This window comes from Hetaerina americana, unplaced genomic scaffold, assembly GCF_022747635.1.
Source record: "Hetaerina americana unplaced genomic scaffold, ioHetAmer1.1.p SCAF_11, whole genome shotgun sequence".
NCBI lineage: Eukaryota > Metazoa > Arthropoda > Insecta > Odonata > Calopterygidae > Hetaerina > Hetaerina americana.
Genome location: NW_027286181.1, coordinates 33,273,213 through 33,336,346, shown reverse-complemented (window position 1 = coordinate 33,336,346; position 63,134 = coordinate 33,273,213). Strand labels below are relative to the sequence as shown.

Genomic DNA, 63,134 nt, shown 5'->3' with positions numbered 1-63,134 from the left:
GTTTCATCCCTTATACACAATTGTAAGTTTTTAACTGTTTAAAAATCAGCTGGAAATACTTTATCAATTTAAATAATGCTTTAAATTACATAATTTTCATTTTTTTATATAGCAATATATCTATTTTATCGTACAGTTATTTATGCTGGCAAGCAGTTTTAGCATTGATAGGATCAAAACTGAAAATACCTTATTTTAGGTTTCATCAGCTCTAAAGAAGAAATATTTGTTAACAAATGTAGTCAGGTACTAGCCTAGTGTGCATTAATTTTTCTAGGTTTCTCAAAAATATTTTCAGCGATATGCAATTTCAAATTTCTCACTTATATATATTTTCATTATGCTGTTCAATTTTAGCAAATGCTAACCAAATAATCAAGAGGGAAGAAATGAGGAATCATTATAAGTTTCTTTTATTATTATTCGATTGCAAGGAAAATAATAAAAGGTTTTCCTCTTTAAATTGTAAAAACTAGACTTATTTTTTACATCATTTTTTCATATCAAACTATTCCTGAATGTATTTGGGCAATTTTGATGACCTTATGAAGCTTTGCATTTTTCTGAATGTTTATTCGCTGACACATTCTAAGATACAATCTTCTAGTTTGTTTTCGAATTATTTTTGCTGTAAAACAAAATGTGCTTACCACAGGAATCAAGGACTCCAGAAATATCTTTTAAAATTTTGATTAGAATATACTTACTGGTCCTCACCAATTACTTTTCCCCAATCATACTGGAGTTGGAGTTTTAAGTTATTACCCTGCAAACCATCATGACACCCACACACATGTTAAACATTTCTGTTATGTCACCTGGAAGATGATGGCTTGAAATCTAAATATAATCTATTGTACTGTCTATATAGCTGGTGTCAAACAATCTTATGGCTGTGTCATGGATTTTCTCAAACATGAACTGCATCATATTTATGTTCAGTTATTTTTTATCATTACTTTATATTTTTGCCTCCATTACACTGTGTTGTACTACCTATGCTGGAGGTGCATGCTCACATTGATGATTAACCTTGGTAGGTGTTTTGGAGCATGTGATGAAGTGAAAAATGAGGATGGATAACACAGAACATTTCAATGAGTCAACAGTTACACAACAAGAATACGCAAAAACAATAAATGAATCCCAAAGATCACAAGACAAAAACATAACATAGAGAGAAAAAGTTATTCAATTTAACCATTAGGTTTGTATGCAAGAGATCATTTAATAGCTCCCACCATCCAGATATGATCTTCAATAATTTAAAGCTAATTAAGTCTCATAAGTTTATTCACTTCACATTTCGTTGTGTTAAGTCTGTTATTGTTAACACATTATCCTCTATTGAAATTATAAATCTCTTTTAGAGTTAGCACCTTCAGGCACTGTTTTTATCATCCAGAAAGTGCACCTATGTAGATGATTTCTTCAGCCTTGTCATGCCTTTGCTACATGCTCTCCATTATGAAATCCACACATGCTTTAGTTGGCATGGGTCTTCTTATTCCAACATTTGCACTAAGAGTGAGGAGAATGTACAGACACTTGCATGATCTATGTTGGGTACACCTACATTTATGTCGCATTTTATGGAGGCAAAAAAGAAAGAGCCATGCCTGTTGTTACATAGTCCCATGATTTATTTGTTTCTGAGGCAGATATGGCTGCGGCCTCATTTGAAGAGTTGGGATAATTGAAATAATGGTCAGACAGAGAGATAGAGATAGATAGGGGATTAAAAATAAGTTTGCTCAAAGGCTTTTTGTGACACTCGATTCAGTTAAAAACTATGGTCGAGAAGTGCACACAATATAACACCAAATATTTTGTCCTCTTTCATAAATATTAAAGCTGTCCTTCACATCTTTTAAAAAACTTTCCCTTAGTCTACTTTCTATACTTTAAGAGAATCATCTGTCAATAGCACCTTTTTTCATTGGAGTTTACTGTTATTTCATCTGCCTCTACAAACTCGCATTATAACAAACTTCCACTTGCCATCAAAAGCATATCATTTTTTTGCATTTATTAAAAAAACGACCTGCTTCCAAAATGATTTTTGGATATGGAATTAATATGGACTCTGTTGGGGTAGGGGTATAATCTTGAAATTAGCAGGAGCGTAAAAATAACTCCGGAGGGCATATCTAGTTTTTATCTTTGCCGTGCAAAGTGGTGGCGGTTGTCATTTTACGCACCTCTCTCTGCATGATGGAAAGACTGTGGGGGAGGAAAATTAATGGGAATCCATGGCTCTGAAAGTAGGCACTTAAAAAGGCAAACGTATGCTGAGGTAACAGAAAAAATAATACTATCGGCCGATAGTAAGGCAGGGTCGTCACACTCTGCCGTGATTTGGGAGCCAATTTCCTGGCTTTGTCGGAAAACGCAAAACGAAAAGAGCAAGGTCATGGCGTGTGATGGGCTGAAAGGGGGGATTTCCCTTTATTAGGGAGAGAGAGTAGGTGGTGGTCACTTCACCGCTTGTCTTCAGGGCTGAGCGAAGAGAGAGAGAGGGAAGAAGGGGAGGACGAGGAGGAAACCGGTGCCGTCGAAGGTGGGGACGAGGAAGGGACGGGCAGCGCCCGCGGGTGAGATTTATAGTGGGGGAGAAAGGCCGCCAACCACCGCCGTAGTCAGATCTGAGTCTGCCTCGAGACAGACTTTTTCCTCAGCTCCTGAAGCTCGTGGAGTTCGTTATTGTTGCCGTTGGGACCGGAGCAGGACCTCAGATTGAACGGGGGCGACGCGTTGCTCAGCTCGCTCCCCCTGTCAACGATGAGGGCGCAGTTGCTGTTTGTGTCGGAGTCGGTGCCATCGTTGTTGTTCTGAAGGGAGTCCTTGAGGTTCGTTCTGACCGTCGAGGACCTCCTGTGGACGGGCGTGCTCTCGAGGCTATCGGAGCCCGCATCCATGGGTAGGGCCGTCGAGTCCCCACCGTTTCCGCCCGAGGACCCTCCGCCGGCGAGCAGGAGGTGGTGCAGGTGGTGGTGGTGGTGGAGGAGGAGGTGTCTCGGCAGGGGGACGTGGTTGTGGTGCTGGTGCTGCAAGAGCGGGACGCTGGCCTGTGGGGACTGCGGAGGCTGCAGCAGGGAGGGCCCCCCGAGAAGAAGGTGGTTGTGGACGAGGTGGTTGTGCGTGATGGTCGGTGGGGGCGGCTGCTGCTGGGGGCCCAGGGGCTGGTGGGCGGACGGGGGTGGTGGCGCCAATCCCTCGACGAAGGTCGTCGTGACCGAGTTGCTCCGGTTGGAGGCGACGGTAGAGGGGTCCTGGAGGCCCAGGATTCCACCCCCCGCCCCCAGTCCCCCTCCTCCTCCCCCGCCGTCTCCTCCGCCGCCTCCCCCGCCTCCCCCGCCTCCTCCTCCCCCTCCGCCGCCTCCTCCTCCGGCACCACCTCCGCCCAGTCCCGCGACGCCGCTCCCGATCAGGTTCGCCCCCACGCCACCATCGCCCTCCGTGCCGTCCTCATCGTCTTCGTCGCCGTTCACGGAGATCCGCTCTCCCGGGCTGATGATACCGCCGCCCTCCTCCTCGTCGCCGCACCCGCGGAGCAGTCTTATCTTCTGCACCATCTCCCGGATCTCGTAGCGGAGGATTCCGACAAAGCAGAGCTATTTTGGATTGGAGTGGAGAGAGAAGGGAACGTTAATATCTTGGGTCGGGCAGGCTTGAAAACGAGAAGGGCTCGCTGACATTCATACTGTCGTCATTTTGGTTACTAGGACAGCAGTGTTTTCCCTTTCATTACGTATATTCCCTAATTCCCGATATCCATTTTTACGTCATCGAGCATTTAGATTGATCTGGGGCTCCTCGAAAGACAAAATAGAGGAAGAGGTATAGTCATTCCGTACCTTATAATTATAAAAGCTCGAATGATAACATTTTCTCTAAGTTTCAGGATTACATATATTGTTTGGAAAGAAAATGAATAAGACACCGTTTCACTATGGATTCCTCATGACCGTTTGGTTTTTTACACTATGCTCTTGATATGGTATGCATCCATTCGATACCGTCATTGATTATTTCAAAAAATATTTGTGGAGAATTGGCAGGCATTGGCTGAGGATAAAGTTCATTAAATTCATTTGTGATTGTACGTTATGAATTTAAAATGCCTGCGTAAATTAATTGTTAATACCACAGAAGTTGATTGACGTATCCTTTGTATCTTACAGCATAAAGCAGTTTAGAGAAAACTGGAACTCTACAAAAGAGATTTAAATGAAAGTGTCAATATCTGGCGAATAATTATATTCCAGAGAACGTTGGAGGATCGTAATTGACTCCATTTCCACACTCTGTTGCTTAATTTTTTCTATTTACGCGTTTTTAGTGCACTACAAATAGCTCTTGGTAAACGCTAAAAAGTTGTTAAGCAGTGAACGCTGTTAAAATGTCTAGCTCTTTTGTGTAACCCGCCAAAGTTACCCAAAACTATAATGAAAGAAATTAGTAGTATGAGTCCTGTATAGGAATAATCCTATTAGAAACAAATGTAATCTTAATATTGTGATGCTTCGATATTAAATGAAATTTTGTTCCTCATCCCTGAAATACCTGTACAAGGGTTAAATAACACGTAGTCAAGAAGATTAAGGTTAGGCAAGGATAACTAATATCTACACCAATGGTGAGATACATAAACACGTTGAAAATAGTTTACTATCATAATTATATTAAAATAAGAAAAAATTGCGTCTCAAAATTGTGTAGATACTTTGGACTATGTTCTCCTCAATGTGTTCTAAAGCTTGATAAAAATATTGATTCCGAATCGGAGAATATTTGATAGTTTGGGTAATGGAGTACACTCAATTAATTTTGGCTTTCAAGAACAGACCCACGCTTTGGTCTGGAGAGGATTGGCACTAATAAGCTGGGCATTGAGGAGAACGGATGAAGCGGTTTTGGATTTAATGAGGAGGCGAGATAACTGGGGTTCGCCGTTAGAGCGGTGGGCCGGGGATAAGTAGGAAGGTGGAGGTATGCTGAAGGATATATACTGTGAGAGAGGATGTTGGGTTTCTGAGGAATGAGGAGTTTGCGAATGAGTATTTGGCCTTGCGTGTGGGAGGCTTGCAATGTAAAGAATTTAGGATGGCATAGTTAGAAGAGAATACCAACTTAATTTGTTTGTATTGATTACTTTTCTAAGGAGCCCCATTTTAAAAGATTTTCTCATTCAAGTGTGCAAGTCAGACACGTAAATATATTTTGATGTGGTTAATATAAGTATATTTTAAGTATATTTTTCTCCAGTTTAATGTTTATCAATGGTATTCTGCGAATTAAATAGGATCTGAATTGTTCCTGCGAGTAATCCTCGGGAGTAAAATCCATTATAGCTCCTTATTTCGTATACTACAGCCTATGCAGCCTATGATACTGTTGCTCATACGGTGATACTGAATGTCTATTCACGTATTATTTGAGATTAATATAAATTTTACGGTATATTCACCCGTAAAATTAATTGGTTTAACTCATACCAACGGTCATTTACCAGTGCCCAAAGAGCAATATGCGATTTAAGAAGTAAATATTATTTCATGTTTTAAATCCCAGTTCTTACTTTCCTCACATTTCGGCTGATATTCTACGTTGTTTATCACATTTTACCAAAAAAAAGAGGAAGTCACTAATTTTTTAAAACTTTTGATTTCATTTTTTTCAAATAAAAAAATCAAGAATATGATGTGAGAATCAGCAGTTCTCAATGAAAAGGATGGAACATTCGGGAAATTGGCGGAAATTACTCAGCTTCTGGAAATAATCGGAAAAAGAGATGTTTAAAAAAAACTGAGTTTGATTTTCGAAACGGGAATTCGCTATGAGAACAGCGTCTCTTTTAGCTGCGAGAGAGACCGCTTCACGTTTGGCTTAGGCCATCACTAGTGCGAACCTTTTCACAAACCTTAACTGTGGTCTGACCTCCTCCGGTGATACCAATGACGCTGGCTGCGTTCAGGGATGTCCCAGGAAGTAGTGCCTTATCGGTCAAATAAGATCGTAAACGCTACGGAGAATAAACGACGTGGCACCCTCAAAGTGCCTCCCGGGCGAACGTACCTTGAGGAAGGCGATGACGCAGAATCCGAGCACGAAAAGTCCGTCCGCGCTCTGTCGTAGCCACGTGAGGAGGCGCGCCTCGCACCCGGTGGCGAAGGCCTCTCCCGTGAGGACGCCGTAGTGCGGGGACTGCGTCGGCGGCTGGGACGGCGAGTGGGCCGTCAGGGACGACGACGGCATGAACACGGAGAGCGGCACCCAGGCTGACCCCGGTGGGGCTTGGCCCTCGAACCCCGCCAGGGCCCCGATGCGGTGGCAGGGACCCACCCCGACGGCGATCCCTTCCGGCGGGGACATTTCCGGGGGAGGCGGTGGTATCTGCCGGAGGTGGGAGAGAATGAGAGAGAAAGAAAGTTCATAACTCTGGACTGACTCTAGATTCGCCTTCGGTGTTGATCAAATTTCGCTAACCGTTCCTATTTAAGCTCTCTTTTTTCGTAGTTTTTGCGTTTTCATTAGACAAGAATTTATTCCTTTGATTTAGCCGGGGCAAAGAGGTAACTTCTCCGCTTTAAACTCGTGAAGTTTTAGTGAGGGATATTCTTGAGATAGCACTTACAGGAATTTTGGAAAATTCTTTCTATGCAAAAATTCCTTCGAGGAAAGTCTCGCCAGCCTGTCAGGTTTTTCAATAAAAAATAATTTATTTAAAACTTTTGAAAGAAGGCACTTTGTGTAGTGTTTTCTATTAGTTGAATTGGTTGAATTGAAGAAAAAATCGTAATTAGAGGAATTAGTTGAATTGAGGAAACAATCGTAATTGACCAGCTCTGTAATTGTATGATTTTCTGTTTATTATGCGTGGATATTGTTTGTTGTTAAGTTTTCGCGACAAAATGATCCTGCTGTTGGACCAAAGCTTACTGTTATTTAGTTTAACCGGTGTTGATTTTTGAATATATTATCATGTTATTCTTTCTTTATACGCAATCGAATGGAAGGAAAGGGTTTTAGTATTTAGATTGATTTTGCTAGATTCAACAAGAGATGATAATTCGGTCAGTAAGAGAATGCAATCTCTAATCTCATGTAATATAAGACCTTTCATACCTGAATTAAGGAAAAAGTCAGGGGTACGTGTGATCTGAATGTAAAGTTAGATGAATTTCTATAAATGTAAACGTTCTTTGCTCTCTATTTAGATATTTAGTCATCATGTGATTTTTAATACCTTTTTTATTATTTGTTTGGCGTTTTCCCATATGTTTAAGGCATCCCATTGAGACATTGATATCGTGAATTAATTTATGATTTCTTAATGTTTTGTAATTTTGATGAAATACCTCCCAGGTCTTGAGACATATATTAATTAGTATATGTTAATCCACAGTTAATACAATTTATCACTCCTAAACGATGTTTTAACCAGTGAGAAATTAAATACAATTGATAAATATCCAAAATTAAAATAACTAGTTTTTACCTCTACATATATAATATAGGCAGTAAGACATTCACAAATGGTTTTTATGTACTTAAATAATTATTTAAGCGCTCATGCATATCCCATGCTTACGGAAGCAACGACATTTATACGAAAAATAACATAGCGTAGCATAACGTTCTTGCACCATAATTAACCTTACAACATTCATGCAAACTATTTCATTCCTCTAAACAAAGTAAAACATGGTTAATATATAAGTTACCAGTTCTTCCATCACTATTTATTGCCTATGCTGTGTAAAGGTATATAAATAAATGATAATTCTTTTCGGAAGCCTTTGCGTTGCAGTCATCGTATAGAAATTAGACCAGTAGATGCTCCAGAGGCATGCATTTGGAGACTTGCATTCATCTTATCATGCGCTTCATTCAGTTTATATTTAGGAATGACCAATTCTCACCACGTGTCCTTTCGATGATTGTTGGGTGCGCTGGTTGCGGCTAGTTAAGGCTGCACCCGCAGCAGGGGTGGCCGGCACCTGGTTTGGATGCGTGTTCACGGGATTCGTCGGCCCACCAGGAACCATCTGGCTTTTAGCACCCGCTAGCGGCCCCAAGGAGTTGTCCGTAGCGTCTTCCTCATCTCCCGCGTCTTTCCATCGCTGTATTGTCTCATTCCCATTTCGACATGGTGGCAGTGTGGGCGATGAATTCTATGAGATTGAAAATCCCCAATTCAGCGTGGCTCCTGATCTCGTTGAAATCGGTTAAAACTAGTGGGATGAGCAACCTCATCTTTAAAATGATATCGATCAAGAGTGATATGGTGTAAGTACTCCTAGCGCTTCTCGTGCGGAATGCCGGAACGTATTATTTTGAATATGTATTTTACATGTATCTCCACGAAAGAATTATTTTCATACGACGATGTTTCGGCTCCTCAAAACATTGCATTCTTTTTCGGTGTTCTTGAGCTGGGGTCGATTTGCAAATTTTCTTCTTTCCGTGGTTCTTGATTATTTTATTGTACTACTTGGTTGGAGCACACATCCTTGTTCGTTGTTCACAATTATAAGTTTCATTGCCTATGCACGATCATCTTCAAGAAGGCATTGCTCTTGTATTCTTCTCTTCCCATTGTTGATAGCTTCACTCTTTCATCAATACTCCACTTGGGTATCTGTTTCGTTTTCCTTAGTAGCTTCATATTATGCATGTGGCATTTATCCATCTGTTTAAGGCATCCAGTTTCGTCAAATTTTTATTTAAATCACGCATTCCTTTGACATGCGTGACTTTTTTCCATCCTTAGTGATATATTTTTCTCTATCCGATGGCATCAAATCTTTTTTATTGATGGTATTATCTATTTTCAGATACATTATGTTTTCTTAATGATGGTATCTATCCGTTTCCCTATTGTAGATTCCCAAGAGAATATGTAGGAATAAAAGATTAGTGGGGATAGAGTATATCAAGGGAATGCTATCAACCGATCTTAGAATTCAACTCCTGTGAGATTGTTATGAGGTAAAATGTAGGAAAAATAATGTTAGAATTGTTTACCAATGATATTATCCGTTGATAGATTCTGTATATATTTATTTCTTTTTGATATAGTGTATTCACAATTCCCAGTTCAAATCAGTCCAGTCAATCTTAATACGGGTCCAAATCAAAAACCTTTAACTGTAGTAAATTAAAATAGCGTGTTTATTAAGGGGTGACTTCATATCTTTTTTACATATTTCATAATTGCTGGGAAAATGCTTACATAGACCTTTTCTAATAACTATAATAATTACCACTATGCTGACGGTATACTGTAAATGATCGGCCATGATATTCTTTAATTAGCATATGAAAAATATTTTTCAGAGCCTCGTTGCTATCACTCTGCTAATGTATTTTTGCGTAAAAATAAACGCGGTAAATATTGCTATGATGCGTTCCTTCTTAAGGCATTTACCACTTTAATCATAGGCTAGACAGGATAATTTTTAAATCCTGTGTCACTAATATTAAGAGATTTTTATGTTTGAGATTGGAAACTACTCCTTGAAATACTCCTTCGAACCCTGGAATTTCTAAGAAAAAAGGATCTCGGAACCAATAAGTTACTGGAGTAATAAAACTGTTGTTATCTTATGTGATGTAATTTCTTGGCTCATGCGATTCTTTTGTGAAGAGGAGACATTCATTTTCAAAGACGCACGTTACATTTTGATAGTGGTTTGACTTGCCATTTGGACAACCCTTGGAAAACTTTAATCGGTTTGGTATGCGGCGGCATACATAAATAACCATCATTTAAACAAAAAATGAGTACAGCGTTATCTTCTTCATTCCCGTGCAACTTAAACCCTACGACTATATTCTTATTCATTTCATGAACTAAGTAAAGGTGGTTGGATAAACACCATAATTGGTTAGGAGGATTTATGAATAAACAAAAGAGAAGAAATGTTAGCTGTGCGGTGGTTTCTATGATGACATCAAGCTTAAAATTAAATTTTATTAGCAGGTTGGGATTCTAAAATTTGTTTGCCAAAGAAAAGAGTTGCCATTGGCTTTGTAGGACGTACCACACGTTTATTCGGTATAATTCAGGGACAGTTGGGCAAGAATATCCTATTATACGAGGGTCATCCGGAAAGTAGTACCCGTTCGTGAAATAAAGACACAAAAGTAAATATTAACAAACATAAAAAATTTTATTTGAAAGAGGATACTTTAAACTACTTCTCAACATAATCTCCAAGCAAATTAAGGCATTTGTCATAACGTGTGACAAGTTTCTGTATTCCTGCTGCATAGTCCTTCGCCGCCAGCTCATTGAGATACGCGAGGGACCCATCTTGCACAAATTTTTGCATAATGCAGATGGTGTTTAACAATTTCATGAACAATTGTTCGAGAAACATTGGGAAAATGCTCACAGATGTCATCAATTGTGACGCGCCGATCGTTCCTCACGAATTCGTCAACTGAGCTCACCAGTTGGTCTGTAATGACAGACGGTCTCCCCGAACGCTCATCGTCGTGTGTGTTCCCCCTCCCCATGTTGAAGTTGCGACACCACCGCCGAACAGACGACTCGTCCATTACATTGTCTCCATACACCTCCTTTAATTGGCGATGAATATCACATGGGCGAACGTTTCTTGCATTGAGGAATTTAATCACTGCCCTCAATTCACAACTGGCGGCGTTCTCAATTTTTTTAAACATTGTAAACAATCACAGAAACAACACAGGCAATGCTAGCGTCACGCAACTTGGCTCAGAGAAGGCAGACAAGCCACTGAAGCTATCTGACCTCGTCCAGCGGCTACTCGCGTCGTCAGCACTTCATGCGGCACGAACGGGTACTACTTTCCGGATGACCCTCGTAGGTGTCATTTAAGCATTGATGCTGATCCTCAAAAAACCTTAGCAGTTTGATGTGTGTTAATTAAGATATTGTTATAAGTTATTTTCATATGGATAAAAAATTAATTACAATATCCTCTTGTTAAGGCCGCGTATTAACCCTTTTTGATCAACTTAGTCACTTCAGCCGTTTTCCGTTTTATACCATCAGTATTGTATCGTAGGCGCTTGACATAAATTCTCACCATCTTCAGCTGAGATAATTTAAGGAATGATTTACTTTCATTAGAATTCCACTCATTTTCTCTACGAAACGTGGATAAATGGCGTATTGATTTGCAAATGCGCGTGATATATTTGCCTCAGGAGATATATTGTGTTTGGAGGCAATTCCCCTTTCAGCTGTTCACAAACGGAAGAAATTTGAGAAATGACAGCTCCTAGAATTTAGGAGAAGATTAAAATACTATACCTAAGAACTTATTAAAACATTAATATTTCCACAGATTGATTCAAAACTAGGTGTAAATTTTATTGAATTCATTCTTTCTTTCATTCAGAGGTCTCATCGTCATTAACTCATAGCATAACTCATTGTATTCGGAAGCAAAATTCGTAACTTCCTCGAAAGGCTCGCCATATTAAATAAAATATGTTTGTAAGTAAATGTGTCCTGCAGAAAATCATAATTTGTTTTGTAAACACGGTTTTAACAATTATAGCAGCTAGTATAACGAGCTTTAAGGGAGGCGACCGAAATCTAATGTAATTTGCACCATTAGGGATAGATGGAATAGTAAGAAGGGTGGAGAAAAACCCCGGCATCGGTATCAGCCTACTCTTAACGAAAGGCGCAAGTTGTGCAGCTTAACGTACTATCCGACGGATGGCGCACTTACTTTAGTGATCTCCGCGAAGAACCTCAAGTATGGTGAGGAATTCCACTGAAAAAATCTGCCACCGCGAGGATTCGAACCCGTGCTCTCTGTGTGTGAAGCCATTACATTAGCCATCGCACCATCTAAATCCTTTAAATTGTAGCAGTTGTTAACTTGAAAGTGGCGTAATCAGTGATATGACTGGTATATAAACTTCAAACGGTACAAAACCAAAAAGATATTCCTGAAAACTTATTACGCTTCGGTCACAGAGACAGAGAGAGCCACATATCGCAGCTGAATCCGGAGAATAGATCTATAAAAAAAATGCTTTATGAGACAAAGACATTATGCCCGTTTCAACAGTGTACCTCATATTGGTCTGTTCATTCCGATATGGTCTTGGTCGATCCGGTAAACGAAGGTATTTAGCACATCGGTCTGGGAAGCGAGTTTACCTAGCTCAGGTTGTGAAGCCAAACAGACATCATTGTCTGGCGCACACAAATAACCAAAGGGCGCGTAGTTTTGAGCTTCGATTCGTGGATGTCAGTGATATTAGCATGGAATATTGGACCAACCGACTACGACAGGCCCACGCAGCTTTGATGGTATTACATTAAAGCTGTGGTTTGATAACCTAGGAATTACAGCTATTGCTGATCCCATTACCGAAATACATGAGGTGTACGGAATGAAGATAAAATCCTAAGAAAACTGAATTAATGGGATGCTCAAGGAAATGAAAGAAAAAAGCGAAAAAATAGAGGAAACCTATTAACAAAAAGGCCTAGCTAAGAATAGTTGGAAGATAAGTATTTTCGTGGACATTGGTATAACGGTATTCACGGAAATTGGTATTAGGTGAGGTATTGTGGGAGAAAAAGAGGCGAATGTAGGAATGAGGGGATTATTGACCGAGATTCCGGCTGACGACGGAAAGAAAAGATTAGTAAAGTGACATAGAGGTTTAGATTTGGAAACTTTATTTCTTGAGGAAAGAGGATTAGGGTAGATTGGGTACTTTTGAAATATCCATCCGAGAAAGAGTGGTGGAAATGAGATATACACACACAAAGAGAAAGAGACGAATTCAAGTTTAGCAGCAAGTTGCTTTTCCGATTATTTTTTTTGCTCAGATTAGCCGCGAAAAGGATATTTGTTCACGAGTAATCCTTCAACTCTCTCTCGTCTCATTGATTTTATTTTATCACTTGGATGCTTAGAAAATTCATTTGCCTCCCTAGAAATAAATTACGTAAAAAAAATTCCGTCTGAGTTTGAATCCTTCCTAGGCATCCGAGTTGGAGTGTTTGTCACACCGGTCCGCAAGTTTATAAGGTAATATTTTGTAATAGGTTGAAGGTAATATTTTCATTATCAACGATGAAATGTCTTGGCAGCCCGTCCTATGAGGATGGTCACCATTGTCCAGGAGAACAAGCTACGGGGTAGGGGGCAGGAATTCACTGGAGATTTCAGATGTCTCCGGGAAAATTGGGGAAAAATGGAAATTTCATGAAATTGAAATCTCCGACAATTTGGAGTCTTTTCATTTGCTCTGCGGGCCCAGGAGCCAGTTCTTGCCCAGAGGCCAGTGCTTGGGATCTAGGAAATTCAATTGATTCAACGATTGATGAATTTTTGCTGCCGGGAACGAGGGAAGGGATGGTGGATCTGTGGACGGGGAAGGAGAACTGCTGGAATGAGAGATGCTTCCGGTTTTACACGCTCTTGCTTGTAGCGAGACTGGCCATTATTCCCGGGTTCCATAGAACACTCAACTAGGAATCTGTGGCTCTGAAAACATTCCTCTTCTCTTTTTATTGTTATCAGTTCCTTTTCCAATAATGATGGTTCTATTTGGAATGAAAACGATGATATTCATGTAAAATTTAAATGGGATTTTTCCACAAAATGAAGTGCTACACCTAACGTTTCCGCTTGTTTTAATAGAGAGGTTCGACAGTGGTTTTATCCCTGTGGCGTTGGGTTCTATACTTTTAAAGACCGTTAGCGGGATAGGTAAGTTTCTCACATAAATAACAAGCTACATATTTCAAAATGCGACATAATAGTTTTTCTCTGCAAAATAGTTGATTAGCGTTAGTTTTTCAGTTCTTCTCTTGCTTAGGATTTCCAATATTTTGATGATTTTAAGATATAACTGAGGTTTTAAGGGTTCTTATTCGAGTTATGAAATAGCTAGGAAACTTGGATGCTATACTTTCGAACGCATCACATTTGGTTCTTATATCTTACATTGAAATAGGGTATGTTAGAAAATGTACTTATATATAGTCAATTTTTAGGAGTTTCCTCGGCACGCCAGTGATCTATAAGTATACAGGCTCACGAAGTTTAGGGTTACGGTAGTTGACACCGAGCGTATTTATATCTAGACGAGAAATGAATGAAAAAAATATTATCTCACCTACTCAAGCTCTCAGATGGAGTCGGCGAATGTTTTTTCTGAATGTCAGTGACCCGTATTCTGTCTCACGGATCGGGAGATTACGGCACAATCAAGCTTACGCAGACGACAAAGGAGAAACTGTTATCGGAGACAGAGCTTGAGATCTTTTTGAAATCGCGGCGGAAGCGACAATCACTCACCGCAGAGAGCAGGCAAAAGAACGGGGTACATACTGGTAAAGGCTTTACACGGTAGACTACTAATAATAAAAACGAGCGTGTATATCTAGTGCTCCAGCCCTATTAAAATATTAGATTTGCCGTTTATGACGAGTAAATGAGGGATATGGACACAACGAGTGGTTACGGTAGCAGGCATATCGATTAGATCAATAGATGAACTCCCATGTCAATGAAGTCGTTTGGTTTCGCTGCTCATTATTGTGTTTGAGTGGTTGTGAAATCAGATAGATTTGAAATAACTTGATAGCTTGGTAAATGTAGTGATGGTTTATCTCAATAATTCATAAGCTTTATTTGACATGCCTCCTGCAACCATAAATACTTTTTTGTTGTGGAGACATAAGTAGGTATCTTAACTTTGAGGAGTATATTTGTATGAAAATGGGTTTATGATTTGTGCATATTTTCTTTCGAATACCAATATGTAGGAGTCAAACATGCATAAAAGCACTCTCTCACCAACGATAAATTCTAATAAGTTCTCTACAGATTGGATTCTAATAATCAAACTCAGAATATGTAGGATTTAGATTATTACTCCCAATGGCTTCAGTCGGTGCTTGGTTTATTCAGTAATAAAATTTAACTCAAAAACTGTGATTTCTCATACTAATTTAATTTCCCATATCACGATTTGAACCTTTTTCGTTTCTCTCAATCGTAAAATGCGTTATATTAAACCATATATTGATTGAAAAAATACTGTAGCGACTTTTGCAGATTTCTAATGTGAGAAATGTTGGTGCAGAGAGTACAATACTCTAAAATGACAGATTTAATAAAAAAATACAACTTTCATGGTGATTTTAATCTTTAGAAAGAATGCATATGCGTTGTTGCGACTGTGATTATTAGAATAACATTTATCATGAAATATTACAGTTTTTAATGCGCTCGATGGTATCAGGCAAGACTGCGTGGAGATTCCTCTTGAATGAAAGAAGAATACTAGGTATTTTTCCTTTTGTTCGGTACTATTAGTTTCAACGCATATGCGTCATTCAGGTAATGGAAAATATGACGCCTATGGGTCGAAAGTAGCACCGAATAAAAATGTGTGGAAAATAATTAGGTTTCTTTTTTTCTTTCATTATAATTTGTATTTATTTCCTTGTTACATTGTGCGTTCTGAGTTTTTTAACTTCCAAAAGTCTCTTCTGTTGTAAACTCAGTGCTTCACCGGGGATTCGCGATACATATTTTGGGAAGCTGCTACTGACTTTTTTTGTTGCCGAACGCCGAGGGCAAAATTTTTTCACTTGCTCCCGAATAAAAATATTTCATATTTCAAGTTGGATTAATCCATACGGAATTATTCTCCTAAAAACGAGGATAAGACGGAATAGGTTCAAATTTCAACGTTGAAAATAAATTTCAGTCCGAAATATTACAACCTTCGAGTTGTATTGCATTACGGAAATATCCCACCAAATGAAACCTCCGGGAGCAATAATTGAAACATACATTTTTATTTTCAATATCAAATTCCATTATTTGGAACGGCTAGTAGAAGTGGCAGAATGATGGAGAAAGTGAGCTATTGCTTTTATTCGTGTTTACCGGTGAGTGCGTGACGTAATGCGTTATTCATGTGCGTACCGAAATATGCACATGTAATGCATTTTTATCACCTCACTTCTCACTGTGAGTTATCTGCCTCTTTTTTCCAAAGGGGAAATTTCGGAGAAGCAACAATACTATACTTGGCGAAAAGAGGCATAAGCCAAATAAGGTTTGAAAATTCACCCATCTAAAGAGATTCGTAATTTCCAAGTCCAAGTGGCGGTCACAACGACTGTTGATCTCATACCTGAGAATATTTACACTTCCGCGTAGTTGCGTAATTTATGCTACTTGGGTTATCCTTACCGAAGAGAATCAACAACACATAGAGATGATTCTTTCCCCACAGTATTAGGAACCGTTTTGGTTTTTGGAACTCTCATGCCTCAGCAGTCCACGCCCCCTCCCTACCTTTCTCTCCCATTTACAAGTCTCCACGCCGCTCTGAGGACAATCCTGTTGGGTATCGTCAATTGAGCGGACTCACCTGCGATTGCGGAGGGATGGGTATCGGCTGCGGCACGATCGGCAGCCGCACCACGCTGCTCCCCGTCCCCTGCCCTCCATCTGTGGCCGTCGTCTGCTTGTTCTGCTGTGGGGGCGGCGGGGGCGGTAGCGGGCCCACCGCCCCCGCCCCCGCCGCCTGTTGGTAGTTTCTATCCCTGGCTTTCGGCACCACCCAGCGACAACAGCTCTCGGGCAGCGTCAGGTATTGCGCAGGGTCAGGGCGGCGCCCTCGATCGACGTCTCCTGTTCGACGAAATGGAACGAGATTTTATTAGTTTGGCTTGGGTTTAGGCCCCGGCCACTTCTGTGAGGCGTCTTTAAATTACGCACTGCCATTTTAGACGTATTTGCATTCCTTTTTGTGAGGAACCTTAAGATATTAACGATCACCCCCTCACAAATACCGCTTCCCTCCCAAAACCAACTAGGAACCCTTATCCCCGAAAGACATTTTATCTAAAACAAGAAAAAAATTGTATTCAGGATCGAGGAATACGTTCTTCTCAACGTGTCACTTCAATTAGGTGCATGTTGACACAGAGAAATGATTTCAACCATGAACTATGAAACAAGTTTTTTTTTTTCATTTTATTAGTATACTTTCTGTGAAATTAAACGAAAATTTCAACATTCTTTGACGGTTTAATGGGAAACTTTAATAATTCGGAAATAATGTTAAACGTATCATTAGGCCATCATTTCTTCGGAAACTGCGTCTAAAATAATGCAGTAATAAACAGAACATAAGATTTATTCTGAAACTCCTGTTAAAGAAACGTAATGAAATGGGAACCCCCACCCCCCCACACACACACACTTCTTCCGAAAACATTGCGTAAATAAAGGTAATACCTTAATTCCTTCTCACTACTAACTAGTTATATTTTTCAGCACGCTCGGCGAAGGATAAATTGAAATTGACTAATCTGTACTTAAGTAACCAGGAAATATTCTAGGTGCGTTCAGTTTTACGGTCACCTAGTATTCCCTCTGGAATAAGAGTAAATAGAAAGATATAATTGATTTTGAAATACGCGGAAACGTTTTTTTTTAAAAAAGGCACAGTTGGCTAGACCGTTTAGTACCCAGAGTCTAGCCACCGATATAGCGAGAAGCGTTTATCAATGCATATAATGACATATTTTACTGAAAAAGAGCAATGTAATCATCAATTTTCTCATTTTTGTGGTTTGGAACTCATCGAAAATTATTGTCAAATGAGTTAGACATCAAATGGTGGCGTTATGCAGGTGTAAAATTCAATATAAAATGTATATTCGTGGTTGCGACAATTCAAATAAGTTGGAATATCTTGTGACAACGTACATAAGGCACGGATCAGTCGGTTTCTCCAGCGGGGTAAAGGCACGCCTATAGAAACGTCCTCGTAGGCCATGAAATCGTGGTTACATGGGAATATTGTGATAATTTCTGATAAAAATTATCAAGCATTCCATCTTTAAGGGCATATCTTGTGGACGGGCAATAAGACTGCCATATCAAGCATGAATAAATTGCCATTTTTATCGATCTTTTAATTGTTTCTTTGAATAAGTACATTACAGAGTTAGAATAGTCGTTACTGAGTATATCTACGGTAAATATTTCAGTGAAAGCCACGGTGAAGTAAAGCTTAGTTAAAATATCTCTAATGTAATTAAAGGATGAGATGCTTTTCATATGGTGCTAATTACCTTCCAAATAATTAGAGGCAACAGAAAGGATAAAAATGAGTATTTATTTTGAATGATATTTTGCAGAATCGTGTTATCAAATCATTGAGGATTGTGTATTATTCATATTCAATGCTAAATTAGCAATTCCTTCTGCAGTGAAATATAAATGTTCCTTACAGGATCTATCCCTCTTTTCAGTACGTTACTATTTTGCCCAGTGTGGTCACAACACCATTGCCTCGTCTTTTATGCTACCACGTATACTTAACGAGAAATAAAATATGCTCCCTTTTTTTCATAAAACTGTTTTAGGCATGGAATCAATGAGCTGAGTCACGTAATATTTGACTGTGGTTTTATTACTTCAAATTAAGGTGATCGAATCCAGATGCCAAGCGTAGATCGTTGAGACTCATGCAGTCACGGTTGAAGTGTTGATCCCTCATTGAACATCGCATTTTCTCTAAGGATTTTATTCCATTTGACCAAATCGATAGCGGTCGACGTTGGAATACAGGCACGAGTGGCAGATATGCCAGTAGGAAGTGTGAAAGGATGTTTCATGATCTGTATTAATAAAATAGTAAATATTAAAAGATTACTTAAAGGGGCATTCCATTTGATTGACAACTGTCGTTTACCTTTTGTGGGTCCATCGAGGGCAGATGTTATCCCGTTGAAGTTAACGGCAGGTTGTTGGATGAACGGGTTGTGGAGAGCATGGGGGTTAGCTGACTGCGAAGTCCCATCCGTCGTGGACTGTAAGAGAGGAGATTTTATAGGACACGCTGTAGAATGAAATGAGGCTACTACTAAGCTTTAAAGGTGCAGAAAAAAGGGAGTATATAACACGTTGGAAACTCATTAGAAATATAGGAACTAATGTAAATTTAAATGGTGTTGGCTGTTGAATCGATATGGAAAAACAGTTTAATAGTGGGCTCTACATAGTTACATGTTTAATTGAGTTTAAAGTCTGTTCTACATTTCAAATTGTATTAATAAAATTATGGCAAAACAATAATATGTCAGGAATATGGGTTATTATTAGCTGTCACTTCATAGTGATACGCTAAGAACAAGGTGGTGACGAAGAAAATTTGTTTTTCAAAACGTTTCAGAAGTCTAAAATTGATCATGGTAGCTTAGAAAATTTTTCTGGAAATGCTTTGGAATGCTGAATAAATTTTCACTCTTAAATTATTTTATAGATATGTATGGAAAGCAGTCACGATTACCACTAAGATCCTTGGATTTTACCTGCATATTTTACTTTGGAAACTCGAAAATGTCAAATATCATCTTTCTTTTCATCGAAATGAATAAAGCCTGAGTGGAGCTGTGATGTTAAACATTTATTTTGAAAATGGAATAAAATACTTTTCAGGGGAAAAAATAAATTAAAAAAAATAAAAATTTTGATTTGAAATTTTAGAGAAGTACATGGAAAATGTACTGCAATTGTTTTAAACATCATATTGAACCCGAGTTGGCTTTGTATTTAGTAATAAGAGGAATTCAAAAATTAAACTAAAAATTCTATTGTTCTCAGTTTTACATAATCGATTTGTTAATGCGATGCAACTAAGGAAACGTCGTAAATCGCGAAGAAGCCCGAAAAAATGCTATAATTCATTATTCATGCGAAGTTATCCTGTGCGAAGGTTGGTGCTATTGTTTCAGAGAACTATATATTATGGACGGTTCTCTAAAACAATAGCATTAACCTTCGCACGGGATATAACTTCGTATGAATAATGGATTATACATATACGAGGGTCATCCGGAAAGTAGTACCCGTTCGTGCCGCATGAAGTGCTGACGACGCGAGTAGCCGCTGGACGAGGTCAGATAGCTTCAGTGGCTTGTCTGCCTTCTCTGAGCCAAGTTGCGTGACGCTAGCATTGCCTGTGTTGTTTCTATGATTGTTTACAATGTTTAAAAAAATTGAGAACGCCGCCAGTTGTGAAGTGAGGGCAGTGATTAAATTCCTCAATGCAAGAAACGTTCGCCCATGTGATATTCATCGCCAATTAAAGGAGGTGTATGGAGACAATGTAATGGACGAGTCGTCTGTTCGGCGGTGGTGTCGCAACTTCAACATGGGGAGGGGGAACACACACGACGATGAGCGTTCGGAGAGACCGTCTGTCATTACAGACCAACTGGTGAGCTCAGTTGACGAATTCGTGAGGAACGATCGGCGCGTCACAATTGATGACATCTGTGAGCATTTTCCCAATGTTTCTCGAACAATTGTTCATGAAATTGTTAAACACCATCTGCATTATGCAAAAATTTGTGCAAGATGGGTCCCTCGCGTATCTCAATGAGCTGGCGGCGAAGGACTATGCAGCAGGAATACAGAAACTTGTCACACGTTATGACAAATGCCTTAATTTGCTTGGAGATTATGTTGAGAAGTAGTTTAAAGTATCCTCTTTCAAATAAAATTTTTTATGTTTGTTAATATTTACTTTTGTGTCTTTATTTCACGAACGGGTACTACTTTCCGGATGACCCTCGTGTGTGTGTGTGTGTGTATATATATATATATATATATATATATATATATATATATATATATATATATATATATATATATATATATATATATATATTCGTAGATTTCGAAAAAGCGTTTGATAGAGTGAATTGGGAAAAACTAATGAGTATATTGCAGAAAATAGGAATAGATTGGAGGGAAAGGAGGCTAATCCGCATCCTGTACATGTCTCAGACTGCTCAGGTGCGGGTGGGAAACGGGGAGTCAGGATGGGCAGTGTTAGGAAGGGGTGTAAGGCAGGGTTGCCCATTATCACCGTTGCTGTTCAACCTGTATGCAGAGAAAATGATCAAAGAGGCATGGGAAGAACTCGAGGTAGGAATGAGAGTGGGCGGGGAATTCGTAAAATCAGTTAGGTTAGTTTGGTTTAGATCACCAAGCTTTAGTTTGTCAGTCAGCCAAGGGGCTGCAAGCATTGCTGAGTGAATTGGAAATTCAGTGCGACAGATATGGGATGAGAATCAATATTAATAAAACAAAGGTTATGCGATTTTCTAGAAAGAAAAAGGCTAAGCTTAACATTAAAATAGGAGGGCAAAAACTAGAGCAGGTAGGACAGTTTACGTGTCTCGGTAGTGTTTTGGACCAACACGGTCAAAGTAGTAGGGACGTAAGGAGAAGAATTGTGCTAGGCAAAGAGGCTTTCACAAGGAGGAGGGAGTAGATGACAGGGACTTTGAGTAAGGATGTTAAGAAAAGACTCGTAAAAACTTTGATATGGAGCGTAGCTATGTACGGTGCGGAAACGTGGTCATTGAAGCAGGAGGATAGGTGTAGACTGGAGGCTTTTGAAATGTGGGTGTGGAGAAGAATGGAGAAGGTGAAATGGACAGAGAAGAAAACAAATGAGGAAGTACTTGATATGGTGGGCGAAGAGAGGGGTTTGTTGGGAGCAATCCTGTGGAGGCAGGAAAAGTGGATGAAGGGGGTGTTGACCGGCAGTGGGATGTTGAAGACTGTGATAGAGCGTAGAATGTTGGGCAAAAGAGGAAAGGGAAGGAACAGGATATGGATGTTGGACGGGATGAAGGGAGGAAGAAAGTACTCAGAGCTGAAGAGGGACCTGATGTAAAGTAGGATATTGTGGCTTTCAAAGGGTCACAAATTATTTAATTAGTAATTATGTCCATCCAAAAATTCACCTTAACTGGTAGATTACCTAATAAAATAAAAAAATATATATAAATATATATAAATATATAAATACAAATATATATATTTATATATATATATATATATATATATATATATATATATATATATATGTATATATATATGTATGTATGTATATATATATGTGTGTGTGTGTGTGTTTGTAAATATTTTAAATTATCTGCAAAAAATTTGATCACTAGTTTTATATTTGAGGTTAAACTTGAACAAAACCACTGGTATTGTGAAGGTGGAAATTTTATCCATGATCTCTATTATGCATGAATATTTAACAATTTTTCGTTTTGAACTTCGGGCATTCCTTATTAAAATGAACTAATTTTAGCTATTTTATAAACAATGGGAAATATCTTCTAATTAAGTCAGCTTAATATAATATCTTTAGTCGAGTGATCAGTTTGAAAAAAACTAATTAGCTTTGTTTCAATCTTTGTAGTTTTTACTTTGGCATTTTTAGCATATTTATGATATAATTATTCATATTTCAACATTCATTTCTTTTTTTGTACAAACTTTAAAATTTTAAATATCGTTTTAGCTAACATAGAAATTCATTTGAGAATTGAATTTTACTAGGAAATACAGCAATTACATAATTATAGTCCCAAATGATGCTTTATTGAAGAAATATTTAAATTAGTTCGGAAAATAAATTTTGTAAAATCATAAAATACAAATTCTTCTTTCGGCAAGAATTTGTTACGATTTCTTATAGAAAATTAAGTACTCTATTTATCAATTATCATATTAACATGCTAAAAAAAAGAAATAACTTTTTATTTATCTCCAGCCTTTTAGTGACGTAAGACAATGGCGGACCACATACCTCCTGGTCATCAAATGCTAGCCTTGCTAACATCGCGAACATTTCCAATTTTTCCAGGTTATTGACTGACTCTACATATTTTGAAAGTGATAGCCCATACAGTTCTCTATCACATTCAGTAGTAAATCCAAAGATCACCCTAATGTAATATTTTTAAAATTCAAACTTGGTATCACGTATACCCATAGTTATACAGTAGTAGTGACTACTTCTGAATAACTCTTGTCTCTAGAGTATAATATTATCTACTGAAGGGTGCTCGGTGTTGTATAGATCAGAGCGATTACGTTGAAATCTAAAATAACCAGCTTTTGTATAGATAAAAGGTTAGAATACTATTTTTGCTCATAAATATAAATAACTCTTCTCTAGGAGGTTTTCTAGATCAACCGCCCTCTTCATAATCTACTCAATATCATTTCAGATGAAGTAAATCAAAAGCATTGCAACGTATGGTAATTTGAACAATGATCATAAATACAGAATGAGTGATACAACAAACACGAGACATCTTTTATTGCCTGAAAGAGGTCGATTAAACTGGAAGCTCGGGTATTCTCCAAGGGAATATGAGTCCTTACCTGTCCTTGTGACGCGGACTGCATGTAAGGATGCGAGGGGAGCCTTAGGAGGAGGAAATCGTGGGGGCCCTCGACCCCGCAGCAGTGCCGCTCCCTCTGCAGGGTGTCCCATGCTTCTGTGAACGCGGGCGATGCACCGTACTCGGTGGCGAGGCGAGCCCTCAGTGCTGGCCGCAGGTCGGCGGCCAGCCGGTGTACGCGGACGAGCCAGGCGAGGCCGAGAGCCGCGTCGGCCAGGAGAAGGGCCAGGAGGAGGAACCAGTAGGCGTGCAGGAGGCGTTCGCTCAGCCTTAGGGCTCCGGCGCACCCAAGAGCCTAGAGATTTGGTGGTGCAAAGTGCAATGGGATTAGATAGGATAAGTAATCAGGAAGGGTGGCCCAATATTATTTTTGTAACAAACACTAAATAAATTGAATCCAGATGTGGAATGTGGAATCCGGTGTGCACGTCCTCAAAATTTCTCCCGATGATAATTCGTTTCTTTTTCATTTTTTTTAATCATTCCTGTAGGCAAATTACCTAACTCTTTTTAAAATTCGTTTCTTATCTTTCAAATGAACGAACCGGTGCTTTCGCTTACAGATGACGATTCAGTGCAGACGTACACGGATGCCACTCATTCGAGGACATTTCGGGAATTACACAAGTTATTCAAAAATTCTGGAAAAAATGAGGTAAACGTAATTTTTTAAAGAATAAAATTCTCTAATTAATTTCTTTTTCTAAACACTCAGGAGAAAAATCGCGAAAAGTACCTGTACCGCGTGTTTGACGGGAAAGAATCTGGAATTTTAGAAAACGAATGGCCAGTCTTTTATATTCATTTAAAAAATACGAAATCATGCACATTTTTATGCATGTGAATCACCTTCAAATAATACTATCATAAAAATTATTCATGAGGAATACAGGGCGTTATTAATTTGTTGATTTAATTAGTTTTCTACTATAGAATATTATATGCATTCAAATGTTAAGATTACCTAGTTTTTTTTAACGAGCTACTTACACTAGAAAGTTGAAATTTCTGTTACTACACAGGATTCTTTCAATGTATGCGATCGCATTTTTCTCAACGTCGACGCTGTGATACCACGATTGCCGAGGACGCTTCTGTAGTGGTAACTTTTGCCCACTGTAAAACCAGGCTGCTCTGTGGCGAGGCTTGTTTCTATTGGTTCGTTGTCACGTGACGACATTCGGCCTTGTTTAAAATGACACGTGCACACGAACGCCCATTTTACACATCCTTAACACTCTCACCGCAGGTCTCACTCAGGTGACGATAAATTTTGATGGTTGTTGAACCAGGCAAGTTGAGAAAATGGATGGTCACGCTATTCTTGTACACTAAACGACGGCATGTTAAGTATAGATAACGATTCTCACTCAAGTGGCAGTTGCGCAAACCCTGAGCACTGGACGGTATAGCCATTTGTGTCTTGTATTTAAAGAGAGTACCTGCGTATCTCAAGCTCAATCTCATCCTTTTAGCTAATCCTAGTCCAGAAAAAAATACTGGTTTTCTTAGAACTGAAACATCTTTCTTAAGTTGATTCAGTTCTTTTTTGAATTTCAGTTTGGCTGTAATTTCAACATTTTGCAGCTCGGTTTCTCTCCCATGTTTCCAAAAGCGTCTTCAGTAGAGGAGTGACTTTTGCTCCATGTTTGCAATTCCTGTGATTTATTTTATGATTTATAAAATGTTTGCGTAAAAAAATAACGTCACTGTTGAAGATGTTTGCAATAAGGTGGAGGAAACGCTGCGCTAAAAATATTGCGAGCATACGACATCGTACAGCAATGCTCGAGGGAATTATCGTTCTCATCAAACCGACGCAAATGTCCATGCTATCGATCAGTTATCTTATTTCAGTTTTCTTATGTATTTCAAGTCAAGGCTATTTTTTCTACGGGCTTATTGCCTGAATTCAAATTTTCCCCCTTAAAGAGTCCTTGATATAGCTAATGATAGTTAGAGATGCTTTGTAAAATGCATCTTTTGATTGATTTTATTCTACGGTTTCTTGTGTCACTTTTACTTGAACACCTGTAATGGTATTAAATTATCTATTAAATATTTTTTAAGTAATATACTGACGTCAATGTTACAATGCTAAAATTCAAGTAAAGATGGCATAGACTCCTTATTGCTTTTTAGCGCTCGAGATTTACAATAGTCACAACGTTTTCTGTTAAGAGTCACTTGGAGGACTACTGTCGTGTAATTCGTTTCTCCAATTATAAATGTTATCGCATTATCGTTTGGATTGTGCATTCAAATCATTTTTTCAAGGGAAAATACTTAAATGTTTGGTCAAATATGTTCAAAATATGATACATTTGAAATAAAAAATTCTGAGTGGATAAAGTTTTCATATTTTTTAACTTCGATTTTTGAAATCAAGCATTTGAAAATACTTGAGCGCGGATTGGGAATTACTGGAGTGCCTTCCAGCTACACTCAATAACATACATAATATTATGTGCATTAAATTCTATTGATAACCACTTCAATTCCAGTTGTTTATATGTTTGCATGTGAATGCTTTTATGAGACCCATTAATATATTTCAAAAGTCAGCGTAGGGAATGTTTTGAATGAGTTTCAATTCTTTTCAAAACTAATATTCAATGTAACCTTTCTAGATTATACGCATTATGACTTCATTTATGCCTCACTCGCTATCTTTAATAATTACCACATAATTAAGTTCCATGGAAAACCATTGATAAGTCGCCAGAATTAAATTAATTCAAAATAGAAATTTTTTCGTGTCACCAAAAATAGTTGGTCGAAAGAGGGAGAAATAAATAAAAATTGATTTTTTCTGTGAGTTATAAAATAATATATGGTATAGACGTAATTTATGCCTGATGACATTACAATTTTTACTCGTATACCTCAAAATTTTGATCATCAGTTATACCAAGTGCAAATATATGCGCAACCTATGTATGTTCACCAAATTTTCGTTTCATCAAACAGTATACTATTATGAAAATAAGACTAATTGGTAAATTTCTTTGAGTCTAAACTCAATCCTTTGCTCTGCTACCATATTTTAAAGAAATTATGGTCTGGCGGCAGCTAAACTTAATCAAAAGAAAAATAAAACTCATTCGTAGATTTATATTTCAAATGGGAAATCTTCACCTTTTCTTTTGGGAAAGCTAAATATTTGATAGAGCGCAAATTCGAGACGTACGGTTCCTAGAAAAAAAAGAAAGAATCATTTTACCGCAGTTTGAACCGTATCTCCACCCTGATTTGATCCCTTTTCCGCGGTTACATTGGCAATTCTCTATTTCCTCCGTTTCGCCTAACATCCGGAGGTTTATCAGATTTCCGCTCTTGGGAAAGGTTAGGTGGTGTAGATAGTGGGAGAGAGATAGAATGAGAGAGAGGGTGCGTGGGTGGAATGAACTGGTGGGAGTTTATAAAATCGATTTGAATACTAATATCCCATTCAGTGCACGCTCCGCAGGTCCACGTGAAATCCTATTAAATCCTCTGGGGGAATTTACCGTCTTACGTGCCTCTCGGACTCCTTTCTTTCGTTCTCACTCACAATTTTCACCCTTAAGAGGTAGTTTTAATCTTTGAGTAACCATTGACCTTATCCCGTTACTTCCCCAACTCTCAGTAAGATGAAATTCTCCGTTTAATATCTCTGGGGTCTTTCATTTTTGCCTCTTCAAACCGAGTAATCGATTGCAGAATCCGAGGAAGATTCAACGAAATTGCAAGATGGGGTAGTCGTGCCAGGTTTTATTGGGTACTTATATCAATGATGAAATAACTGAAGTTTTCCGCATGGTAGCGTATCTATTATATCTGACCACATGTAGATGCACTGCATCTTCAGACCCAAAGATCATCTAGTGCATGGAAACCTTTTCAAAAATAAATTCGTTTGCGAGTGAAAAATCCCGCCTCAATCGACGCAGTTAGTTTACTGGGCTATGGTGCTGTTACATGTATGCTGAAAATACAGAATTGCTGAACGTTTAGTCCAATCTCAGTTTTAATAATCATTTAACGGGGACACCGTGTTAATAATACAAGATGTCTCCCAGCATGGAAAACCTGGAAAACTAGCTGAATTTTGCTTATCTGGGAAAGGTTATGGAATGAAGTGGGTATTCTGGAAAAAGATAGCTATTTGACACAGTTTATGTAGGTCAGTTACTCCTCTCTAACTTTGAGAGGTGCTCGGGAAACGCTACTATTTCACACCTTAGCATCTCTGTTCTTCCTCCCTGTCCTTTCCCTACTTGGCCTCTCGTTGATAGAAACTGTATTGAGATTACACAAATTGAGGCAGTGGTAACCATAGTCACAGTAATAAGCCGAAGGTCGGTTTGGTAGGTGATGGTAGAGTTCACCTAGTTCTAAACCCAACGGCCTGTGAAAATTCACACATCAGGGTAGGGGGGGCAGTAGCTTTCCCTGGGCCGGCATGGTTTCCCAGGAATATCTGGTGACCGAAAAATCATACCGTTTGGGCTTAGCTTAGGGTGCCCAGAGGGGCTTGCCCGGGAATCGAACCCGCATCGGTAGTCCAACTCTACCCCTGGACTACCGAGACCCACACAGTGGTAACGTTATCGTAGAAATAATAGCGTGAGTATTTTTTTCCCTGAATATTTCTATTTTACGTTGATTTTTACTGTGTCACGTGTACATTTGTTATTTTGAGGAAATGTGTCTACTCTCTTCTCTTCGCCTATTTAACCGTCGTTAGCCATTCATTTCTCGGCATCCTTTCCAATACTGCAAATTACTTTATTCTTGGTTTGATCACAAGAAGTAATATCAGTCGTTAAAAGCCGTAGTTCACTTGCCGAGGACAACCAGATTAACCAGTGTTTTAGTTTTATATAGCACCGAGCGAGCCACCACTAAGGGGTATGGTAGGAGGTGATTACAAACCAGACTACCCTTGACCCATCCTTGCGCCGTCGGACAAACGTAATTTCATTCCGATTCCTTATTGTTCGTGGGAAAAATGACATCTTAAATCTATCTACACTTAATCTCTCGAATTTTATTGACATGATCTCTCCTACCGTAAAAAGATGGGGCTAATAACACATTTTCGTTTGTGACGCAACTACTGTTTTTAGGTATATCTTAATCACAATTGGATAAGGAATGTCTGGTTTCCATCGTACCTTGTTTTTCGTCTTGGATAGACTGGTATGACATTTGTCATTATTTTGCTAACTATTCACCTGAACCATAAAAAAGTTAAGAATCGAAATCTAATTGAATATTGTTCTTTGATTCAAATTACACAAGGTACTTTCATGACTTCAACATTTATTTGGATAATTCAAGTAAGGCTTGAGCATTCAAGTATTTCTATATTTTGTTCTTTTTATGACCATATCTGACTCACGGGAAAATTATTCCAGTCCCGGTTGTTCATATTTTCACGTGCATACCCAGTTTCTGGGTCATTCATTACCTGCAGCAATCCGCCTTGTGCCGCGAGCGCCAGGGCCGCGGCCAGCAACCGCGGGTCGGTTAGCGAGAGGTTAGCGAGTCCCGGGAGGAGGGAGCGACGGGCGTCGGTCAGCACTCTCCCCGCGGCCACGGCAAGTCCAACCGCTCCCGCCAGCAGCACCACGTTGCACGTGTATATCCAGAGGCGGTAATACCGCATTATTGCCTCCTGGTCGCCCCCCTTGGCCCCGGGCGTCTCAGCGCCCTCTCCCCCCTTCCCCCCACCCTCCTTCTTCGGGGAGCCGCTCCCTCCGAAGCGAAAAGGTCGTCCTACGCCGCCGAGGAGTTCTAGCCAGGGAAGGTCGACCCAGTCCCAGACGGCGCCACCCCCGCCCCCGCCTCCCCCGCCCTTGCGATTTCCCTTCTCCCCGTGTCCCGAGGAGTGCCGCCCCTGGAGTGGAAGGAGTTGAAAGATTTTGTTTAGCATTTAAGTCTCCATGACGTCCATTTAGGGAATGCATGCATGCTATTGATGTAGGGGTTGGGTCATTTTATTATGGGATATGCTTTGTGATAAATTGGTTTGCTCATGTTTGTGTATTCCCGAATCCCGGGGGATCGAGATGGTGCGGGGGCTAGCGCACTGGCTTCCCACCCAGAGGGCCCGGGTTCAAATCCCGGCGGTGTTGAATATTTTTCAGAGGTATCTCGATCCCTCCTTGAGGTGCTTTGTGGAGGGCACTTTGAGTGAGTACGCCGTCCGTCGGATGGGACGTTAAACTGCGGACCCCTTGGCGCCTTTCGTAAAGAGTAGGCTAATGCCGACGCCGGGTTTCTCTCCACCCTTCATCCTTTCCTATCCATCCCCTATGGCGCAAATGACCTCAGCTGTCGGTCGCCTCCCCTCAAAACTACTACTACTACTACCCGAATCCCGTACCGCGTGAAATAGCAGATCTAGTGAGGTCGACTTTCATATCCTTCGCTGAATGCCCTAAAGAAATCTCCGATGATGGGATCGAAACATTGCTATCGATAAGTAGCACGCGTCACACAATCCGGGAATACCTATCAATGGAAAGGGGTATTTTTTCGTGCTCAGAGAACTTTAGAGCCTATTATTATAAGTAGGAACATTATTTATCAGTTATCGAATTTTATAAAAGTATCCTTAAATGAAATCAACATATTGCTCAGAGATGTCAGCTCAATATAACTAGCCAAATTATGGCATGAGAAGAGAAACCTTAAGTGAAGATTCTAATTAACCCTTTGGAATAGAAATCACGTCCCTAGGAAAGAAGTAAATGTGGACTGCTACGAATGATATTGTACATAAAAGTATGTATAAGGGAAATGTATTTTATAAAATGCTAACGTACGAGGTGGAAGCTATGAGACAGGGCACCACGTCGTGTTGGCGTTGTTTCATTTGTCATTGGCGCTACTCAAATTATCAAAGTCTTGCCTTGTCCCTTGACGGTCGCTACATCGTTTTATTTGAAATAAGTTTTTAGTTTTAAGCCATAAAATAGAGTAGGGAGGTAGAAGACAAAGGTGAATGCCTTACGCCGGATGAATTTAAGGTTCTGATATGGTAGTCCAAGATGTACACGTGCAGGTGGTGACGGAAAATAATAATTTAAAGAAATGTAACAAAATTGTTTCATAAAAATGTTTGGAAATTATTTTGATAAGTAAGGAAATTTCAGAAAGTTACAGAGTTTTAGAAATAGGCACGCATGAATTAAAAATATAAGCATAAAAGATGAACTATTTCATTGGTGGTTAATAGGAAAAAGTATTTTCGTCGTTGCATACTTAGGAAAATACATGTAAAACGGTATGGATTGCGAGAGACTCTACATTCTAAAATGTAATACGTATGCTCGATTTTACTCGAACTCGAATACTGCTGGATTTTACTAATGGGCTGGGATTGGGTACATACTCGTAGGTACGTGTATTTAAAAAGAAGTCGCGGGTTTTTATGTTGCAGGACCTCTATCGAAACTGTCACATACTAAATAAAAAAATTAGCTTTTTGTCACTACAACAATTTCAGAGTGTAAAAATCATTCGCCTTGACCGGGATTCGAACCCGCATCCCTCGATGCCCGGCCGAGTGCTTTAGCCAGCTATCGAGGCGTCCTTTGAAAGTTACTGTTTCGGCATCTCCCGCAGATTCTTGGAATTTGTTTTTACTCCTTTCTCTTCAATTTGGATAACCGCTATAAGAATAAAGAAATTTCTCAAAAAATATAAAGATGTAATTCCTTTTAATAAAACAAATATTGGTATGTATGTAAAATCAGGTATAAAAATTCTGTGGCGTGACCCTGAGTAGTTAGCAATGAAGGAAAATGTTGTTCTTATAAATTGTATTTATATATCAGTAACTTGGCATTCCAGTAGAGTACCTAAATTTATTGATGAGAAGAATGTTAGTGTTAGTTAAATGGGGAATTTTTGGACCGCTGAAAAAGATGGGTCATAAAATTTGTAAATAAACAGACATTTTTAGGAATATTGGTGCCCAATATTTGTTTTGTATGTTCATGTTTCTAAATAAATGCATTTTATAAACGTAAACGTTTTATGTGTAGGGATCAACATTTCACCATGAACTTCAAAGTTATGTGAGTCCATATTCCGGGAATGCAGGAAGGGAAACTGAGGGAAAACATCTAAAAACATCATTTAAGTACTAATTAACGTCTACTTAAATAATATAATCAGTACTTCCTATGAACAACACATCTATTTTATTTACACACAAATAAATGCGGCATTCCTGGAACGAAATAAACATCAATAGCTTATATAAATGACGAATAAAATAACCCAAAATGTAAGCACGTTTTGTGTTGAACGCATCAAAACTCATGCTTTATCGCTCAGGTGATATAACTTCAACCAGCTCATTAAAGAAGCGTTAACTGTAAAACAATGCTTTAAATTGGCTTATATCCAAAGCGGGGGCTGAGGCAAGGATACATTCCCTGTGGAACCATTGAAAAATTTAAATTAGAGGTAAATAAAGTATTAAGATAAAATGGATATATCAATAATATGTATGTATATACAAAAGGTGTAATCATCATTGCAGTGAGTCGTGAAAAAAGCTGACATGTTAATTGTTAACCAGTCGGATATATAGTTCATTTGTATACTCTATTCTTGTGATTAGAATTAGCCAGTGCCGAGGGAAGTGGTGAAGGGACCAGTTTGTCCGTGCGTTCCCTACGTTGGGTTGTCTCTCGAGTCAAGTTGGTTTTGATGTGATCTTATTGGTAAAATTTGTCACCAATTCCTGAAATGTCTCCTTTCCTAGTGCCTCTAGGAGTGACAAAATTTGAATTGACCTTTTGAATATTTTTTGGAATTTTACAATTTAATAGGTTAAGTTTCCCACGGCCCGCCGTGGTGCCTCGGTAATATTTCTTAACTTTTCAAGCTATCTTTTCGAGTGGAAGTGCTGACTTATTGTCAAATTCCTCACGTTATAACGTTTGGATAAATGTGCAATCTGGTGTTTACGATTGAAATTTGATAACAATAGTGCCATTTCCTTCAATAACCATCGATCGAAAGGTAGTGCAATTAAACAACTGCGTCGTGGGAAAAAATTCAGGTTATAAGTATTGAATTCTGAAGTTTTCCGGTAACATTTTAGGGGAAACCATTTGCCTGATCAATTATATTTCTAACTTGTATATTAACTGGCATCTGGTGTTTACTTTTAGTTGCTTCAATTAACTATTTTTTTAAATTTTAACCCTTCAGTGTATGGATTTTATTTGCAAATGAAGAAGTGCTTCGTGGACAAATTGCATTGTGGAAGTAATTGAAAAATAAAGCAATGCTGTGGATATTGTGCGATGGATAGTTATAATGTGAAGCTGATTCAAGGAAAATAGAGAAAGAGCAATAGAAATCAGGAAATTGAGTATTAGTATAAGGATAGGCGACACAGAAAATTATAATGGATAGATTACAAGTGGAAGTATATCCATTGATGTTAGACGAATCTCAGGAATGTTGTAAATTATCTAGTCTTTGGATTTTCGTAAATGGAATACCTTGGTGAATAAGGAAGTGAGGTTGAATTAATTATATGAGTGGCCTCTTTAGATTGATAGGTAGATGTGCTTATGGTACTAGCTGAATTTGCCTCAGAAAATAAAGGCAAAGCTGAAGCCTCCTTACGGGTGCAACCAGAGGACCATGCTGCAAATACTAAAACTTAGGAAAATAAGTGTTGAAAAATTCCTGCTTTTGGGATTGCAATAGACAGAAGCTTTAAGCTAGAGCTATAAAAAATCTCAAACTTACGTGGATGTCGAGAGTTAGGACCTGTGAAAACAGAAATTTAGATGGGAACAGCATAAGGGCCGTTGGACAATCACATACATAACATTGCATTACATGTTTTAAAGATTGTCTTGCTATCACAACTGCAGCCAAGTATCCAAATCAACGATGACAAAGTTTTTTTCAGTCCCGCCATATCGAAGAGAATTAATATGCCACTTGAAGCACTTTTGGGAGAGTGTTGTGGTTATCACTAGAAGCACAGAAAATTCAACTTCAGAGATATAGCAGTAGGATTGAGTGGTCAAAATATTAATATCAATGACCTTGATTGTGCTTTGTGTTACTATATTTTTGATCACTTTGCCACAGCATAGTTAGCTTCCTTAAGTAGCCATTCACTTCCAAACGTAGCTGATAGGGTGCTTTCCTTGATGTGCGTCGCGCATACCGGTGCGGGTACGAGATATTGTCGGGAGAGTAATTTAATAATGGGAATCCACAGTTATATATAGTGAATTCGGGATCCCAGGTAGTTATGATGGCTTCTGACGAAAATGGGTGGCGACTTGTGTTTCTGTTCATTGCCTAATGAAAAGTTTATCAATGTTTTTGCAGTCAACGTCACTTTGAATATTATTTCTTGTATATTTTCTTATAAGGTTAATGCGTACCGTATCAGCTACATTTTGAGATAATGTTGCAAGTATGATAGAAATTGAATCCAAGTTATTGAAAGTAACTCAAAAAGCAAATATTCAGGAGTGATAGTCAAGGTTTACCGAATCAGTTGAAAAAAGAAAGAGGCGAGATGAAGAGTTAATAGATTTGGTTTGAATCAAACTCATTTTTTCATCAGAAACACACCCTTATGATATTGCCGACAAAACAATACTATATGTGCATGCGATCTGCTCAAGGACTAAAAAAAACCTTTTCCAGCAAAAAATACATTTACCTTATAGATCAGTCAGAAAATTGTTTATTTATATCTAAAAAAGTTAAATAAAACTAATTAAATAAAATATAAATTGTTATACAGGGAGCAGGTAGAACATGTTGCACGAAGACTTACATTAAAATATTACTATTGAATTACTCTTTTAAACCAACTATGCATGCTGATTATACTAAAGATATGTACATGTGTGTCTTTATGTGTATATATATATATATATATATATATATATATATATATATATATATATATATATATATATATAGAGCGCTGGAGAGGGTAGAGCGCTGGACTGCTGACCGGAGGGCCCGGTTTCGATTGCTTAGCCTCTCTGGGTATCTGCAGCTCCACCCAAGCTATGTGATTTTTCGGGTACCAGATCAATTGATTGCTCGGTGGCATGTATACCTGAACAATGACTAAGTTCGTCGGTTCTGCTTTTATCTCTATTAGTAATATTCTCTGTTGTTTGTTCTATGTTTACCAGGCTTTGAAAACTAATTTCCAAATAACATAAATTATTTTATTAAAATCGTACATACACTAATGCTCGTGAATTTCGCCATCAATACAAGCCTTTGGCTGATGTCTCATTTAATGAAATGTAATAAGATGTCAAACCTTCAATTTCGCGCGAGATACTATATTCTTTTTATTACCCTTAGCATTGATAGATCAACGCTTCGTGGAAGATGTCGCGATTCACTGACAAATGTTCGAATTTGATAAAATACTATTAATTTTCGGACATTCACCAACGGTTTCATGGGGGGGCGGTTGAGGTCTTAAAAGTGCTAAACTTCGCAGCGGATCGTCAAGATAACCCATCCAGAATTGATGAGGTCCAGTTCCATTCCTTTGACGTATGCGGTATCCCATAAATAATGTGATATCAGAAAGATTGAGACTTGATTTTTCGGTGCCGCTTTTTTAGAAATCCCACTGATGACAACCCACCGACTACCAGTTGACAACCTAGTACTGCAGGCAATGAAAAAAGAACTGGGTAGAGATACGACACAGTGGAACTTATCATTTATGTGCCATGAGAAAAAACTCTTTATTGAGAATCTACGGCCCGGATCAAAGCCTCAGAGTGGGAATTTTTCAAGAAATATTTACCTGGTTAGGTTTTAGCATTTTAAAATTTTCATTAAAATCTTGGTGATAGAGATATTAAAATGCTCAGCACAGCTACTTATTGTTAAATATTTTTAACTTTTTGGGTTCTAACTTGTTGGTACCGCGATGGGAGGATTTTCTTGGCTTGACAAGTTTCTTGGGTAAGGTTTTCCGGGTTACTTATACTTATGATGACGCTTAAAATTTCAAGATTTAGAAATAAAAGGTTAATGGTTATTATGATCAAAACTTTAAGTAAAATAGTTAAATAGTTTTAATGAAAAAATATTCCTTAGCAATGTCCCTGCGGACTCGAGTAATGCAGACGTTTGAATACGAACACCTTATTGGAAGTTCAAATGAAGCATTTTAGTACACATATACAGTGTTGTGATATTTTCTGCACCACCTTGCAAGCCGAGAACCTGAATTAAGCAACCAGGCCGCTCCTCCTATCTTTTATAGTGCCTAATTTTTGGGGGAGGGGGTGTCTTACGTGCGTGTGGGTATACACTCACTCTGCCCCAGTGCCGAGGAGATGGGGCGACATGCAAGTGGGTGGTACCTTTGAGTCAATGCCTCTCCTCCGTCGGTGTCCCTGGTGCCTGGTCGCGTTGCTGCTCCCGCTGGTCCCGCTCTGTCTCCTTGGAGGCCCGCCCGCCTCCGCCCCTCCGCCACCGTCTTCCCTCGATCCGCCGGCGCTGGTCGCCCGCAGGGGCATACTAAAACACGGGTCGCCAGGGGAACTGCGTCCGCCCTGGTCGGCTCGTCTCTCTCGGTCGCTCTCGCCCCCTTCAGCCGGCGGCGGCCCTGCCAAGGGGGTCGAAGGCTCCGTCTTACGGGTTGATCCGCTCGATGGGGACGCGTTCGAATCCGCCGCCTGGCGCCCGCTGAAGGTGGAAGGATCCGGATGGATCGACGCCGCGTCGCCCTCCACTCGCTCGTCACGCGGACGATGATCCCTTCTCCCAGATTTACCGTCGTGGGTGATCAGAACCACCGCTCTTACCCCAGATTTTTCCTTACGGATTGGTTCAATCTTCCGAAATCTACTCCTCGTAATAAATCTCCTTCCTTGATTTTCCTCTTTATCTCCCTTGGGAGCTTTTGGCGTTCCTTTCGCGAATCGAGGAACAAAGAGTAGGCTCGTGACGAATCTGATTTTGTTGTCTTGAGGGACTCAGTTCGGTATTTTTTCGACGACCAGTAGGATTTTGACTTGAGGTCACCGCAAAGACTTTCCGATTTCCTAAGAAAGATTACCGGAGTTAGGAGTTATTCTGATTTTAATTAATGAATGGGAAAATGTGGATGAATTTTCAGAGTTACACTAGGGCAGCTCCGATGTACTTTGTGGTATGCAGCTTCGATGATAGGGAAAAATTTTGCGAATATTCTTCTGGGACGACGAAATATGGGATGTGGTTTTAGTTCAATTGGAAATTACCTCTAGAGATACACTTTCGAAAGCCTAGCTAGCTTCCTCTAGGTTCCAAATGAAAATATACGGTTTTGATTTCTTCGAGTGTGTTAATGGAAGAGAATGACTTTGTTATCGTATGTGTCTGTATTTTGATAAGTTTTTACGGCTTAATCTTCCTACAGCTTTCTTGTATTTTTAGAATTGATTGAAGGAAATGTGAAGAGAAAAGCAAGACGTTTTCCCAGGTGATTTTCAGAGGAAAAAGTTGTGGTATGAGGTTGATGGAGTTTTTGATGAATGATTATTAGTTCGGGCAAAGTTTGGTGACGCCAATGTTAATTAGTCTTTTGCTATTGATGAGCCTTCGATCGCGGAGAACTTTTGATCGTAAGCGATATAGGATATGGGTATAGCGATTATATAGGATATGGAATTACTTTAGTCAACCAACTGTAATGACGTATTTATTTCTGAGCTATAAGGAAGGATGTAAATCAGGAGTATGGTTGTTTCTAAGAAGTTTTCTCGAGAGGGCTAGAAGAATGTTTTCCTTGAAAATTAGCAACCAAATAAAATGCCCGGAGCGTGTGAATATTTTTGAAAAATATTATATTAAGTTCCAGAAACATTCAACGAACGCATTTGTTAAACTTGAGATAAGGTTAATATTCAAGGAAAGTTAACTTCAGCTTTTATGTTTTGCTGGAATATGATTAACCGAGTCTCCTGGGAAAATTTCAAGTGAAAGTGCTCAAGGACCAACGTGATAATTAATTATTACAAAATGTCAGTCGATATGTACCAGCTTTGTTTTGCTGGAAAAGAGCGACACAAAATTCCACAGCTTCAGTTAAAATTTTGGGGGGTCAATTTCAGGAACCGGGAAGAAGGGCTCTATTGTAAAGAATAAAGGATTAGTTTTGAAAGTCAGTCAAATAAGATGTTATTCGCTTTTTCCCAAAGAATCCAAAGATGCAATGTTTGAGATTGGGTAATATTAACTTTGCTCCTCTTAATGCCTTGATTTATGCCTCTTTGTTGAATGAAAATCACTCACCCGTTAACATACAATTATTAAGTACTTGTTCAGCCGAATGGTATTTTTTTCAAATCAAGAAAGTATTTGTGAAAACGCGTGAAATTTATCCGTCGAAGTATCTGCTAAGTTAAAAGGAATGAACTTTTTCTTTACTTATTGTTTTCCTTGCCAGTCTTCGATTTATGAGATTTTAGCAGATAATTAATTATTATTCAAAAAGTTATTTGTCTTTCAACTAGCTTTTGTTGAACTTTTTATTAGGTAAACTGTAACCACAATACAGTGACACTTCGTTCACATATGAGTTAAATACGCTAATTATAGAAAAACCTACCTTAACGGAACAAAAGAAAAAAATGTTTGCTTATTCTGGCAGTGACGCAGTGTTATTAACCTAAGCCTTAAAAGTATGACTTCTTACTTATTAGTTTTATAATTGATGATTTTACTAGCTCAGAGAGAGAACAGAGGAGATAACAAAAGTTGTGGAGGATATATAACAAAGGAAGACAACAAATATGGAAAGTTGATGGCTTACAATATTATTTGAAAAAAATCAACGGATTTGTTAACTCTGAAGGAAATATATTTGGGAATGGATTTGGACCAGCCAATGTTTCTTATTGCCAAAGAATGTGATTAGTATAGCTTGTACGTGAGATTGGGAACGAATCCCGATGTCATGAGATGAACGTGAATGGGTAGTAGAGCAAATGCTTCGAACTATGACGTATGATAAAAAATGTAGAACAAATTGTCTGTTGCCGGTGTGTTGTAAATAAGCTGTGTTTCAGCAGGATATAGATTGCCAACGTTTGTGACGTACGATAGTTAAGATAGTCAAATATCTATGATTGATTTTGAGAATGTGATTGAATTTCAATGGTGTTATGTTTTTGGTGATGAAGAATAATCAGTCACTTCTATAATTATGTTTCCATAATACTCGTAACGTGTTATACGAAATGCTTTTATTATTTCGAATAGTTATTTACGTGTATTGGAAATTTTTCATGCATGATATATTTTTTCATAACCAATATTTTCTCGAAAAGCTTGATCAGAATAATTTTCCTGAAGAAAAAATACACCGACACTGAACACTTTAAAAAAAACTCAATTTTCTCATATACACTCATCCATTCATAATTTTATTCCATTTTCTCAGAGAGTCTTGGAGACGCTCAGACGTCATCAATTTTTGACGCGTGCTGTTAACGATTTAATGTGCTTCTAAATTGAATTAATATAGTGCTTAGATATTTATTATGTGTACCTCCAGTGTGTGAAATTTCTGTTAGATTTACGGGTAATTTCTTATTGCGTGAGAATAAATTCACATCAGCTTTTTTCCCGCGTACATTTTATCAGGTTTTGACGATGCCTCCTTGTCGTCATCCCTTTCTCCAGATGCATCCATACCGACGTTACCACCATGCAACGCAGGCGCAAAGGTTTAAATAAATGTTCCACGTGTTCTCTTTTTTTGGAATTTCTTTCGTTCCCTGCGTGGAATCAACACGTGCACCCCTACTGTTTTGAATCAGACTATGAAGTAATTTTTCCACGATTTTATATTCTTCTTCGGAGACATATATGTGTCGAGAAAGACTGGATATTCAGGATCATTCACCTTGATGCACGTTGATGTTGGTTGGATTTATTCAGACACAGCTGCCGTTAATAGCACTGAAACCACTCAGGTGAACGCTTTGCTAAATGGTCGTACCCCCAAAATATTTTGTACTGTAAGCGTCCGTAAGCAAATGACCGTGATTTGTATTATTGAGCAGCTAGTCCTCGGTAGGGGCGTTGGGGTTTGCCAGACTAAACCACGGGCAGTGGACTTGTTGAGGTGTGTGTGCTGTTATGCCACTCAATTGTATTTACTGCGTACTCATCAACTTATAGGAGGTCTCCTATGTGTATCAGAAACGTATATAGGAAGTTTCACCATCTAAATCATATGCAGTTATAATAAGATGAGCGGAGAATTTTCGAGGTGTGCGAGTATTTAATTTTTGCTCCCGAAGGATCGCGAGAATGAAAATACGCTAATGTATCTCTCCCTTGAATAGTTTTTTTCCTCGGAAGAAAAGAGGGGAAAGAGAACTTTCTTAGCGATTTGAATACTCAAGGTGTTTCATCGGTAGCTGTTTCCGTCAGTTGGGGTTCCCGAAACCAGGAGACACTGCTGCTCTAGTTGTCACACTCCTTTCATATATTTTTGCCTCGAGACGTCCACCGTCGGATTTTCTGGGATAACTCTTCCGGCAGCGACTCAAAGGGCTTCTCGTCTTTCCTCTTCTACTGTCATTCGGTTCCGGTATCAGAGGATCGCCTTCTGGAAAATTCAAAGAGAAATTGAGAAATTAAAGGTCGTCCTAGGAGTTATACATGATATTTGTACACGTGAAAATTCTGTTAACATTAAATGCCCTTGTGAAATGTTTATTTCCAGATATTCGTTTGTATGGACTACTAGTCCAATACAGGTTTTTTTATTTCTCATTGCTTACTCTTAAATTATGATTGGATTATCCGTTATTTAGATAGTTTTGAGGAAGGGTAGACATAAGTTAGGAATGTTCAACGGAATGAATTGTGGAAAGAAGTATGCGGTATTGTGGAGTGGTTTATGCCGGATATCGGTTGTTTTGTTAGGAGAAGCAAGTAACTTTTAATTTCGCAATGGCAGGTAGTTAGCCCTGGAGCTACTACCAGGGATAACTACCCTGCCTTTACCTTGGCCTGCTAACCGGAAGGCCTCTGGGCAACCCCAGCCTCACCCAAGAATTGTGATTTTTGGGTACCAAAATTTCCATTTTTTTCCACATTTTTCATAGATGGCACAGGGACTGATCACCCTGCCCTGATGTGTGAATTTCACATGCCGTAGGGCTTAGTATTGAGTGAGCTCTACCTTAAACCTTCAAACTGACCATCGGGTTGATAAATGAGTTTAACATATATTTGCTTAATGGTTCATAAACTAGAGTAGGTGGAGCACGTCTTGGAAGTGTTTTCGACCAAATTGATCAAGGTAGTGGGGACGTAAAAAGAAGAATTGTGTCAGGCAAAGATGCTTTCACAAGGAGAAGGAAGTTCATTTCAGGGACTATGGGTAAGGATGTTAAGAACAGGATCGTCAAAACTTTAAATGGAGCGTAGTTTTGTGCGGCGCGGAAACATGGTCATTGATTCAGGATGATAGACGTAGATTGTACACTTCTAAAATATGAGTATGAGTATGAAGAAAAATGGAAAAAGGGAAATGGAAAGAAGGGAAAACAAAAGAGAGAGTACTTGGCATTGTGGGGGAGGGGAGGGGATTCTTGGGAGAAATACAAATGAGGCAGGAAGGATAAATACAGAGTAATTTGTTTGGCGATGGAATGTTGAAGGCTTCGATAGAGCGGAGAACTTTAGGCAAGCAAAGTTGGGGTAGAAATAGGATAGGCGTATTGGATGGAATGAAAAGAGGAAGGAAGCATGGGGAATTGAAGAAGGGCGTTTTTTAACGTCGGCTGTCAGGCTGTTTATTTAGGAGAGGTAAGGAAATGTATCGTTGTACCATTGTATAGATTGTTTCCATCCAAAACGTACCTTAAAATTTATAATACCAATAATGATAACAATATGCTCCATGATTGGAATGATTTTTTTCATTAATACCAAATGGACTAATGCCATAATTGTACAAATATGTATTTAGCCACCCATAGCTGCCCAAAAAGGTACAATTACCCGATTAACATTTATTTAGATACTTGAAAAGGTTAAAACCTCCAGTGTAAGACTAAGGGTACAAGAAAGGAATCACCGTACCGGAAGCAGGGTTTTTTATTATGTAACCCATCAAATTAAAAAAAAATGTTTTAAAAATTTATTATCTACCCATGGATGCCTATGCTATAGGGAAAAATACTGAAATGTTTTGTCATGCAAGTAGCAGTTCCGTTGGATAATACTGTATATGTATGTTGAGAAAACGAGATGGGAGCACAAAACCTTAAAAAAACGAATTTTCACAAATGCGAATCCTTGAGAATTTCGGAAAAACCTGGAACCAGAAATTATCTAATTGCTGGTCATTCTGTTGCATTAATTTTGGCAGATAGGCAATCATTACTGCTAGATGACAAAAGGGTATGCTATTGCATACATTGAGCTAATTTTCTTCGAGGCACTCCGTATTTCCTTGGAATTTCTGTTTACTTGTTTCTTGGCCAGCGTGGCTACAGTTTTTTTGGGGGGGAACACTCAGTCAAATTGACGTATTTACGCAAGCTCAAGTTGAGACCGCGGAACGGAATTCAGGGATGATCTCAGGGGCTAATGCTGGGCCGTGGGTACAACACTCGACCCACTTATTTTTCCGCTCCCAAACGGGTGACTGGGCTTGTTCCGTTGCCAAGTTGTTTAAATAGGGTAACTAAATGAGATCAAAGCTCATTAGTCGCGGATTTTTTCATTAAATAGGTACTTTGCTTTACCTTCTGTTTAACTTTCTTTGAAAACGTTAGATAAACAATCGTCATAGTGAGTTTTAAAGTTTCAAATTTTCTAATATCGCTCTCCAGGTGTGAAACCACGCAAGCTACATTGAAATCTTGTCAGGATCAAGGCATTTAAATGGCTTAAATGAGGTCGCCTGAACTTCCTCCCGCTCAACATGTAGTTTTCAGGGATTGTTATATAAATCTCGTGGTTAAGATTCAATTCTAGCCGCAGGTTAAAATTAGTGAGACCCAAGCTGAACAAGTTGTTCCGCGCTAGCGAGTTTGCACTGTGAAGAAATTGCTTTGGCTGCGAGGGGAACTCTAAAGTAGGACTTAAAGACAGTTAACTTGCAGAAGTTTAGTCATGCCTTCCATATAGTGAGCGTCTTGAAATATAAGCCATCTCCATGAACTTTGATCTCATTAGGTTCCCGGATATTTCGGTCGTAGTGGCGTATTTTTCATTAATTATGCTAATTATTCCGTTTCCTGGAGTACCCATGCTTGCGTCATAATGAGTTTCCGTATAACGTGCGTAAGTTATGTCACAAAAGGCATCTACTCGGTTTCATTTTTCACCTCGAGTTTTTTCACGTGGAAATTTCGTGCCTCGTAATCAGTTAAACTTTTTTCGCTTTCACATGCGTGAGCTGTTAGCGTTAGATACGAGAAAGTTATGATTCGGTGACGGAATTAGTATTAAAATTTGTTTTCCCCAGTTATATTGGCTTTAATTTAAGCATTGTGTCATTTACACCCTCGTCTTTGCTCTGAAAGCTACCCAAAGAGTCGTGGAATGGAGTGAAAGCACTAATGGAGAAATATAGACGAGGAATAGAAAAAGGTAATAACAACCTTGGATTGAGAGTGACAATTTAAGCTATGCATGACAAGTTTTTTAAGGAACGAAAAATCTCTAAATTAAAAAGTTTAGGCAGATTTTTCTTCTGAAATAATGGCCAAAAAATGTTAGCCAATATTTATACTAGTAATTCGTTGTTTACAACACTATCAGGACACGAACACGCACACCGTGATAATTAGGAGATCATAACTTCCAAAAAATGTTTTAAATAGGTGAAATACCTTAAAGGAATGAATACTTAATGGGACTTTAGAAATGGACCCATTCGCAAAAATTAAAGTTATAAAATTTAATCTTGTATTAACCTCACTTTTCTGTAATGATCCCAACCAAAGTTCGGAGGGTTCTTATTGATGCGTTGCATTTATTCTTAAAAATGCTTCAACTTGTGGAGCTGCACTACTCTGGACCTTAGACCATTCCCGTGATTTCCTGTCAAATAAAACTCTGTTGACTATATTTAAAAAAAAATTGAGACCACGAAAGGAAGTGAGAGGGAGGGAATGTTTTTGAAAATAAAATGTCGGCGGCCAATCAACAATGAGCTTTTGGCAAAAGCTCTTTATCGATTCCCAGCGCCGAAAGAGAGGTGTAAAATGACGCGGGCGGAGCGGAAACTAAAAGGTTTCGAGTCACCCAATAGGTTCTCTCAGCTTGAGGATTTTTACGCGGGTGAGTGCGTTTTTTTTCTCGTCTGGCGGGAAGTGTGCCAATTGCCGTTTCCATTCCAACCCCCCACCCCCTCCTCCCCCAATCCCCTTTGCCGATCACGCGACGGCGACTATATGTATTTTTTTTCATTCCCGTAACCCCTTTACTCCTTCGGATCTACTGTCCTTGACCCAATGGGGCAACACGTCCGTTGACACACGTACGAGGGGACCCATGTAGTCTGTCGGTCTCTCCTCCTCCCTCACGGTTTTCTTCTCTCCCTCGATGTCAATAAAGTCCGCACGGTGCATGCAGCAGCGCATCTCTCCTTTCCTTGCTCACTCGGATTCCGCATTTTTTTCCTTTTGCTTTGTGATGTTTCTAGCACTATCATTTATATGTGCCGGGTGGCACTTTTGTCTCCCAAGTGTATTTCTCTCTTGCACCCATTTCTATTGCTCTTTTTATTACTACCTCTATGAAATTCTGCTTTTTGGCGAAAAGGAAATCTTTTAACCTCCTCTCTCCGTTATCAATTATTTATCATTGTAATATATTTGTGGATTTATTTTTGTTTCGCTTCATAAGTCTCCACAGTAATTACCTTTTAGGCTTCATTAATTATGTATAAAGACCGAAGGTTAGGACGTGTACCTGCACTAAAACTGGAATTTTAGAGTTTTAGAAATCGAATGTTTTTATTTAACTTTTAGGCATTTGGACCATACTAACATCATATTGCGTCTTTTTGCGTAATATATTTGTCTCTTTAAAGTATTTTCACTTAATTAATTTTGTCTGAAGAATTATTTCGTCGAATTTTTGCGCACAATCTTCATCATATCGATATCCTTTACCAAGAGATGAATTAATGTTAATATATTAATTAAAAATCAATATAGTTTAGGAAAATTATGCCTCATCTAGGAATACGGTAAACAATATATGCAATTATTTTCGCTGAAGAGTGTATACATTGGAGAACAAAAGTTTGACCTTATGTCAAACTCGAAGCCAAACCGTGGGGTTGTTTGATTGTTCCACTTGTTTGGTTTTCGGATAAACAATTAACGACATCATACTTTATATCGCTCTTAAAAGTGGCGTTTTGAAAAAGTATGACCTAATTTTAAAATGTTGTTTAGATAAGTGAAGGCAGTGCATTTTGAGAATACCTTTTTTGTTTCGATACGTTAAAACAGATTAGAAAATTAGGATAGTAACGCTCATATTGAATAAAGGATCACAACACTTATGTTGCTTATCCGGCGGTATATTGTTCAAACTCAACTTGTAATTGCTAATGATACCTGCATTCTTAGCTAAATCTTTGCTATGATGTCGGTTTTGTTGGTGAAACAGTGAAAACTTGACCAACTTTTTTGCTCACTGAATAAGCACCCAAATCTACTTGCAGTATATGTCGAAGACCTATTGTTTAACTAAGCCACGGATATCGGGACAACATTTGTTAGGTACTTAAACAGCCACAAATATCATAATAAATGTTAACTCAACTGGAATATCCTCAACACATACGACTTAAGCGGCATGAGAACATGCTGACAACACGTCGGCACACTCTTGTCATATTAAGAGTTACAATTCTGCATTTTTAAACAGAATATACTTTTAACAAGATTTTAATCAGTCGGAAAGAAATTCTTCCTGGCTTTTCCTGTAGTTTTCTCAGAACCTACGGGAAAATTGACTTTCGTACGATCGCTCAAGGATAGACGTGAAAATAAATATTTCACCTGCTTTTGATCTTGTTTTGACAGTATTGAATTTATGTTTATAGCCGTAGAAATCATGATAGAAGTTTGAGCGTTGCGATAAGTTATACTCGTCTGAGGGCTCAGGCAAGGTTAGCGGAGTCATCCCTTTTCGTATCGATGCCATATTTTACTAAAAATTTATCGGCTTGAGAGACATTCTTGTTATAAAATGGGAGCATAAAAAGGTTATACTTCTTGGCCGAGTGCGCACGGTGCTAGTAGAGTTTTCCTTCTTTTCACTTTTTTACGACTTTCAGGGGGACAAAGTGACGTATGGTGTATCCATTACATGGAGAGCTTAAAATAAACAAAATATTGCCCTTGGAGGTCTTTGCTCAACTTTTAAAGGAACGTGCATTCTTTAAAATCATTCCTTTTTGAACTTTCTCGACCCTTAGCATAAAGCATTCTTGTGATTATTTTTAATTTTCAATATCTTGACGGTCACCATCACGTGAATATGGTACCAACCTATGAATGACTACAAATACACTCTCATTTATTTCATTTGATAAATTATTGAAGGTTGTTGGTTTGCTGTATACCTTTCTCAAAGGATTGTTGGGTGATAATTCTTCACATTGTAAAATGACCTCAACGATCAATATTCCTCTCGTTGGCCTTTTGGAATATTTTCTGTGTCTCAGCCTTTTGTTTATCGTTGTTTACATGGCGATATTAAATGATACCACTATTAATGACTAAATAAGGTGTAGTGCTATGAATGTTACTGAAGGGGTCTCACTGAGTAATACCAGTCGTGAATTACATTTAAATCGTAGTTGAAAAAATGTCAGAACTGTTTCAGGGCACAAATTCCTGCTCTAAAGAGGCCATTTAAATGTATGCGTTATTAAATTGGCGCAGAATTAAATTTTTGCAATGATTATATAGCGTTATTTCTTTACTAGCATTTCTCAGGTTAAATGATTTTTCTATTTTTTCCTGTATTCTGTTTTAATTAAAATTAAAAAAAGTACATGAACACCGTCTATTATTAATAATTTTCGGTAAATATTTTTCTCTGTTACACTAATATTTGACCTTTTGTGAGCGATATATTTTTTCATCCTCTATTTTTAGTCACGGACGGTCAATTTATTTCTACATTTATCAGGCCCCGTTCATGTTGCAAATTAATATCGATAAATTTGTGAAGATATTTCATAATAGAATTCCTTACTGCTCCTTTTTATGTGCGCGTTTTCTGAAAATGAACTTCTGAGCCCATCTCTGTTGTATAGAATTTAAACTATTTTAATCTTGCTAAATTCTACTTTTCAAACTCTTTTTGCGCCTTATTCACCGGAGCCATGGATAGCATGATGGATCCTCATCCTTCATCCCATCCAAGTCTGAAATGGCAAATTGTGTCGCAAGAATTTTTATTACTCTTCGTCCCTGTCGCACCATTTACGATGTTCTCCAATTACGAAGCAAGGAATGTAGGAAAGTAAAGATTTTGAATTCATATTCCTACATGCAATAAAATATGAATGGTAGAATACCATCGTGTTGCGAGTAGTGTGTAGCGAGTAGTATCGTTCCACTTCTGCATTCAAATGGTGAGCCGGGGAAAAATTTCCTCATTTTCTCCATAAAAATAAGACACGTGGTTTAAAAAAATGGACGTTATTGGAAGAAGGGAAGGATTCTCGGGTGCACAGTATATTAGTCTATTGTTTATCTTTTTCTATTTCCTGCATGGATTTGCTTTTTAAAAACACCAGATGTGAATATTGGTTTTTCTCCTTCGTGGATAAATTTCTCGGGATTCCACGGAAAATAAAGGTCATAAGATGTTGAATTTATTAGAATTGTCTTTATAGTTCTCATATATTTAAGGTCTCTGTTGATTTATTCCGCGTTTCTTCTCTCAAAACTCAACTGGCGACGGCTGTAGAAAATATTTTGGGAGAAGTTAGTAGAACGTTGGAATATCTCAGGATTGGCAAAGTGACAACTGTTTCACGCTTTATGTCCTGCAAAACTTCTGCCCTCACCATGAAAGAGGAGTAAGATTCAATAGACTTCCCTATAGTAATGCGGTATCATCGCTCATATTAACTTAAGTGTAAGAAAAAGCTGATCTGTCTTTTGAATGGATGGATCTATGTATTAATTTCTTCTATAAATTTATCGTTTGGAATTAATATGTTAATTCTTTTTGAAATATAAATTTATTTCGCTTACCAGAATAAAAAAAAATAAAAAATAACAAAAAATCATACAATACTTTAGCATGTAAGAAAACTGTCAATCGGTATATTTCACTGAAGACCAGGCAGAAATCATCTAGTGTAAAAATCATATGTCACGGAACTCTTTGAAGCGACTTATATTTAAGAATCTTCGAATAAAAGTCACTTTTATTCCAGATTTAGGGTTTTTGGGTCCGAGTCTTATAAAATGGATTACTTCTCATGGTATCCATTTCCGGTTTGCCCTAATTGTTGGGAGTAGAGAAGGTCAGGAGCGTGTTTATAATGGAGAAAGGTGGTGGAGTGAAGCCTGGCGACAGGGAATGATACAAAAATAAACGAAAAACGATAGACGACTCTGTCATTAACCCACTTCTGAAAATAAACCGAGGTTGCTTTGCCTCTCTCTCTCTCTCTCTCTCTCTCTCTCTCAAGGTAGGAATGATGGGTTGTTGTGCGTCTATTTTCCCTCGGGGACAGTCAAGTAGGAGGCGACATTGTTCCTTGAGTTGCCTTCCAGTTCGTACGAACCTAGAACGTGGGGACTGAAGGCCTAAAAGATGACGATACTTAAATGACCTCAGACATCCCTGGGAATCAAAGGAGTTGACGAATATTTTTCAATTCTACGATAGGATAAATATGTCAGGAATTAAAATCAGTAATGTTTAAGTGGAATGGAAACCTTTTCGTCTAGGTGACCTCTTAATGTGGCGTACCAAGAAAACCCTAAATAAACAACGGAAGTATTTGGGAGTATAATTCCTGAAAAATCCGTAGATTATCTAAAAACACAACTAGAAAAATTATGTCGTTGGTTCTTCTTTCATAAACGCGTTCTAAGTTCTGAGGTCACCCAAGTTTTTCCTCGTGTTTTGAGAGGTATTAGAAAGATGTGGTTGAGCTGAAAATATGCGCTCCCATGTAAATATAAGCCATAGCTGGCCGTACCGTCCAGTGCACAGGGTTTGTGTTGCTGTAGCTGGAGTGAAAAACGTTTTCAATAGTAAATGTGCCGTCGTGTAGTGTACAAGAACGACGTGATTATCCGATGTTTCCACTTATATAGTTTAAAACCCATAAATATTAATCGTCAATTGAGTGAGGCATGTGTTAATGGTGTTATGGTTGTAAAAATTGTGCGTCCGTAGTTGCGATAGTTCAAGGAGGAAGAAATTCCTGTGACAACGATCCGAAGAAGTCTCGGCCACGGGATATCAGCAATTTTCCAGGGAGGTCCATTCCTACCCTTAAAGAAACATATTTGGGGGCTAGAGAATCATGGCTTGACACGTTACATCTGCAGGGATATTATGTTGAAAAGTAACTTAAGTTAAAAAATAGGAGACATTAGAACTTGAGCGTGCCTCGTTAGCGTACCAACTATTAGACCCTATAGGCTTTCGGGTGTTGAATAAGGTGTTGCTGACACACTAGGAAGTTGTTCGGTTTTTATTTTTATTGCGCACACCGGCATAGTTGGTAATTTTTAGTCCGTGTGGAAATAAGTTTTAAAGACACATAAAAAGTTGTTACGATCCTAAAACTTGCACTCGCCGTAAAATGGGTAGGAAAACTTTGGGTTTTTATTGACTGTATCCAGTTAAATTCTTAACTTGTGGGTGATAACATTCTCACCTGTTATCATCTATTACTAAGTAATATTGTAGTTTTTACCTTGTTGCCATACTCCATAAAGCCCCTAATGCCATTTTTAGGTATGAGTTGTAAACTAGCTATAAGATTAAAATAAGGTATATATAATTGCGAAATTTTTTGTGCTAGTTTAGCCAAGGCAATTAGTTTAATAATTAATATGTCAATCGATATTGGTTAAAGTAGAAAAAAGAAATTACTCATTACCTACCGTAATTGATTCAGCATCCTAATCGTATAATTAATTGATATATGACCAATCAGAACAAAATGAATGCGATATATTTGTTCTTATGTCTACTGTTTGAGTGTCAACACTATCGATTCGTAAAAATAGCTATTCAGATCTCCTTAAGAAATGTGATGGAAATCAACGTGAAACCCGCGGAAAAATAATATTATTTGTGTGTGTGTACCGATATTCTGTGTAATTAAAAATAAAATTTTACTGGACTGAAGCAAATATTATTTTCTATGCCACTCTTGCTAAGGTATCCAAAGAATAGAATAAGTGACAATAATAAAATATTGAGATGCTGCTGCATTCAGAACGTAGATTCCCTCAGTATTGCCTTAAAATTGCATCCAAGATTTGAGTAGATGAATATATTCCTGGCTCACACTGTTTGTTTGTATTTCAGAATTTTCACTAATGCTCATTTAAGTCCTAATTATCTATAGCCAGAAAACGTAGCAATTGCCTGTTTTTTTGGAAATTTCAGGAAATATTTTGAGTTTTCCAGATTTTACACTCAGTTATTTTAATAACTTTAAGCTAATCATCGAATGATAAAAAAATGGCGAAGATAAATTGTTTTGTTAGATATTACAAATAATGGCTACCAGAATTCTCATTATGCTTCATCAAATAATCCATTTCATTTTTACCCAATGAGGTGGAAAGTTTATAATATCCCATACATATGTGCATGCAAAATAATTTAATGTAATAATAATTCGGAGTTTTCCATTTAAGTAAAGATATGAGGAAATACATGAAAAACTATATTCACTCGTTAGGGAAGTGTAGAAAAGTCAGGAATGAATAAATCAGAAATAATTTGCTACACCGAAACACCTTTTTCCTTTTACACAGTTGAATTTCCTTCTCAACACATTTCCTATCCAACTGGCGGCTAAAGAAACCTAAAGTGCTCTTTGAATGTCATACCCACGTAGGCCAGGATTATCACCAAAAATCCCATTATCTTGTGTAATTCGTTTGTTTCGTTTTTACAAGTCTTTTTGCGAAGAATATTTGAGAGAGATTCAAAATTTATTGGATTCCACGGGTCGGTACTTGGGTTTTTAATTAGGATCGGGGATTAAACGATGTGGAGTGTAGGATAAAGGGCTGAGACTGAGGAAGAGCGAAGTTTCTATATGAGATTCGAATTCCTCGCTGGAAGGATACGGAACGGTTTTTTTTTGCACATAGAAAATAAGATTTGGCGGAAGAGAGAGTAATCTAGGTTATAGGTGGAAAGGTGGTGTAGGTAGGTGGCGAGTATTTGTTTTTATAAGTAGGAAGGGGATTTATGTTGAAGAATCCACTAGTTGTCCAGGAGATATAAATTTCAATTGTTTGCCATGAATAACTGTTTTGGGACCGTGATCGTGGATGGGACGTGAGGTTAATTTTTAGAGCCTTCCAGCACGAGGAAAATGAAATTTGGTCACTTCGGAATAAAGTTAATCATTGCTGTGAAAACAACCGCCGCTTTTGAGCTAATGAAAGATTTGTTTTCAGCGTTGGAGGGTCTTTGATGCTGTGAGGAATAACGTCCAAAATGTGTTGGAATAGGTTTTTGAAGAGTGAATGATAGACTATTGTCTGGTTAAAACTGTATGCGGCATTGAGGAGATTTAATTAGGGAAGGATTTCATGAGCAACCGACTTTTTTATGATGTTGAGTAAAAAGAAAACTCCTGTAGCCGTAATAAGTTAGCACAACTCGTACTGCAATGAAAACAAAATTTTGTGTTGATGGTTTGTAGGAAAATAAATTCCATGACAGTGACCAACCACCACCTCTCAACCAGAACACCCTTCTGCAGTAGTTTACGGGAATGTTTATTCCTTGTCAGTGACCAACTACAGACCCAAACACTCAAACTCAATTGACAGGGTTAAAGGGACTCCGTTAAGGATAGCTGGGTATATGAACAGATATACACTATCCGTGACTGTTTACAGGAATAAATACCGCGCCAGGGACAAACACAGAGCTGACACACTCGCAAACACTCAAGAAAAACAATCACTCACACATTCAAATAGGGCGTCACTACTGGTAGAATATTTTTCAAGTTGAGCAAAGTTAGCAAAGAAACAGAGAAAGACGAGAGTGTAAATCGGATATGCGTATTTCGGCTACAATGTCGTCCTCCTCAGCGAACTGAAGGAAAAAAGACCTGCAACAAAAGGTTGTAAATGGTAAGATTCTTTGTTCATTACGGGACGAGTTGTTCTAACTTATTACGGCTACCCGAGTTTTCTTTTTATTTTATTAATTTACGAGGCCGTAGAGCTCAAATTCTTTTATTTTATGATGTTGAGGTTATTTTGATAAGATGGAAGCTTTCACGTCGAGATTGACGCCGTAGTGTATGAACTAGTAATATATGCATTGGAATTTGTTGCATGTAGAATATCAGAGATCCTTCACTTTGTTTTCGCATTTGTTTATCCATGGAAAAGAATAAATCGTATCATTTATTGGTTTGTATGATTTTTTCGTGTTTGCTCAAGTGGCGATATCATTCAAGTAAGCTCACGCTTGGCGTTTAGGGAAAAATGATCAAGATACGGAAGACGTTGATGGTGGCAACTAGATGGCACAATTTATTGTCTGATAAGTCATTACCGTACTTTTTATGCCGGATTAGTGGAGGGCTGTCTCCTAAAAAACTCCGAATGAGTTTGTGGACATGGCGGAATTACGGTATTTTTAGGAATTGCAGGATGAGCTGTTGCGGCAAAATGATTGCATGATAAGGATGTGGAAATTAGCATGTCGGGGAAAGGAGTTAGAAGAGAAAGCGTCATGAAAAACTTTATGGAAATCCCTTCTCAGACTCGAGAAATACGGTACGGCCTTAGGCCTCGGCAATTAGCGTCTTGCAACACATTATCCTTGAATGTTGTGAGTTGATAAATGACGGAGATTGGAATGGTGGAGCCAAATTGGTGAGATATATGGAATGGGAGAAGTTTAGGCATTATTATTTTGTTAATAGTTTTGAGAGGTATCTGGTAATGAGGAGAGAGGTGAGAAGCTTTTGGAATTTGTTTGAAGAACATCTTTTTTAGAATATTGGATCATAATGATTATGGGCCACCAGATTTGTGAGAAGAAATTATCGTTATGGTAACCATTAGAAATATTAAATATATATCATATTAAGAGGAAGGAATTTCCGAGATAAGGAATTTTAACAGCTTCAAACGATGTTCTCCGGAGCTGATACAGTATTATTTGTTATTTTCTGCTTTCTGCCATTTTCTATTGCTTGCACAAAAGCGGAGGGTGTTGAGGGGTAAGAGAATAAGTTTATGAAGTTTCGAAGTATGTTTTCACCCTTTCTGACATAATTTGACTTTCCTTATTGGCGTAGATGCTACAGTCTGTGTTCTTAAAGTCGGGTGTTTCTTTGTTTCAAATTGAACGTGTTTCTTCTAAGCGTATTTTTGTGTGTAAGACTGCATTACCATTCGTTGCCCTTATGTATTATTGTATCTTTTAATCTCGTCCCACCAGAAGTTGCTCATTTTTCAAATGAGTTTTCCTGGATACATTGCTGTGTGTCTGTGTGACTGTTTGTGTGTGTGAGATAGGGTAAAGAATTCGGCAGTGTTGGGAGGATAAAATATATAGTTAATTTTATCCGTCATTTTGATTTATTAAAGGCAACTATGCTATAAATGGTATGATGCAACGGAAGCAGAGTTGTCCGTGTTTGAAAAATATTTTACATCATATAGTCATTACATTCGTGTTATTTAATAAAAAAAACAATAAATTACCTAATGCCGTGGTAACACATTTATCTATATCAAAAATCCGCATGAAAGCTTACTTATAAGATGTTTGTGATTGTTGTCGTTAAAGGGATGAATACGTAAAAATTACTTTAAAAATATGACGATTTGATGTAATAGCATTGTAAACAATGTTCACGCATGTGATCAACGTAACAATTACTACAGAAGTTAATAAAAGAGGAGAAAGTTGCATATTTAATCGATTTGAGAACATATGCAGTTTGAAATCGTGGTAATAAAGAAGTAGATATTTCCGTATGCTTTATTTTTTCTGTCATTCGAATGAGACTTTTAAGTCAACATTTGCTGAAATATTTTAGCGTGGGAAAATTTTCACAAATCTGCCTTGAAAGTATTATTACAGATAATGAATAAAAAATGACGGCTTTTGTAAATTAGATTGTGAAATAAAGTCGGCCAAGAAAGACTGAACATGGTTAATTTCCGTCTTAAGTTTGCAAAGATATAATTCAAGCAAGTAATCTTTCACCGTGACTTTTGAAAAACACGATACGTGTCTGAACTTTTGAATTTCATCTCCAAGTGATAATTAATTTTTCGAGTAGCACGAAACGTGTGCCAACGTTTGGACTTGGTATTCAAATATCACTTTAAAATGGCGTTCAAGTGCTGAAACACGTGCTTTACTATTCGGTCATCACTGAAACTTTAATTTTGCTGTTTAAAATCTCTTTCCTTAACTAAATTACAAATTTCATTTTTATTTTTTAGAGGACCCGAGCAATTGAATACCCATACGTTTCTCCGACACCTAGGGACCTGGTTCAGTTTATTATCGTTCAGAGATGTACTTATTTCTTAGGAATCATTTGGCATAGCTCTTCACTTGTACTCTCTCATCTGCTAATCCTTGTTTTTTTGGCTCTTCATATGCTTCGTTGCTCTCTTCTTCCATTACTGCTTTCATTTTGTCATTAGGTGCCCTTTTCCCAGTCTTTCCCCTTCACTTTTTCCCCTGTTGACCACAACACTAACTGTCCTGACGAAAAAGATCTCGAAAGACTCCCATCTTTTCTTCGTTTTCCATTGACTACCTTTACGCTTTATACACGTAGAACTTCATCGTTTGGCATTACATCCTTTCATTTGATCTTCTCTACTCTTCTTCTGTATATCTTGCCTCGTGGTACTGGACGCCGTCCATTTGCCTCAAACCTCAGCGTCTTCTTATATTTTTTTGCAGTTTTTACTTTCTTGTATCTCTTCCAATCATTCTTCCAATTTCTCCCTTTTCCACATATTTTTCTATTCGCGATTCTCTTCTTGCGCAGTGTCTGACCCAGCCAACACATTTATCTTCCCACCCATCTTTATTTGGCTTCACTTCTCTCATAGCATTCTCGATATTTCCTCGCAGTGTCAGTCTATTCCTTCTTCTCCCTTCTCAGAAACCAATTGTCATCACTGCATCCACACAAACCATGTTAAAAACAAACCTCTTTCTTAGTGTGAATAGAAAATTTTCCAGTTGTCAGTCAACATTCCATCCTTCCAACGTGCGATCTATTCTATCTATCTGTAGCTATAAATATTTCTAACTTCTCTCGTTCTGACTTTATTCCAAATCCTAAGGTTTACCAAATACTCGAAAGACTTCACCTGCTCCGGCTTTTTCCCTTAAGCGAGATTTAAAAGGTTTAATCGAAAAGCGCTAGTACTCTGTTGTTAATTTCTTTCGATGAAGGTCTCTTTCTGTTTCGCTACCCCACCCTGAATTCCCTTTTCAGGACACTACTCAACTGTTACTCTCCTACAGTTGCAATTTAAATCAGTAGACCTCCAGCAGCATATTCCGAACCCCCTATTCTAACGCTTAATTATCTTAATCAGTAAAATAAAAACACCTTTTCCTATTTATTTGTGACACCTTCTATACCATTCGGCTATCCCTGTTTCCTGTATGTTTTGCCTTTGTGAGAGCCCTGTTCATGTATGTATGTTTTCATAAAAAATAGGGAAGATAGACCAAAAGATAACACAGCATGTAAAATGGGCTCTCCCATAGTTTTTACAATCAACAGTAATGTATTTTTTGGACAAAATTTTGAGAAAAGCCTAAAGACCCCTTCCGGTTCAATTTTTTACTGGCGTTATATGTTTTATCCCGTTTTTACCTCTCTTTTCCTACAGCAAATAACGTCTACGATGACTCAGACGCCGTTAGATTATAGCCTATTGCTTCATCTCCTCAAAATCTAGGGGTCGCTCATTTTTCACTTCCGCATTTCTTTTTATGGTCCTTGAGCGGCTAATGCTTTCGGTTCAAAATGAAATTTACCTCTGACTCAGTATTCTGTGTCGAAATCAAATGCACACATTACATAGTCATCTTATCTCCGTTTACTCATCAAGTGAAAGCACACACTAATGCTTCTGGAAGATCATAATATTTTCGTGGTGAAATTAGGCCGTAATTCCAGAGTGCTTCAAGGAGACGCGCGGATATAGAGGAAGTGGTGGTCGGTTTTTTGCCCGAGTGTGTAGGAAGGTACCCGTGGTTACTAAACAGGGATGCTCGGCCGCTTGCCAAGGTCTAAGTTTTCCGATTTTCCTTGACATTTTGATGGTACATTGCCATTGGTTCACAGGGCTGTGAAATATTACGGCGGGATACATGCTGGGGTTTCTCAACCTATATTTGAGCATAGAACCCTTGCTTGCCTGCTCGCGGTAACACGCTATCACCACAGTTGCATTAATTATCGTGAAAATTGGTCTCTGGTTCATCAAATGATTAATAATTGCAATGACTCGCAAAAATAGTGAAACGGAATGAAATGGTTACATAATTCAGTTGAGGACATGGTTAATGGCTCCATTGTTTTAAGCTTATCTGCATTTTTAAAATTATAAGTGGATTTTAGACCGCATTGGCTATCATGACGAAATAATGTAAAAATAGTGTGAGTAAAAATTATATATTTAAGACGGATAAAGTAGTTTCCATGCATTACTTGTTTTTGTTTAGTTCTCTAGGGAATTAGCCATAAAGGGGACAAAGGAATATATCGTTATAAATTTGTATAAATAATGATAGATAACATATGAATATAAATATCGTCCAACGTGGTCTTGCGTGGTACTTTAAATTATTTAATCCACATTTTAACCTCCGTGAACTGTTCACGAGTGAGGTAGATGCATCTGGAATTAGTCTGAAATGTCAGGAAGTCCATGGTCCGTACAACCCTGCGATAGATATTGTACATTGCATAAGATTCGTGCGAAGGAAATACGAAATGAGATTTCTGCTTTGCAATAGCTATCTTTTTTACAAAGACTGGAGTTTATTTTGTTTGTAAATTGGTCAAATCATTTTGTTCCAATGATTCCATTTTTTCTTGCTATGAATCATGTAACGCATATAAGAGTGTTATTTCACAATGAGGTATTGCAGAGTACTCTACATCGAAAAATTGTACTTTCTCCCGTCATCCTTTTTTTTTCCTCAAACATTATTCCTTGATTTAAGTAGAAAGGCGAATTAAATTTCACAATGTTGTACATTAAATTTGTGTGTTTTTTCTTACTCTTTATTTCATTGTTTATCTTTAATTAGGAAATTTCGAGGAAGTACTATTTTTGTGAGGGACTAAAATTTAGGATTTACGCATATTAAATAAAACCATCTTTATGGTAGTGTAATCTGCGTCTGGGAAGAACCCAACGCAGTCCCGATGAAAGTGTCAATTTTTTTGTCTGGCCACCTTGAGAAGCACTTAAATCTTTCATTATCGTTTAACCCAAGTATATATCGCCTATTGCCGCTTTGTAACTATGAAGAAAAAGGAATATGAGTTTCAAAGTGCGTCAGCGGGGTCCTAAATAAAATGCTCTCCTCGGCACGTGAAGACTCCATCTTTCACGTACCTCTCGGTTCCCATCCTGTAGTAAAGCAAAAGATAATGAAGTAGGCGCACTCTAGTGTGTAATCATTCCCTAATTGGAGTCGGGGAGCTTTGAGAAAGACAAGAGTCACGGCGGCACCCGCCGCCAGCCTTTTAGAACATATTTCCCTAATATATCATGCGTGCGAAAATGAGAAAGAGGGCAAGTTAGACGAGTTAATGGATGGGGAAGACACTGAGCGGGAGAGAGGGATTGATGGAAGGGGGGGAGGGGAGGACCCGAAAATGAACATTGGTGCCGCAGGTGACACGACAACGTGACTTGGGTGACATTCAAATCTCGTCGGATTGATCTTTTGTCAGGTGGTAGTTGATGGTGGCCAAAAAGGAAGGGAGAGCGAACAGGTAGACAAATCGTTGCGATCAGCGAATAGATCACGCGCCCTTGTCCTCAATAGTAGAAGCGCTTCTAACGCCACTTCATTTTGTGTATCCATTCCAAGTGCGAAGGGGCGTAAAGATTTGTTTTCGCACGCGATCATACGCAATAAATTACAAGTTGTAAAAATTGCTCACAACATCCGTTTTAAGTGTGCGAGTGGCATACAAATGTAGGGTCTCGGTCCACTTGTTTTCTGCGAATTGACTTGCTTTAGGCCAATGCCGTCGAAAGTTAATTAGTTATGTTTCGTTTATCCTCTGTTGAAAACAAGTGTCCAACGAGCCACAAACATTTGTTCCCGTGTTTTCAACCAGGAATAATGATCAAATCTGGTGATAGTCGGGGTAGGGAAAAAGAAAAGATTGCCGGGGGAAATTTTGAATCCCGAAATTGTGAGTGCCATAGCTGATAATGAGATGATCTATGGCTTGATAGATACGGAAATTTTGAGTTAACGGAGGCAAAAACTAGGTATTTTGGGTGGTATGCTTGGAGATGGAAATTATGTTGAGCTGAGAAACAGTTAATTATAATATAGACTATTTGGATGCCTTAGTAATGTTGCGGAGCTTAGAAGTGTAGTTGATCTTAATCTCTGGGTTCATCAGAAACCTACTTGTGATCAGTAGGCTACTGCTGATGACCACATCGTTAATGCTGGAATCTGTAGCTTTCGCATGTTCTCAAAACTTTCGCGTACTCCGAATACCCTCTCATTAGCGTGTAGATTCGTCTTACTCTATCTTTGTTTAATATTTTTTGATACTGCCTGTAGCATACATGCTACGGGGCTAACTCGCATTTCATACCGAATTCCTGTGTGAAGAAAACGTGTACCACATTTTTTCGTCGATTGAGTAGGTGTTTTCATTGCGTATACGGAAGTATCCATGGTTTCAATTTTGTGTCTTATGCATAACTTCGGGGATATCATATTCATGATAGTGTACCTGTTGGGGTAGGTTTTGACTTACACAGAATAATCACTACTGCATTTCCAAACCTCGCATAACATGAGAAAACGTGACACCTTACACTGTAATAAATCCTTCAATTCTGATCTATTCCTTTCATTCATTCCGTCGAGTGGCACCTCTGTTCCTCCCTATTCCTCGTTTGCCTAACACTCTCATTTCGGTCACCATCTTCAATGATCCATCAACAATCTGAATGCCCAGCACCCATTCATTTTTCCATCCTCCTTTGAATTTTTCCCAACGACCTTCTCTCCTATCACTACTACATCGCTTGCTTTCGTTTATACCTATTTTACATTTTTCATTCTTCTTTTACCCGCATCTCAAAACCTTTCAATCAATTTAGACTATCTTCTCTCTCAACGACAAACTTTCCCTGGCGTTCAAAACTATGTTCCATATAAAACTTTTCACTAATCTCATCTTAACTCCCTTAGTCAAGGTGTCTGTTGTAAAATCCTCCCTCTTAGTAAATGCTTATTGCCTAATCGCAACTCTTCTTAAGTCTCATCTACTTTGATCTTAAACATCAAAAACACTTCCCAACTGGATGAAATGCTTTACCTGCTCTGGCTTATTCTTACCGATTTTAATGAGTAACCTTCTTTAATACGTCATCTATGATTTAAGTACATTTTTGCTTGAATTCTTTCGGAGAACAAGAGAGATTAAGGGCATTCAAGGTTTTTTCTCTGACAGTGACGCTACCTAAATGGTATTCCTCACATTATGCTTCATCGAAAAAAATGGGTAAAAATGCACTTTGTTTTGCCCCTAAAGTCAGGTTTCATGTTGATTTCATCCATGGGCTGTTACTGCCAGAAAAATTAGGTGTATTTATACCATTTAGATAAAATGAGTGCAAAGGAAAACAAAGGAAGTTCTAAGCATGGTGAAGGAGAAGGTTTTTGATTGATTTTCAAAGGCGACAGAAAAAAATGGACGCGGGCATATTGAGTATTATTGAGTTGAACAATTAGCTTTTGACAACTGTGATAGGAGGGAGAGCGGGAAAAGAATGAGGTAGAGAAGGAAAAGATTGGGCATATTGGACGAGATGAAGGGTAGCAGTAAGTATTTGATTTGGAAGAATTGCTTATTATAGGTTGTATATCGTAGGTTTTAGGATATCTGCTTAGTCCTTTGTCAGATGGTGCTTATCAGTTTTTTAGAGCTTAGGCATCCAGCAATTTAAAACTTATCTCGGCTGGTAGATTACTATTAATGATGAAATTAATATGGACACAAGGTATTTTTCCTTTGCTATCTAATAAACGCCTTAAAAAATATGAATTAGGAGAATTTCACAGAGTGCAGGAGAATTGCATGCAATGTCCAAAAGGAAACGGATTGCATAGGGAGGAAATAATGCCTCTTCATGACATTGAAACCTGAGGTGCCCAAGGGGTTAGTGGGTGATCAGCTCATAGAGGTTGTGGTGGTGTCGAAGCGAGGGGTTGGCGTACATAGCGTGTCGAGTGTTCGTTAACGTGGTCGAGGTCGCCTGCCGGCGTGGGTGTAACGTTATGCTCGTGTATGGCAAATGGGGAGGGAAGGGAAACCTGTGGTGGCGGGGGCGGAATTGGTAAGACGAGACCATCACGGGACAGAAAAGGTGAGCCGCATGGGGAAAGTGATGTATGCTGGGGTCGATCGACGGAAAGCCGTGCGGAGCGGAGCTACGCCGCTGCCGATGAATCTTCCGCGAAACTTGCGAAATGACACATCCCCCCGCATGATAAGGAACATGAAAAAGGAAAGTAATCTCGTAACCCTTTGTTATAATGGCCGATGGATTTATTTTAAGCAAGAAGAGCCACGACGTCGCATTTACCTGAAGAATGAGAGGCGCGTACATCTGGGAAATTGCGCTGCATAGCCTGACATGGACGCTTATATTAGTTACGGCATCTCATCCTTCTACCGGCTAGAAATATATGTCCATCCATTTTGCCAGTAACAGAACCTTTTTAGCTCTACCTTTTACATTGCAAAGATATCGGCACGAAAAATATTATGACAGCAAAATAATAAATGCAAGAAATATGGCGAACAAAAATACGTGTAATCGGAAAGTATCATTACTTCATGCCGGTAAATTCTAAAGGATTTATTAATATTAGATACATCATTTATCAAGAATAAGATAAGGATTAAACTCTCAGCGTTTATCGAGGAAACGTTCAGGCGCCGCAGTTCTGAAAAATATAATCCATAACGTCAGTAAATTTAACAAAATTAATTAATGGGTTTTGATTCGAGAGGGAGTACTCTGATTTTATTTGAATCGTTAGATATTTCACCCACGGTAATTATCATTAATGAATAGTAGAGATTATACTTGTATATTAACTTGGTAGCATATTTCTATATGTGCGTTTTCTTAGCCACAGAGCTATTTAAACATAGTAAATATGTACAGAAAAAATCTTGTTTTTTAGTGTTTTCATCGATCTTATGATTAGGTTTCAAGTCTCATGCGTTAAATTCTGCATTTATCCGTTTTTTTTCGTCGAGCATTTTGCTGTCACAACATTTTTCATGCCCTAGGTGTGGAAGTTTGGCCATAAAATCGGCAAAGGGTAGTGCGTACCTCTAGACTAACTTTTAATTTAAGATCAATCGAATTACAAATATCATTGAAGTTGTCGTGAGAACTTTTCAATCAAACTAGAATCAAATTTTATTGTCTTGTCCAATTTATTATTGAAGACCATATACTGAACAGGGAGGCCCCTCGGTTAATATCTGATGGAATCGGCTTTTGAAGACTAGATTCATCTAAAAATCATTCATCCAAGTGGTATAGCGTCACAATTTTAACTTTTATCATATTAAGAACCCGAAGGTTGGTTTGGTAGGTGACGGTAGAGTTCACCCAATGCTATGCCCAAAGGCGTGTGAAATTCACACATCGGAGTAGTGGGGCCAGATCCTTTCCCTAAGTTGGTCATAGGCTCTCAGGAATATCTGGTCCCTGAAATATCACCCAGATTGTCTGGAACTGAGAGAATCCTGAGTAAAGCTCGGGAATCGAACCCGGTTCCTCCGGTTAGTAATCCAATACTCTACTCCTGAACTACCACGTCCCCTAAAACCATACTATATTTCATAAAATAAAAATGTGATTGAATACTGAATTTTACCGAATATCAGATGAAATTCGTTAAACTCTGCAAACGCAAGTTGTACTTAATTATGAAAATAGATGTCAACGAGTTGAGAATAATCGTTGATCTTACTTACCGTTTTGAAAAAGTGAAAACGTTGAAATGCAAATCTACATTCTCCGGCGACACCTCGTAAAGTTCGATATATAGGCACCCCACAATTCGCTCGGGCAGTTTGGATATAATAAAATATGATTTAATTTTTAATGTTTTAGGTCTATAATAGTGCCGGTTTTACTATCAAATTGTCTGTAAGTGACTTTGAAAGTTCTTTTGTTGGGTAAAGAACGCCATTCTGCTTAACAAACTTCCGGCTCCGTCATAACTCACATGTGTGTTCTATGAATGAGAATGAGATAATATATGATTGGTTTGACATGTGCCCACTTACAAGAAAGATCCTTATAATATATTATGCAAATAAGAGAAAACCAACTTTAACCTTCGAACCATAAGGGAAATTTGCTTATATAGTCGATTTTGCAATTTTTATCTGAAAGTAGCCATTTGATACTGTTGGAATTTTTGCCTAACTCTTTTAAAATTGTCTAAAACGTTTTGCCATACTTAGTTAGTCTAGCATACTTGCGTAGGTTTTAGAGATTTCTAAAGACTATTAAAACTCTTTGAAAACTTCTGAATACCTATCCATTCCATGAAAACCTCTTGCATTAAAATATTCTTAGCGTTTCCTATCCCCTGTTTCCGTTCTAAAATATCTGTACTTTTCCTCCCTTTTTCTCGCGTGGACCATATTCTCTCTCGTGTAACATCCCTCCGTATCCCAATACCTCCTAATATTCCCGCATTTAACTTTATCTGCCTTCTTCAAAGTTTACTCAAGAATTTTCCGCACTGATACAGCGGCGTTTTTTCTGCGTGTAAAACGTATTTGTATCCGTTTCTATTCCTGATATTCATTTGGCTTCTCCCCAAATTCCAAATTCTTAAATTTCTATCATTGTCATTTTTCAAAGAGCTTATTTCTGACGAAACAATAAGTCCCATATATTAGCTTCCACTTATCCTGTCCTCATTTCTTACTTGTAAAAAATCCCCGTTGATGAATACTTTCCTGTTTGTAAATGCTTCTTTTCGCTGAAGCAACTTTTGTTATAAAGTGTATATTAAAAACTTTTAGGGAGGAATTCATTCTCTTATTATTTTATAAATTGTTAAATCTGTACCCGTTACAAGTTACTTTCATATCCATATCGACCATAGCCGAGATATTTTGACTGTTTACATGCATAAGTTATTTTCGCAAGCAAGACTTTGTAAAGAATTTATAAAATAAATATTTAAATGAAGAATATGAGTCATTTTGTTTTCAATACTTTTACAATTATTTATTAAATTTTGGGAGAGACTATCTCTGGGACGTTTTATGTTGGAAGTGACATAT

At 38.3% G+C, this 63,134-nt stretch overlaps 1 protein-coding gene and 1 long non-coding RNA gene across 3 annotated transcripts in view; both read right to left on the bottom strand.

Annotated features, from left to right (window-relative positions):
- Positions 1-2,639: 2,639 nt before the first annotated feature.
- Positions 2,640-29,204, bottom strand: LOC139701117 (uncharacterized). The gene is made up of 8 exons (XM_071599693.1): positions 28,740-29,204; positions 23,265-23,579; positions 18,760-18,877; positions 16,423-16,685; positions 7,926-8,177; positions 6,079-6,396; positions 3,393-3,614; positions 2,640-3,272 (listed from the first exon to the last, which is right to left on the bottom strand). The coding sequence occupies exons 1-8, from the start codon at positions 29,202-29,204 to the stop codon at positions 2,640-2,642; spliced, it is 2,586 nt and encodes an 861-aa protein (XP_071455794.1).
- Positions 29,205-33,059: 3,855 nt separating this feature from the next.
- LOC139701014 (uncharacterized) overlaps positions 33,060-63,134 on the bottom strand; it is a 246,611-nt gene continuing 216,536 nt past the window's right edge. For both annotated transcript variants that reach the window (XR_011703911.1, XR_011703910.1), the window contains exons 3-4: positions 35,677-39,917; positions 33,060-33,284 (exon numbers count right to left, since the gene is read on the bottom strand). This is a non-coding gene — a long non-coding RNA (uncharacterized lncRNA). The remainder of the gene's footprint in view (positions 33,285-35,676; positions 39,918-63,134) is intronic.

Bases quoted from the DNA above. Each gene is read 5' to 3' on its own strand.
- LOC139701117 (XM_071599693.1), bottom strand. From the start codon at position 29,204: ATGCTAAACAAAATCTTTCAACTCCTTCCACTCCAGGGGCGGCACTCC. The intron at 16,686-18,759 runs GTAAACGACAGT...TTCGTCGAACAG, and splicing joins CCTCGATGGACCCACAAAAG to GAGACGTCGATCGAGGGCGC. The intron at 8,178-16,422 runs GTGAGTCCGCTC...TCAATCTCATAG, and splicing joins CCATCCCTCCGCAATCGCAG to AATTCATCGCCCACACTGCC.